Below are 57,615 nucleotides of genomic sequence, written 5' to 3'. Positions count from 1 at the left end.
TAGCTTCCCTGAAACCTGGGTGATGGTGCTCCCAGAGTCTACTAACACCAGAGTCTCCACCCCTTCTATCCACACTGACCAGGTGTAGGTATGAGGGTAACTGCAACTCCCTCCAGGTTAAGCAGGACACATGGGGTCACCCCTAGTCCCCAGAATTACACTGCATAGGTTCCTGGGGGTTGAGGCATGGGGCTGCTATGTGGACCAACTCCCCACACCCATAGCACTGGTAGTTTTGCCTGGGGCTTCGGGGAAAAGAAGACCTCATCTCAGGGTTTGCCTTCCCTGGCTTCTCCACTTTGGACCTTTACTGTGGTAAACCATTATCTCCCCACCGCCACCTCCTTTCTGCTGGGTGTCTCAGGCTTTTAGAGGCTTGGCCCTGAATGGCTACATTTGGCAGCCTTCCCCTAGGGGTAGCCAGGCCCTCTTTAGTGGGGCAGGCTAACTCTCTTGCTGTCAGCCATCGTTCCACCAGTGTGACTGTCTCATTGTACGTGGCAGGGCCATTCTGGTCCACCCAGGCATGAAGGTCTGGTGGCATCTTCTGCACAAACTGGTCTATAATGAGGATCTCTAAAATATCCTCCATATTATGGGCTTCGGGACGCATCCACCTTCTTGTGAGGTGGATCAACCTGAACAGCTGGGCTGTCAGGGGCTTACCCTCTTGGTACATCCAGGAGTGGTACTTCTGGGCCTGGGCTGCTGTGGTTACACCCCCCAGTGAGGCTAGGATCTTTCTTAAGCCTGGGGTAAACACTCGCATGTTCAGCTGGCAGTTTGTAGTAGGCTTTCTGGGTCTCCTCGCAAAGAAATTGGGCGAAGATGCCAGCCCACTGTTCCTCTGGCCAGGCATCTCACTGTGCGGCCTTTTCAAATGCAAGGAGATAAGCATCTATATCATCTTTTGGCACCATCTTGGAAGACAGCTTGCGACCCTCAGGACACTTGCATCCCTGCCCACAGGACATTGAGATGCCAGTTCCCACAGATGGTCAACCACCTCTCCGAGAAGGGCATGATCCGAGGCTGCCTGGTCCCTTTTGAGTTTTTTGCTTCTTGTTGTACCAGGTGGCTTCTTGCTGGGCCACCAGAGCTTGCCCCAATGCCTTTTGGGTCCTCCATACTGTGGTACCCCTAGCTCAAAACACCACAAGTGGTAGTGAGGGAGAAGAATACCTAGGTAACTCAGGGGTGGAGAAAGGCAGATGCCCCAAATCCATGAGTGCACCTTTTTTTCCCTCTTTTCTACCTTTTTTTTCCTTAAATTGTGTTCAGCGGCCACACAGGCAGATCCCACTGCTGACTCCAGTGTGACAGGGTCCCTGTCAGGCCCCTAAGAGTTCCTGTACTTCATGACAGTTTTGCTTGTTTCTCAGAGGCTTGAAGCAGCCCCTTAACTGCCTAGATCCTTCCAAAGGCAAGGGTCTCCACTTACCAAGCCATTCTCATCAGAGGCAAGCCCTCAATGAGGGTGGAGCAGACACCGATTACAGGGTTCGAGCTGCCCCTGTTTACGCAGCAGGGCAACCCTCCAGGGGAAGGATGGAAGGAGTCCAGTCCCACCCACTAGCCTGGACTCTGGCCCAGGGTCCCTAAGAGAGAGGTGGTTAGTAGGGTTCTTACCTCTTCCCTAACATAGTAGCCTCTACCTGGGCCACTCCTCCCACCACTTCTCTCTGGTACCTGATTGCTCCATTCCAGCCTTTTCATCCTTGTGCACCTCCCATCTCCTTGCCCCTGCTACCTAGGAGGAAGCCTTTTACGGGGAGTGTGGAGGCTTACCCCAGTAACAGGTGCCTCATTAGCCTAGTACTGAAGGCTGATTCTTAACAAACCCTAGCGACAAGCCTAGTTAGGGAATAGGAATTCATTGACTCATTTCCCCATGTGCATGCCTTCTATCAGGCTCTTGCAGCCTGCGGGCTATTGTTTGCTGCACCAGGAAGAAGGAGAGAGATCAGAGACTTACGGAAGGCCCCCCCTAGACCTTGCAGTCAACTGCAGATACACAACTCTAGCTATGGCAATTGCGTAGCCAGAATTGACAGATCTCAGTTGACTGTAAGGTCTGTCTTCAATGAGGGAGGTCCCATCAACTTCCCTTACTCTTGCAAGAGGAAGATTACAGGGGTCGATTGCCAACCCCAGAGAATTTGATTTTGTGCATCTTTGCCATATGCACAAATCGAACTCTGAAAGAAGGGTCAATTTTCCAGGCTAGTGTAAACAAGCCCTTAAACTGATCCTCATGGAATCGGCTTTTCAGGCACAAGAACTGACTTTGTCTTCATCAGCACAGAGTGCACCGGCCTTGGTGTGTAACACCTTGGTGTCTAGGCCAGACAAAGAGCACTGTCATTGCTCCCTGGCACCAAAGATTTTCTCTCCTCCCCATTACTGGTTGCACTTCCCAGTGCAGAAGACAGGAGCTTAGCACCGCTCCTATTCCCAGCACTGTAAAAGAAGAGGTTCATAGAGAGAGGTCAGTCTCCCTCCATGAGACCGGACAAGACTCTGGAGGCACCACATGCTGGCACCGTGTGGCAGCTGGGCACCGAGCATTCAATGTGACTCTGTTGACTCTGGGTCCAGAAGCAGAGCCTGGCACGAGTTGAGCGCCGTTGAGTCTGGCACCAGCGACAGTGGGGAACCTGGAACTTCCCTACACACTGGACACTCTCCAGCCTACAAGGCACCTCAATGAGTTGGTGGCGTGCCCAGACCCCCAGTACAGGGTCAGCACCAGTGATGGCCTCATCTCTGAGGGCTTCAACCCTGCACGCGACCCTGCCCTGCACTATCAGCCCAAAATCCTGTGACCAAGCCTGTGATCTATCTCAGCAACAATACCCTCCCTGGCACCAGTGCTGTTGGTATGGGCACCGGTTCACCGGCACTTCTCATTTTGGGGTATGTGCCTTCCCCAGCACCATCGGGGTAGTCCCCTGGCATTGGGGCAGAGGATTTTCACATTGGCCCTGGCACTTAGCCCAGTCTCCACTGCAGCACAGGCTGGATTCTCAGCCTAGCAGATAGAACACCTTTGCTACTCATTACTGTGTAGAAACAACAAATCCTTACTGTAAGCAGCCACCCACTGTTATAGCTGTGGGTCTCCTGGACTATCCGTCTCTTCCAACTGGTAAGGAATCTTGCTTCCTGTTTACTGTTTAATATTTCAGAGGGTAGCAGAGTCTCTCAAATTTGAGTCATCTTCAGTGAATGTCATGGAGGAAATGTTATACTCTCAAATCCTTAGAGAAACACTAAGATTGGAACTTCTTTCCAATTCTTCATGTTTATTCATAACCAGGGGTGAATAACAAATTTCTAACAGGTAGTGTACCTAGGGGGGCTGCTGTGATAAAACAGTGCATGTAGGAAACTCAAGTGTTGGGTGGGGTGCAGGGGATTCAGGACAGAGGGATGGGGGGTGGAGGGGTGTTCGGGAGGCAGGGGTTGGGGTGTGGGACATGATTTCAAGATTTTTCATCCATGAGTGGAGCGAGTTTTGTCTTGTGCACCACTACACAGGTCCTGTGTGCCACCAGGGCACCACCCCCATCTGTTACTAACAGGCATGGTTTTAAATCAGGCGTGTGCACACATACATCCAGAGGGAAGGGGGAAGCTGAGCCACACACACACACACACACACCAGAGAGAATGGGGGAGCCCCAGTGCCCCCCTACACACACACACACACCAGAGGGAAGAGGGGAGCCCCAGTGCCACACACACATTTACACAAAGGGAAGGGGGGAGCCCCAGCCTAGCCTGCCCTCCCCAACACATGCACACACTAGGGAAGGGAGCCCCACCTCACTCTCTCTTTCTCTCTTTCTCTCTCTCTCAGACACACACACACACACTGCCAGCTTGGGAGGAGGCCTGAGAGCTGACTGCACTCAGCCCAACCTAGTCCAGACGCATGAAGCTGGACCTCTCCTACCTTACCCTAGGGCCCCTGTGTGTCCCTCCCTCCTGCCCCACCAGAACATGAAATGATGCCCCTGCTTGGTCCCTCCCCAGATTTCTTCCAGTAGAGTCCTCAGCTATAGCCACCCTGAATCTATTTCTCTCACAGTTACAACTCTGAGCACCTAACATTTCTGAAAATCAGGAACCAGGGATCTCAGGATGGGCACCCCAAACGAGAAACACAAGATCCGCTGCCATCTCTGAATATGCTGGATAAGGCTTTTGCTCAGTGTGACCCAGTATGTTTGTGAGAGAGAAAGCAAGGTCCTTGACAAGGTCCTGGCTGGGATGACTTAGTGGGGGTTGATCCTGCTTGAAGCAGGGGGCTGGACTAGGTGACCTCCTGAGGTCCCTTCCAGCCCTAGGATTCTATGATTCTATGAATAGAACCCAGGTTCCCAGTGTAACTCTAAGCTGCCATGGCCATGACAGCAGCCTGTCACTTCCTGCTGTACCAGGCCTCCTTCACAGCACACCTTGCAAATTCTGAACAGAGTAAGGCAGATGGAGGAAGAGTGAATTCATTCACTTCAGCAAATTATAACAAGACAAAACATTGAGATTTTTGTGGCACAAAATGTTTGGGAAAATTTCATTGGAAGCAGTCTGAGCAGTTCCTTGTTCTGACCTATCTTCAGTCATGGTGTTTACCCTTTGTATCTATCCCACTGTACCTTCCTTCCACTGTTGGGGTTTATTGCTCAGCTATGCCCTTTGATTTTCCCTTCTGAACCCTTAGCCATTATTTTACCACTGTCAGGTATTTCTCTGTATTGCTTTGTGATCCCCTGTGTGAGGGGACATTTGCAAATGAAATTTTCCCACCAAAGCCTGCTGTGTGGAATGAGGGCTGCAGTGTGAAACACACCTCTGTTAATCCTCTGGGACCTGCATCAAGAGATACGATATAATCCGTCTTGGGAAAATCACCCAAGACACACATGGCTGATGGGTGCCCAGCCCACTGAAAGCCAGTAGGTGCCTAGCTGCCATTAGGTGATCTACCCACAGCTGCCTGAGGTTTTGGAGTGAGGCTGGAGATTACTGGCTTGCCACCTGCCTCAGCTCCCATGTCACCAGGAGGCAGCTAAGATGCTATTTCTGCAAATGGCTGGATGCCTCACAAAGCTGCTCAAAATGGTGCATCCATTTCTTTCACCCCTCCCACAGCTGTGATCCCAGCCAGTCCAGTTTCATAATACATCTGGTGACAGCAGCTCAGAACCTTGCACGTGGAAGGAGCAGAATGACTGGCTGATCTGGCTCAGAGTAGAGTGGATAATTTGCTGTGAATTGGGACTAGGGCGAGACAAAGATCTTCGCATAGAGATTTGTCTGCCAGCCCTGGAGTGCAGGGGGCTGCTGAAGAGATTTAGACGTGTACTGTTTGCATTAGGGTCACAGACCAAACACACAAGTGCTATTGCTCCTTCTCTGTGCAGACTTACTTTCTGAGATGTGGGAGCGTTCTCAGGCACTTGCATCTCTTGGAAGGCCGTGCAAGCTAGTCTTAGCAGACTCAGGACTCCTGTGTTCTCCTGCCAGCTCTGGGAAAGGAGTGGGCTCTAGTGGGTTAGAGTGTGGGGAGGGGCTGAGAAACAGGAGTCTTGGGTTGTACCCAGCTCAGACGCAGGCTAGTGAATTGGAGCAGGGAGCCTGGGAGATCTCCTGGTTCTAGCCCCAGCTCTAGGAGAGGCCTGAAGTCTAGTGATTACAAGAGAGATGTCTGGGAGGCCCATCAATTGACCCGTGCCAGCTGAATATCTCTCCCACAATGCCAGAACCCCATTGCCCCATCTCCTGCTTACCAGAGCGCTGGATCTGAAAAGCAAGGGATTAACTCTCCTTTCAGCCAGGTTATAGCTACAGAATGGGAGACTGGCCTGGAAAATAGTGACACAGAGAAAGTCATTACAGAAATGCACCTCAGCATGAGCTCTCTGTGGCAAAAAGGTGTAATGTGATCCTTGGACCTACAAAAAGGGGAACAGCAAGTAGAAATAGGAAGCAGAGCAATTGTCTCTGTACACAGCACTGGTAACCCTGCTGCTAAAATGCTGTGCCCCATCCAGTTCTGCTTAGACTCATTCAAGCTGGTTTGTAATTTTGGGGTTTTTCAGGGTATTTTCACAAAAGCAATAGATGAATAGACTCATGAAACAGCTACAGAAGATGGTGATGCCTCTTTCATAAGTATCATTCCATTGTTAATGCACTCATCTTTCTTGTATGATGATCAGGTTCAGTTAAACGCTCTGCCTGCTGTGGAGAGGACATTTGAACATGGGTATCTCACACTGCAGAGAAGTGCTCTGGCAACTGGGATATTCTGATGAGAACCTCTCTCATGCCAAAGCTGTTCCACTTATAAATGGCTATTTCTGTTGGGACTTGGAGTTGGGTTTCCCATGTCTTAAGTGAGTACCCTACCCACAAGCAAAGGAAGAATCTCCTGTTGTCCTGGGCCTAATGACTAGTCAGTCTTATTAATATGAATGACTTTTAATTGCTGCTATGAATGACTTGTGGTGAAACAAAATTTTGAAATGTTGGTGTTTCTGGTGAGATGGGAATTCTGTTTTTCCACCTTGCTCTTGTATCCAGTCTTGATCTGAACACTGCAGGTGATGGAGAATCCACCATGTTCTGAGGTGAGTTGTTCCAACAGTTAATTAGATTCTGCCTGGGTATGGAGTGCCTGGACTAGAGAAAACAACTACTAACACTGAATGCAACTGAGCACCATGCCTGTCCCGGACTGGCTACCACGGCTTCCTGTAGAACACTGTCTAATTTAATGTCTTAGTCCTTCAAAACACTTCATGCTTTGGGCCTGGAACAGTCTCTTATTCTAGGCCTGCGCTCATCACCTTTTCTCTCAGATACAATGCAACTGTCTCCAGCAAGGGGAAAGTCCATTTGTGCAGGAGAGACTTTTGGGTGTGGGGGAGATGGATCAAAGACTATGGTATAAACTCTCACAAGATCTAAAACATCATCTGACACTTCTTTGTGCTCCACTTGTAAGTGGGCTTCCTCTGTCTGCTTTCATTAATGTACATTTTGTATCACATCATAAATAAATTCATCCATACCTATCCATGACCCTTTCATAAAAATCCATATGCTTTTTGCCCTGTGGGAGTACTAGAGAATGGTCCACACACACCCATTGTAAATTATACCACTTAAGGCACAGCTGGAAGGTGCTCTGATGCCCTGATTTTGGGCATGGCATATGGATTTTTCTTCAAGTGAAGATGAAAGGGTATCTTTTCACTTCTGTCTAATTATGGTGGGCACAGGCATTGAAATACCCATAAATACCATCCATTTCATCCTCCTGAATATCAAAGGTAAGTTCGGAGTGGGGATGCTGGGTTAGGTCAACCCTTGGAGTTAGGAATGGTCTGTTGCTGGATGTCTCATCAATACCGCACACCTGGTAGAATGCTGAGTCTCAAAACATGTTGTCCAACAAGACATTTTACCATTATAATTTTTTGATCGTTCAGCCTCCATCTTTCCCCCGAATTACCCCAGGGAGTCTCCCAATACACCTTGTGAGGAAACCATCTGTCCAAAACAGGCTTTCAAAAATTGTTTACTAAAAAAAAAAAAGTAAAACTTCACAAGGAAGAATTGTTAGGAATAAAACAGCAGGACAGTTCTAGGCAGTCTGATCAATAGGAAATTACAGAGGAAACCACAGACCCTGAGTACCACACTTAGATTTCTTGCAAATACTCAGAACTCCAATATAAAAGCTCTGTGAACTAGTTCCCAGGTCAAGAGTGTCTCTGATGGCCCAGTGAACATTTGAGAGAATAGCCACATTATAAAGCATTTATGTCCTCAAAAGATATCTGATCTGAATTCAGCAGTCTCATACTGATGTCCAGAGTCCCCATCTTCAACATCATCATAACCCGGGTCTTCAGGAAGCAGAGACAAGGCACTTCTCTCAGCCCCAGAGACATCTTCAGTTTTTGGCAAGTGCAGACTCCAACCTAAAAATATCAAGGGGACACATTACAGTCAATGTAACCATTCTACACCCTAGTGCATTCACATCACGTGGGTAAGCTGCCTTCAGTATGGGCTGTGACTTATTCTCTCTGTTGCTGTGATTAGGGCTCTGACATGCTGAATCCAAAATCTCTCCATGGCCTACAAAGAAAACATCTGGGAGCACATTCTCTCTGTGCTGAGACTGCCTGAGGCAGGCGCAGCTTGGAGCTATCACTGAGCAGGTGAGGCCCCGTCTGATATTCCAATAGGGGCTGCCCTAACTCCAGATGGCTGGTATAGCTCTAGGGGGACACACCCCAGCTGAGACCTGGTGCGATGGAGCAGGGGAGGCCTTCTATCCTATGGGGCTCACAGGGGCCAGAAGGAGCAAAGCAGGAAACATCGTGGATCTCAACTACCCATAAAATATGTCTGTGAATGTTACTGCCATCAGCTACAACCAAATGCACATTTCATCCCAAACCAGATTCCTCTGAGGTGCAAAGTGGGAGCTCAGCCCATGGCCCCAGAATGTGAAGTGCTCCAGTGCAACATTAATGTAACAATTACGTGTCAAAGAAAGTGATTTCAAACCTGATGTCAGGCCACTAACTAACCCCACGGCAGGGCCCAGCTCTCCCCATTACCACCCATGCACTGGGACCTCCTCTGGGGGAAGACACACAGACTGTGTTCCTGCAGATGCACCCATGTAACTTTGTTCTCACAACCAGCATTCTGGTCATGGTCACTTCCTTGCTGCACCGCCTGCATTCCCACCCAGACACTGGTTCTGTGGATCATTGGGAAACACAAACACTTCCAGCTTTGCCAAAGGATCATGCATTGACTGGATGTTGGGTCTGCCGCTGAGCCAGTCTGAGTGATGTGAAGAGTCCTCAGAGGGGCTTATTAATCCAACAGAGCTGCAAACCAGCACCTACTGAAAGTATTCACCTATGTCTGCACTGGTTTGCTCACTGGCCTACTAAACCCAAGGTTGTGAGTTCAGCCCTTGAGGGGGCCATTCAGGAGCTGGGGTAGAACAGATTTACCAAACAAAAAAAAAAAGGGATGGTGGTTGACTCTGCCAAGAGGGCAGGGGGCTGGACTAGAAGGCTTCCTGAGGTCCCTTCCAGCTCTATGAGATGTGTACTTGTGCTCTCATTCCTGCTCCTGACTGACCTCAGTGTTTCTCCTGACTCACTTCACTCTAGGTTACCTGGGCCAGACCCTCAGCTCTGATTTCTGATCCTTAGCTCCAGTTCTGGCTTTGGCCCTGATTCTAACCACTGAGCCTGATTCTAGCACTAACTATTGAGCCTCACTGCCAGCACCCCAGTCACTAACAGGAGTCAAGCCTCAATATAATCATGAGTTTAAAAATACTCTGGTTTTAGTCTTTTCTTTTTGTCCTGGGATTTCTGAGCCTTTAGTTGAAACTTAGTTGATGTTCTGAAGCTTCTTTCTGTGATCATCAGGGCTAGGTATTCTGGAGCCTGAACTTTTAAAAATACTAGATATCATGATACTGACAATAGACTCCAAGAGTTGGTAGCAATGCATTTGTCCACCCACCTGTCTGTAAACCCCTCTTTCTGTCGCTGTCTCCTGATGCTTCATTGTCTTTTCCGGCACATTTCTCAGGGTCAAGATCATCATCAGGATCAGAAACTTCTCTGGCATCATCATAAACATCCCTTGTGAGATCTCCAGGCAGAGCAGGAGCATCTGAAAAAGAGACAAAAATTAATATTAATTAGTTCCAGTGAATGGAGAAATAAACTATACACCATTTACAATCAGCCTAAGGCCTGCTGTACGCTAGCAGATGAGGTGCAATTTAGATGACTTACATCGATTTTCTAAATAATCAGGAGACATCTTAGGGTCCATTTCTCCAACTTTAAGAGCTCCTACTTCGCTTTTCACAAGGACTAATGCCAAAATCAACCTTGCCTGGTTGACTTTAGGGTAGTGTAGATGGAGCATTGTGAAAAATCAATGCTCTTCATCTCATGGCGGTGTCCCACAGTGCCCCAAAGTGACCCTTCTGCCCCCGCTTTCAGCTCTACTGCTCTCCAGGCATGCAGGGAACGCCCTGGGAAAGTTTGAATTTCATTTCCTGTTTGGCCAGCATGGCAAGTGGAGCAGGCAGCACACCTGAGCAGCATATGTGGCCATGAATTTCCAGGGCTGCAGATGAGCCCCAGCATGCAGGGTGCAGGAGATCCAGAAGCTTATTGCTGGGAGTACGGGGATGAAGCTGTACTGGCAGAGCTACAAAGCAGCAGAAGAAACACAGGCATCTACAGCAAGATCTCACAGGGCATGGTGGAAGAAGGATGTGCCTGGGATGCCCAGCACTGCTGTGTGAAAATAAAGTAGACCAAAAGACAACGGAAATAAAAAGATGTTCTGCGAGCAGGTGCATGGTGTTCTGGGTGCAGGGGAACCCAGTCATGGTCCCCAAACAATCCACTGACACCTCCCAAGAGATTCGTTAGGCAGCCTCTGGCAACAACAGGGAAGAAATGGGGATGAGGAACAGGAGGAGGATAACAATGGTCAGCAGGTGAACAGAGCAGCTGATCTGACTGACAGCCAAGAACTTTTTTTAACTTTAGATCCTCTTCCCCTCCTCCGAGGACATTCCACAAACAGACCCTGATGATGCAGAGGGCACCTCTGGAGAGTGCTCATTTTTAATCGTGCGACAAGTGGATTAAGGCAGTTGGGTGTGATCTGTGGCAGGCGCTTTACCTACGCAGCCTGGGGCCACCAGAACAGCTTGTTGATGTGTTTGGAGGTGGAGTGCTGATCCTCCTTGCGCATCTCCATAAAGCTCTGAAGCAAGTACTCTTTAACTCCTCTCACGAGGTGTTTGGGGATGGCTGCCTTACTCCAACCTCCTCAGTAAGACACCTCTCCACATTAAGCCACCAGTACGTAACCTGGCATCACTGCACCTCAGAGCAGTGCAGCATAATGACCAACCTTCTGCCCACATTCACTCAGCATCTGTTCATTACCAATGTGGGTTATTCTAAGGAGGCTCATATCTCTCTTTTCAACATAAAGGAAGCAGGGGAAGTAGCATTAAGCTATTATGCTAGTACAGGCTTCTCCATTATGCCTGGACCACCTCCATCCCCTCCTTTCCCCAGGCTCCTGGAGGATGGGAAACTTTCACTGTCTCAGCTAAGGGGCGAGGGGAGGAAGAGAGCATGTGGTGACCACAGGAGCCACACACATAGCCTCTACAAGGAAAGTACAAGGTGCACTGCCACGTCCTGTCCCCCTCCCCACCCCTCGGGCTGCTGGGGGAAGGGTAACTTTCCCGGTCCCAGCACAGCAGGGAGGAGAAGCAAGCAGGTGGCAGCCATAAGAACCACAAAGCCCTGATAGTGCAAGCCACACTGCTATGCTTGCCCCCCTCTTCCTTTCCGCAGACCCCAAACCTTCCTCAGCCTCAGACCCATGGGGAAATGGAAAGGGAAAGGGAAAGGCTCAACAACCCAGCAAAGTGGAGAGGAGAAGCATGCAGGGACTGCTACAGCCTCTAGGAAACACACACACACACACACACACACACGCTTGCAGCATGCACAGCTGCAGCACCTGCTTTTGCAATCACAGGCTTGAAAGCGTGCCCTGATCTGTGCCTTACCAAGACTGGAAGTGAACAGAGTCAAGCAGGTCCTTTAAGATCTCTGTGTAGTACCTGCTGAACAGAGCACACTCACAGGCCAAGATTTATCCTTGCATAGAACAGACCCCTACTGTGCTCCACAGAGGTTCTTTCATGAAACTCCTTTGTGTGTTGTAAAACTTGTAACATCTGCAGAAACTATATCTCCCCAGTGTCTGGCCTCCACTTAGGTTTTGTTGCAATGTGAGCAACAGCGGGCTCTTTGACCACTGCTCCACTTTCTCCCCCTCCAACAGTTAGACTGGCACAGACCCAAAGGAGAAAACAAATGTGGGAAGATATACTCCTAGTGCACACACAAGCCGCTTGCACAGACAGGGCATCGTGTATAAACGGAGGAGAACCACTCTGGAGGAGAAGAGGTGGGGATCAGGAAGACGAGAGGAAGACTGGAGAGCACTCACAGAGCACGTCGTCCAGGTCCAGGACGTGATGTTGCAGCGGATGAGGCAGTGAACAGAGCTCCTGAGGTGCCTGGTGCAAAAGTACGGAGGCCCCACTGCAGCCCATGATGAAGCACACGCCCTCCTCAACATGGTCCCTAAGCTCCCGCCATCAACACTCCAGAATGCGGGGTTGGGGGGAGGTCAAGGGCAGCCTTGCATTCCACTCCCAGGGACGTTCCGAGAGCAGAAGGCTGACGTTCCCCCACCTGCGATGGCAAAATACCTCTTGCTCTTTCTTACCCACCCCTGGAACCTCTGCCATGACCCCCTTTACTGTCCCCTGAACAAAAATGATTAATCTCACAAAAACAGTGTCTTTATTGCTTGTGCTGCATGCAATGTGGGGCAGGGGGTTACAGGCTTTACAGGCCATCACATATCATACAGGGTGCACCTCCTTAAGAGCAACAGACGTGACGGTCATGTTGCTGTCTGAGCACTCATAAAGCTGTTTTACAAAGCCTCCCTGATTAGCACCGTACTTTGCTGTGCTCTCCTTATCGTCCTGGTGGCTGGCTGCTCACAATTAGTGAGTATGCCTCAGCCCTCCAGCCTGGCATGAAATTTTCCCCCTCAGGGAGCACACATCAGGCTGCCACCAGGAGGGAAACGTTGCTTTCACTGATGTCTAACTGAGAGAGTGTCTCAGAAGAGTCAAACATGATGAGCACTGAAGCCATTATCATTCACCAAAAATGTTGTTGGACTGGTCACATGGTTCAGATGTCTGCTCAGCACGTCCCAAAACAGATTGCGTTTTCTGAGTTGAAGGAAGGACAGAGGAGCGTTGGGAGTCAGAGGAAGAGATATAGGGATGTGATGAAGGCACATACAAAAAAGTGCAGCATCAGTGATAACACTTGGGAGAACCTTGCCCAGGACCAACCCCAGTGGAGAGCGGTAATCTGTGAACAGGGTTGCACATTTTTATAGATCCTGATCCAGTGCAGACAACGAGAGGCAGAAAAGAAGAGCAGCAAAAACTGCCCTGCACCCCTCCAACAGCTACCAACACCTGCCCCTTCTGTGACGAGACCTGCAGCTCCAGAATCGGGCTGATCATCCATGAATGGACTCACAAATAGGAGGGTAACACAAAGACATCCTATTCATTATCAAGTGATGGACAAGAAACCGAGTCAGAAGGCTCCTGACCCTGGCTTTTAAACTGCCAAAAGCACATTCTACTATCACTCTGCACTTGCCCAGCCTGTAGTTCAACTGCTCTTTACTGCAGTCCAGGTTGCCTGCATATGGCTTCATGAGCCAAGGGAGCAAGGGGTAAGCTGGACCACTCAGGATCACTACTTTCAGTCTGGGAAGAAAGTTCCATTCCACAGCTTTCTGATCAGACCAGAGTTCCCAAAGCACATCACGCATCTTTCCTTAACATCCCACGCTGATGTCAGTGAAACCACCCTTGTGATCCACCACCATCTACAACACTACGTAGAAGTGTCTCTTGCTGTTTATATACTCTGTGGCAAGGTGGTCTGGTGCCAAGATAGGGATCGGCCTTCCATCTATTGCCCTGCCACAGTTAGGGAACCCCATCATGGTAAAACCCAACACTATGTGCTGCACATTTCTCAGAGCCACTGTCTGTCATACCAGAAGGGTATTCATTGCCTTGGCTGCATGGATCACAGCAGCACCCACTGTAGATTTGCCCACTCCAGATTGATTGTCCACTGACTGATAGCTGTCTGGCATTGCAAGCTTCCACAGAGCTATGGCCACACACTTCTGAACTGTCAGAGCAGGTCTCATTTTGGCATTGCAGTTCTTCAAGGCGGAGCAGAGCAATTTGCAAAGTTCCATGAAAATGGCCTTATGCAAGTGAAAGTTTTGCAGCCACTGCTGATTGTCCCACAACTGCAGAATCTGCAGAACAATTCAGTCCCACCAGTCTGAGCTTGTTTCATGGCACCAGAACTGGCACTCCACTGTGCACAAAGCATTGAGTGCAGCCAGCATCTCCCCATTCCTCCTCTTCAGTGTTTCACATGCGTGTACGTCCACATCCTCCTCAGAAACTTCAGCTTTCTTACACAGTGCCTTTCTGTAGAAAAAGAGGAGCCAATACTTAGCTGGCTCCCCATCCCAACCCATCTCAGGGCTAAGGCTCCCAAGATGCGGGTACTCGGTACTGGCAAGTACCAGCACAAAAAAACTCACTGCTCTTCCTTAGGGTCTGCACATACCGCAAGATAATGCATGTGGTGTTCATAACACTTGCCCCAGCAGTTTCAAGCTAGATGAGCTCCATGCTAGCCTTGCAAAGGTGTCTGCCTGGATATGACAAAAAGGGCACGAAAACACTTTTTGCTGTTGCTTTCCAAGGGGACGGGGAGGAGAGGAGTGACATATGGGAAGCTGACAACACACACTGAGAATCACCCACAGCACTTTCCTGTCCCATCAGACACTGGCAGCTTAACCCACAATGGAAGGGGGAAGCAGGAGCTGAGGGCTAGGTACCCCCCTGTGCACTGCTGACAATGTCAAAGCTGCCCACCCTATCAGAGACACACTCCACTGACTTCTGCCACTGTGAACACACACCCTCGACTTTACAAAATCAACCTTAAAAAATTCAACCTAATTTCCTAGCGTAGCCATACCTTGAGGTACTGAAACCCCAAGGGGGGAGGGAACCAAAGTCCCCATCAACCTCAATGTCAGAGGAATTGCATGCATGAGACATTTGTCTGCCACTTTTTAAGGACCTGATATAGCTGTAAATTGCTGGAAGGAGCCTCTAGCAGAAACCCACCCGAAGACTGTCGTAGGAGACTGGGGGAAAGGTGTCTGGCACTGGATTTTAAGTCAGAGGAAGTTTTGCCCATGGTTCTTTGACGTTATACTAATTACACCGATAAATGATACTTTCATTTGTTCTGGTTATCACCCTTTTCCTAAATTTCCCACCATCATGCAAAAACTAGTTTTGTTCCATTTCCCTGAACTAGCCTGGCCCACAACCTGCCACTGATCACCAGTCTCTGGAAACTGTGCCACCAAGTCAGGCCAAGAACGAGCCCATGGGTGTGAAATCTGTACACCCCTCTCATGTCTGAAACTCACATCTAGATGAGTAGGCTCAGTGCAGGCAGGCATGGCTGAAAGAGGCCATTGTTGTGAGATTGTCCCCTAACATTTTGGTCAATATTATTGCTCATGAAAGTGAAGGCCAGGAAGCAATGGCTAGAGTCAGGGGCAGCACATGCAGTTGCTGAATAAACTTCTTCTAGCATCCCACTAGTTGCACAATACGTCTCCATCCTTACCAGTGGCACCACATTATCTACTGCTTCTTGGTCCCCGTCATACAGCTGTGACCTAATCCAGCATCCACAGCCCTGCTCGATGGGAGAAGAGTTTGCTAAACAATCGTTTGCAGAAGGATTTATCCTGTGACATGCTGAGCACCCTGAGTGTCACAGATTCTTAGAGTCCAAGGCCCAAAGGTCTCAGTAATTCATCTTGTCTGACTGCCTGGCTATATAACAAGCCACTTTGTCCCTTCGTCACATGGCTGGACCTCTATATTAAGTCTGGAAACCATTTATATGCCCAGTGTGGCTATCGGCCCCCAAATATTATACTAAAGGTGCGATGTCAGGAAAGCTGATGATGCCCTGTATCTATGTATTCCTCTTGTGTGTCTGCATCATGCACGCATGTAAAGTTATAGATGTTTAGCTCTGCACCTGTGTGAGAAATGTTTTAGTGCTGAGGTTCACAATGGGAGGTGGGGCTCCACCCCAGCCAGGACAATAGACTGAGCAAAGGCCCAGACAGCCAACACCCATTTTGTGATGGTGGGGTTTTCCTCCTGGGACTGAAACAAATGGAAACTCAGCACAGTGACCCAACTGGTCAGGTGGTTAGCCAAGGCCTATGGAGAAGAATGGAATTTTCCCTCTGCATATGAAAAACTGTAAGATGGGCCCTAGCCAGTACTTTCTTTGTTCTTCAGTGCTCATGTGTTAAGCCTGTCTGGACTGGGGGCCCATCCCTCAGAGGGGTGATATGGATCTAGTGGTGTCCCTCTAGGATCTTTTGTCTTGTGGTCTCCGAGGATCCATGCCCCTGCACATGGACCCCAGCAGGCTGTATTTACAATGCTCCAAAGACTGAATCTATGTTATCTCAAATGGACTTTCAAGAATCAGCAAATAACACCGCTGCCCCGCATTAGTGGCTATGACTGATGCATGTGAAGTATTGCTTTAACAATTCTTCTCTCTAACCCTGAGGAAACAATACTGATATGAAAGGGCTCTTCCATTTAGCAGGAAAGGCATAACAAGAAGCACTGGCTGGAAGCTGAAGCAAAACAAATCAAAATTAGAAGCTGGGTGCAAATTTTTTAACGGGGCTAATTATTCAGTGGGACAAACCACCAAGGGAAGCAAGGGATTCTCCTTTTCTCGATGTCTTCTTATCAAAAATGGATTCCAAAGCAGAAATGGCAATGTCCTGCATACTCTTGTGAGGCCTTATTGGTTTAAGTATATTTGGGGCCAGTTACATTAAATGCCAAGTTTATGTATTACTCTGGGCTGGGATTACATGCAAGTTACTTGGGGGAAAGCATAGTGTGAGGCCTGGGAGTTCAAAGGACTATATTGCAAATGTGCCAGGCAAGAATGGACTTCTGGGACAATAACTCTGAACTGGAGTTCCCAGGGAATCCCTAGGGAGAAGTTAATGCAAATTCCACCTTCTCTGGTTGTCTAAAAATCCAGCTTGTTGAAGCTACATCCTGAAGGAGTGGATCATTGTCTGCTAATCGCCTGTTCCCAGTGATGAGAGTTAAAAACAAACAAAGAGTTGTGTAAAGAAACAGTTGTATTGCCCTGCTCAGGGTCTGAATCTGAGACAGCTGTAACCTTGGGGAAAATGTGTTTTTTTGAAGGAAGGATACCTGCCAAAGAACTAAGGGTGGAATTAGGGTGCTCCCTGGTAAGCTTTTCAGCATACGTGTATTTTTATTGTTTTAATGTGTTTTCTCTACAATTCTTTCACCTTAAAAATAAATGTGCTTGCTTGGAAGGAGACGTGGGACAACCTACATCTGGGCATAACTTCTGGGAAGACAAAGTGCGGATGCTGGCCTTTAGGCAATCTGACTTGCTGGGAATATCACGATGCAGGCAGGGAACAGTGCAGCCTGGGAAAAATCCCAATCAGCATGTTTGCAGGTTTTCGGCCAAGAGAGGTGCCAGCTGAAGATTTGGGAGCCTAAGTGGGTGCCCCTGGTGGCCCATAGAAAGGGAATACACCTGCTATTGTCCTGAATTGTGACAGACATGCCTTAGCCAAACACAGGTTATTCTCCTTAATAGAGGGTTAAGGTTGTAATAGGAAGGGGTCTCTGGGCACAGCTAGAGAAATCAATCCAGGGTATCTTTGCTTAAAATCCAGGCTACTCACAGCCCCAAGCTGGGATTTCCTTCTTACTAAGGCAAATCCAGCCAGCACCACAGCACCTCTACCAACCCCACTGGCCAGCCAGAAGCCACACAAGCAAACCCACAGACTTCTCAACTGCTGTACCAGCCCAGACTAAGAACCCTCAAATACAGGTGAGAGGCTCTTAAGCCTGTTACGCCAAACACCACACAGATTCTTCCTTGACTCAAAGGGCCCAGCCCCAGACCCTGGTCAATATATACTTGTATCTTACCCAAACAACCACGCAAAAACCCGATCCTTAGATCTACTATCTAAGGGTTTATAAAAGAAAAAGAAAGAATGAGTCACCCCTCAATCTTTTCTGGCCAACTAGGCAGACTGAGTAACTGAAGTTTCCCCGTGTAAGGCATTTTGTCCTTTAATCAGCTCCCACTTGTCACAGTATAACTGAAGATGCTCAGCACTTCACGGCTGCGTCTACACGTGCACGCTACTTCGAAGTAGCGGCAGTAACTTCGAAATAGCGCCCGTCACGTCTACACGTGTTGGGCGCTATTTCGAAGTTGAAATCGACGTTAGGCGGCGAGACGTCGAAGTCGCTAACCCCATGAGCGGATGGGAATAGCGCCCTACTTCGACGTTCAACATCGAAGTAGGGACGTGTAGACGATCCGCGTCCCGCAACATCGAAATAGCGGGGTCCTCCATGGCGGCCATCAGCTGGGGGGTTGAGAGATACTCTCTCTCCAGCCCTTGCGGGGCTCTGTGGTCACCGTGGGCAGCAGCCCTTAGCCCAGGGCTTCTGGCTGCTGCTGCTGCAGCTGGGGGTCCGTGCTGCATATACAGGGTCTGCAACTAGTTGTTGGCTCTGTGTATCTTGCACTGTTTAATGAAAGTGTGTCTGGGAGGGGCCCTTTAAGGGAGCGGCTTGCTGTTGAGTCCGCCCCGTGACCCTGTCTGCAGCTGTGCCTGGCTCCCTTATTTCGATGTGTGCTACTTTGCCGTGTAGACGTTCCCTCGTTGTGCCTATTTCGATGTTGGGCTGAGCAACGTCGAAGTTGAACATCGACGTTGCCAGCCCTGGAGGACGTGTAGACGTTATTCATCGAAATAGCCTATTTCGATGTCGCAACATCGAAATAATCTATTTCGAAGTTGGGTGCACGTGTAGACGTAGCCCACAAGAGCAAACAATAAAGGACCATTTTTGCCTCTTTAGAGAGATGTTGTGATGCACTGGGCAGAGTGCTAGACCACAGATGAGCAAACATTTAAATTGAGCCCCACTTTTCATCCTTGCAATTAGCAAGGCACCTCAACCTGTCTGATGCAATCCAAACCAATGGAAATTTTGCATCTGTTCTTATGAAAAAAAAACCCCTCTTTTGGCATGTATAACAAAACAAGTGTCGAACGTAAAAATGTTATTAATTGATATATAAATGTGAATACACATAGGTCAAAACAGTAACATATTTCAACATTTTTAGCGAGATGGATGAGCCTGACACCCAGCAACCAATCATGCTGTATTCCTTTATGAAATTTCACCCCCGCCCCGGACCCGGAAGCCCACCCCCCACACTTTGCACAACCTGATTCTAGAGGACGATGCAAAGACCTGGGTTCTTTTCTTGGTCCTGCAATAGGCCTACTAAACGATCTTGAGCATGTAATTCCACCACTCTCTGCCTCAGTTTCCTCATTCATGAAATGGTGATGAAAGTACCAACCTCTTCAATAAAGTAGTTTAAGATTTGCAGATGGAAAGCATGAGAAAGAAGTGATACATTACCAGTTCTTCCAGAAGATGTTTGCTTCAAGGCTACACATTCACTCCTCACCTTGGCTGTCTAGAGGCAGGGGAACCGGGCTCAACACAGTCTTCTCCACACCATCATAATCCAACAGAGAACCAGCTGGGGAAGCTCCCTCTGGAACAGCAAACACCACACTCAGCTTCCCTGCACACACCCAGTTCCCAAGCAGGTTTCTAGCTCACCAGGAAAAGCCCTTTACATTGGAGCTTGAGCTGGTTTTCATGGACTTTGCAGGGAAAGTCAACAAGTGACTCAGAAGAAAAGGGAAAAATCAGGATGCGTTCTGCAGAATAGGAATTGAGCACTTTTTTCTTCCTCAGAAGTAACTAGGGGCCCAGCCCTGTCCCACTCAATGTAATAGCAAAGTTGCCATGCCCTTCAGTGGGAACAGGTTCTGTGCCGGTGCTGGAAGGCAGCAGTTGAGGTGCCACAGCTGACTTTTGTGACTCCAAACCATCTCTGGACCCATGGTTTCCAGTCTGTCAATTTGTAAGGGCTAGGTTGTGACTTGGGCCACTTGCTGATGCCAGGGAGGTGAGAAGCAAAATCGTTTAATCATAGCTGCCACATGTGAAATTCTGGCAGCAAGACTGATGAGTTGAGCACATGTTTCCATCACCAAGCTTGACAGAAGTTTTTGGAAGTCTGGTTAAATCAGATCCCATCAGAATGGGACAGAAAACAGAGTGGGGAAATGGCAGCCTTCTGTCTCTGTATCTCTTCTCCCCCTTACCTTGTTCTGATGCAGGATCACTCCTGTCCCTGCTGTAGTTGGTGCTGTACCTCACTTTTCCTATTGAATCATCTGAATAGGAGACTGGAGAGACAACAAATGAGATTTTATCAGAGAGAGCAGCTCAACTGACTGCTCGCCTATGCCTGTGTGAGCAGGATTTCTAGCAGGGGCACTGGAACAATTTGTATAGTGACAGCGCTGACAGCAATTGATCTCAACTTTAAACCCACTCTAATGCAAAACACTTCCAGCCAAGGGGTGCAGCAGCACCTGTATTTCCAGACCCTATGGTCTCTGGCTCAACAGAGTTCTCTATTTGGAGAAGATTCTGAAGTCACAGTGACTCATCTGTGAGAGGCTGATGTAGACTTTCCAAGTGAAACCTCCATTTTAGTGCAGCAAATTTGGCTTTGGGGAGGAGAAGTCACACTGGGAAGATGCTGAGAAGATCCATGTCGAATCCAGGAGGTGAGGGAAATACTGAGAATGATCTCTAACAGATTATTTTAAAACCACGTGCTAACTCATGTGAAAGCCAAAAACTGACTTGTCTGCACTGGCATTAGTTAGCCCAAGTTCAGAGCACAGCTTTCGTGCCCAATGAAGACAAGGCCCAAGGCTTCAAGACAGACAGGTCCAAAAGACAGTTCTAAGCAGAGAAGGACTGAGAGGCAGCTCGTCTTCATGAATCCATCATGCAACGAACCTGGAGACTGAGTCACCATATTAACCACAGCTTTGTGTTCATGGGGAGCCAGGGTACAGTATCCAGCCTGTCTGACTCATGAAAGACCTTCCCCTTCCCACTTACTGCCCTCCCCCAGCCTTTGATTGACCTAAAGACAATCGGAAGAAAGACCTACAAAAAGCAATGGAAAGGCAGGGGAAGACATACCTAACCCCCTCCAGAAACACCTCTAGCCTCATTTGCATGAAAGAAGGGACAGGAAGGTATTAGAGAAGAGCAATCCCAAGGCAAGCACTGCACTGAACTGTGGGCCACAGAAAGCAGGGAAGCACTGCCTGATGGGAGATCGCTGCTCCAAAAGCTAACGAACCCGCACCCAGAGCAGTAATTATCCGGCCAATTCTAGTAACAACTCCTGTATCGGTATCCAAATACTGAAGCTGCTGAATTTCATTATGAGCTCCCTTGAAAGAACACCATCTGTAGCAAGGAACGATCAGTCCCTATTGGCTGTCTCAAAAAACAACCCCGGAATACTCCCTTGAATCAGTTTCTCCCAAAACAAACCTAGGCTATGTCTACACCGTCCCCCACCTTTCGAAAGGTGGATGATAATGAGACACTTCGGGATATGTTAATGGGGCACTGCAATGAATATGCAGTGCCTCATTAGCATAATAGTGGTCGCAGCACATTGAAAGCATCGCTTCCGACCGCGCATGATTCATCTACAAGGGATCCTTTTCAAAAGGATCCCACACACTTTGAAATCCCCTTATTCCTATAACCAAATAGGAATAAGGGGATTTTGAAGTATGTGGGGTCCTTTCGAAAAGGGCCCTATGTTGATGAGCCACACGCAATCAAAAACAGCACTTTCAACGTGCCGCAGCTGCCATTATGCTAATGAGGTGCTGCATATTCATGGTAGCACCTCATTAGCATATCCCACAGTGTCTCATTAGCATCCCCCTATTGAAAGGGGAAGGACTAGTCTAAACATAGCCCTAGTGTTCCCTGCATAATTACTAAGTCCACTTATAACAAGCCAAAATTGTCTTGTGTTAAGTCAAATTGGCTTATAGGTTTTTGTGGGTTGCTTGTTGGCTTGTTTGGGGCTTGTTGTCAGCCTTGTCCTGGTTCAAAAGACCTGTCTGTAACCGCAGGAGCTTGTTTGTGGCTGCTTTTTTTTGAGTTTTCTGCTGGAGTGCACGGTTGGCTCCCCAGCCCCAAAACTTGCAAATCAAATAAAAAAAGTCTGGACATATGATTGGCTCCCACCTTGGTGCAAAATCAGTTAAAAATTGTATAAACTAGTGCTGCCTTTTTTGTCTGTGTCTCTCTGATCTGTCAGTCAGCTCAGACTCAGGTTCAGACACAAACTGAGTCCAACTCTAGTCTGGATTTTCCAGAATCCAGGCGCTGGACATCCCGTCTACAGTATCTGCAATGCACCCCCTCCACGGTTTATGGAAAATGGATATAAATGTGCATAACTCAGAGATGCTTTGAACAAAATGTCTCTTGTAACCTTACATTTTTAATGTTATACCCTATAGGATCTGTAAATCCTATTTTGTGCATGTAACATTTTTGTAGTTGACTTTGTAAGTATTGTCTATGTACTTATGTTCCAAATGTTTATCTCAATGACAACCTCAATAGGAAGTGTGGCTACCTTCTTGTGAGAGTATGGCTTGTGAGGGGATAGCAGTACTTAGCTGACAAAGGGCCTTTAACAGGGGACAATCCACAAGTGAAAAATTTTGCTGTCTATGTTCAGACCAGCAAATAGGCAATGGATGATTGCCCAAAATGGCCAGGGACTGGTGATTCACTCATGTGACAATCTCCATCTTGGACATGCTTTCACACAGACAGAACAATGGAATTCCCTACATGGTGCAAGGGTATAAAGAGGTCCCTGGGATTCCTCCAAATTTGTCTTCAGCCTACCTTTGAAGTGGCTGGACACACCTTAAGGAGTAACAGAAGAGTTTTACAGTGTATTGGACAACCAGGTCAGGACAGGATCTCTTCTGACCTCACTTTTACCTGATATAGGAACAGCAGTTAAGGGTAAGAACTCGCATGTATCTAGATTCTTAATGGAATAGAATAGGTTGCATATTAGGAAAAACTATTTCACTAAGAGGGTGGAAAAGCACTGGAATGTGTTGCCTAGAGAGGTAGTAGAATCTCCATCCCTAGAGGTTTTTAAGTCCCAGCTTGACAAAGTCCTGGCTGGGCTGATTTAGTTAGGGTTGATCCTGCTTTAGGCAGGGGGCTGGACTTGATGACCTACTGAGGTCCCTTCCAGCCCTATGAGTCTATGAACTATTTATGCATTTTCTTTTATTTTAATTGGATAACACACTTTGATCTGCCTGTTTCCTTATAATCACTTAAATCCTATTGGTTTGCTTAATAAAATCTCTTTTTGTTTATAATCAATCCCAGTGTAATTTGTTATTATCTGGGAGGGCTACCACTGGGCATATCTTTTTTATTGATAAAGGGGGCTTACCTAATGACCCTTCCCTGTACAAACCTTTTGCATGGAAAGAGATGGATTTATCCAGGGTTTTGATCCCTTCTGCAGGTTGATTTCCTCAGTGCTGTACCCTAGAACTGCACCTGTCCAGAGCAGTGATTAATCAGTGTCTGCATTGCTCTGCAGGGGTGTGGTAACCCCACCACGTGGTGATGGTGAGTCTGGCCTGGTGTGTGCCTCCGTGCCTCCTCCCTCTCTGTGAGATTGCTTGTTGATGTTAGTGGGTATAGTGAGTAGGGTGGAGAGGGAGGGTGAAAGTGTTTGCCTGCTGGATATGACACTGCCACGTGGTGACTGACAAGCTAGTCTGATGTGTTCCTTGCAATACTTAGGCCCTTCCCTCTGTTTGGCTGCTCATAACCCTAACTGAGCCTTGGCTTCAGGAATAGTTTCTAATATACCTTGTTGTGTGTACTCTACATCTTTGCTAAATACAAATCATGAAATGGTTTGTTTGAAACTTATTTGATGTGTGTGGGCAGTGCCATTGGAACAGGGAATTGGCTTCTTTGTGGCTTATTAGTTTGTCAGTTGGTGTCACAGAGCAAAACTGTGCAGCACACATTTTGGCTTCCTCTACACTTGTATTCCTCTTTCAAAAGAGACATGCAAATGAGGGAAATCAAAAATTCAAATGAGATGCAGATTTCCATATCTGGTTCTTCATATGGATATTCTTCTTTCGAAAGAAGAAAAGCAGTGTAGATGCGGCTTGTTCGAAAGTAAACCCCGTCTTTGAAAGAACCCTTCCTCCCATGAAAAAAGGGAAGACAGGTTCTTTCGAAGATGGGGTTTACTTTCAAAAGAGCTGTGTCGACATGGCTTTGCTTCTTTTGAAAGTAGAATATGCAAATGAGGTGTCAGATATGTAAATCTGCACCTCATTTGCATTTTCAATTTCCCTCATTTGCATGCCTCTTTCGAAGGAGGAATGCAAGTGGAGATGCAGCCTTTGAGTTTGTTTTGAAACAGGCTTGTCTTGCTTTCTCAGCTTGTTTTGCTCTTTTATCTCATGAGAATTGGCAACCCTGTTTCTTATGCCTGCATCTAAATTCTGTGTCAGGTCCATTGGGACTTCATCTTCTCCTGACTGATCATTCTGGAGGCTCTCCTCTGCCTGTCTCCAGCACTCTGGACCCCAGCTGCCATCACCACCTGGGAACCATGATCAAGTCAAGCTTCACACAGTGGTGAGATTTCTCCCCCCTCTCTCTCTCAATCTCTTTAGGTGTAGCCTCCTGACCTTGCCTTACGTGATCAGTTTTGGTTTGCTAGCCCTAACTTTTGTTATCAGATTAGATTTAATATTGTAACTGCTTTTGTTTATTTGGCTCCTCTTGTATGGTTACTACCAGGAAACAAATCTCTTTCACGGCTAAACTGGTTGCTTCCCGCTCTCACCCTCTCCCCACCCAGGGATGTTGTTTTTGGCTTCCCCATTCACTCTACAACAACACTTGCTGTATCTAAGCTAAAGATCCCTGGAGCACCCAGCAATCCTGGGCGGGGGTGGGGATTGCTTATCAAGTGGGATACTAGCAAAACTGGGCTACGTCTACACGTGCACCCAACTTCGAAATAGCTTATTTCGATGTTGCGACATCGAAATAGACTATTTCGATGAATAACGTCTACACGTCCTCCAGGGCTGGCAACGTCGATGTTCAACTTCGACGTTGCTCAGCCCAACATCGAAATAGGCACAGCGAGGGAACGTCTACACGCCAAAGTAGCACACATCGAAATAAGGGAGCCAGGCACAGCTGCAGACAGGGTCACGGGGCGGACTCAACAGCAAGTCGCTCCCTTAAAGGGCCCCTCCCAGACACACTTTCATTAAACAGTGCAAGATACACAGAGCCAACAACTAGTTGCAGACCCTGTATATGCAGCACGGACCCCCAGCTGCAGCAGCAGCAGCCAGAAGCCCTGGGCTAAGGGCTGCTGCCCACGGTGACCACAGAGCCCCGCAAGGGCTGGAGAGAGAGTATCTCTCAACCCCCCAGCTGATGGCCGCCATGGAGGACCCCGCTATTTCGATGTTGCGGGACGCGGATGGTCTACACGTCCCTACTTCGATGTTGAACGTCGAAGTAGGGCGCTATTCCCATCCCCTCATGGGGTTAGCGACTTCGACGTCTCGCCGCCTAACGTCGATTTCAACTTCGAAATAGCGCCCAACACGTGTAGACGTGACGGGCGCTATTTCGAAGTTACTGCCGCTACTTCGAAGTAGCGTGCACGTGTAGACGCAGCTCTGTTGTGGCATAAAAGTGGGAATAGGGAATGTTCTGAACTAGGGGGCATATGAAGGTAGCAGCTTAAAGTGCTATTTAAACCCAGCTCACTGAGTCCAGGAGATCATGAGGGCCACGGCTTGGCACCGCTGTGCCACCCAGCCTACGGAGTACTGGAGCATATAAAGGGTCAGCTTGTGAGTGCTGATTAACTGGTCCACTCAGAGGTGCTGTTAGTGTGAGTGTTTTCATCTGAAGCAGAGCTCCATATGAGGACAGACACAAGCAGCACACTCATAGAATTATAGCCTTCCTCCCCTCAGGAAGAGTAACCCTAATAAACAAGCACACCCCAAAGCAACAGGCAAGGCTGGCAACAGCTGTCTGCTGTCATTTACACCAGTGAAGACTGAGTGCTATGTGGGAACAAATCACTAACAAAGCGTATCAGTGGTGTTCCCGGGCTCTCAGGGCCAAGGGCTGAAGAGATTTAGCTCTGGGGCAGGCCCTCAGGATGGAAAGTGCAGGAGGTATATTTGCTCCATTAGGAATGAGATACACAGACCTGAGCGACCCAGCTTCAGCTTCTCCCCATACAGGTTATAATCAATCTCCTCATATACAGCTTCAGTGAAAGGGTCCGACTTTCTTCTGGAGCCTGAAAACAAAGGGGAGAGTTTGGCAGGATGCCAGAGAATAGAACTGAAGAGAGATTAGACTCTGTGAGGTCCTACAGACCCTCAACCTGGAGCCAGTGTAGGAATTAGCCTTATGGTACATTCCTACTGCTTTATCCATGCAGTATTTAAGCAAGTGTCCCAGTGATGAGGCCCACATCCCACTCCACAACGTCCCTTGGAGACAATTCCATGGGCAGATTTACGGTCATGATGTCTTCCCTCATGTTCATGCTAAATGGTCCCTCATGCTCTGATCCCATTGCTCCTGGTTATTCCTCCTCTTATACTAAATAATTCCTGTGCTAGCATGGTGTTTACAGTAACCACTAAGTGAAAATAATAGTATTTTTCTGCTGGTCAAGAACCCAGTGAGGAGGAACTAACTAATATTTGTGTAGTGATATTATAATGAAAAGTGCTCTGAGGGCCGCGGGTTAGTATCAGTGGGGGTTTTCTGTTTTGTTTTCATTTTGTTTGTTTGTTTGGCCATGATCACCAAAGCTCTTTTCCAGCATTTCTCCTTCCTCCTTCCTACCCTCCACTCCATCGCTCTGTCCAGGAACTTTACCCCACTTTGCTTTTTTGCACTTTCGAATCTTGATGTCTTACTTTTCTGTACTTACTGAAACACTGTTGGGGTAAGTTACAGCTACATAACAGCAGAGAACACTGAGAGCCAGGACTGGTGGCTGTAAACAAACTTCATGGGACCCACGGGAAACTTGGCCACACCCATGATAAGCAGTCGTCTGGCTAACTAGAACCATGACGGATGACGGATGATACCAGATGAGAGAGTTCCGGAGTAGAGAGGCTCAATCTATTGCTCAAGATGGGTCTGCATTTGTGTCTAAAGCTGTCCTCCATTGGAATGGGTGTGACCCTTGCCAATAGCTCTATCTGTCACTCCGCTGCAGGCTTGTCTGAAACTGGATATAGCCTTCAGCAATTGGACGGTGCAGCGGCTGACAGGGCATAGCATGTTACTAATATCTTTAACCCCCTTTGTTTTATTTGTCTGTCCTCGTCCCTGCTCTCAACTCCTGCCAGTGCAGCAGCATCCGTAAGTATTATTGCTGTGTTATTCATTCCCACAGCCAGATTCTCCAGGAAAATATTAAATCCAACATGACTTTGTGTGGGCCCTGTTAGAAGATAGATATTCAGGCCTGCCTGTAAAGGCCCATTCTTTAATAATTTAGGCATATCTTACCCTTTTGCTAATTACAGGGGTATAAAAATTTAGAATCAAAACTACAGTCTCTCTCTCTCCATGACAGTCTGTGGCCTTGTCCTTAAGGTGAGGCCTTCGGGGCATCCATAAGCTGGGAAACTACAGTCACACCCTAACACATTCCAAAGCAGTCCCATTGAAATGAAGCAATCTGGGGCCCTGAGAAAGGTGATCCAATCTAGTGCCTCCAGAGAAAGGGAAGCATCCAGCAGGTTTAAAGGAAACATAGGTCAATAGCTCTCTGTCTGGCAAGGTCCCACTTATCGATAGCGGGAGTTGTGAAGTACTCATTTCTCTAATGTTTTATCATGATGCTCCCCACTGCTTTATTGCTCATTTGTCTGGTCGTTGTCTGGTTTTTCAATTGTTTCTGTCCACTGTATAATTAATGTTGTTGGGTGTAAACCAAGCTAACCCCAATACACATCCAATGGTTTGCATCTCCAGACTTTGAGTATCTCTCTTGGCATGTGAAGGACCAGAGAAGCAGGAGGGTCAAGGGATGAGCCCTTGAACAGACCCTCATAGCTTCACGAAGGGCCCTTGCACTCCTTCAGTACATCTTCTCCTCACTCCCCCCCTATTGCAGCTCAAGGTCTGCTCACAGCCCTGCCCCTCTCTTCACCTTCACCCCACCCCACCCCTGCTATTCCACAAGCGTTTCACACAGTCAGACAAAGCAGGACCCACCTCTGCGCTGGGCCCTGGCGCTTTGCACCTGCACCCCCAGAATGATTAAGACCAGGCAGAGCAGGGCCCCCAGGATAATGCAAATGACCACAGGCACTGTGACTCTCCCACTGTCAATCAGAAGGCGACGCGGAGGAGCTGGATAGAAACAAACATACAACAGGGAGAGATTAGTCTGTGAGAGTCGCCGGCGTGGGGACAGGCAGCTCTCAAGTTGCTTGTTGCTCGGCCCAGGACAACAGGGTAATGTGCTGAGACAGTCTGTGCATCGTGTGGTTGCTCTTTACACCCTGGGCCCTACAGGCCGTGTCCACTGGAACCAATAGACAAGAATGTCCGGGTCTGCACCACCTGGAGCTCCCACCCAGGTGTTGTTTACCCTTAGATTTCACCCACAATGTAAAGCAGCTCAAGGTGCTCAAGGTGGAGGTCCCATCTCATCACCCTGTGAGAAGATTAATCCTTGATGGGAGGGAGATATTTTACCTCTTTGAGTCAGTGAAGCTGTTGTCTTTGTCACGCCTGTGAAGGGAAAGGAAAGGAGAGTTGGAGTCTCAAGTAACAGACAGGTGTTACATAGGAGAATGTCCGTTCTGTCTACATAACTACACTGGCTATACCATCATAGGACATCCTACCACATCAGCCACACCATCAGGAGGCTGGTCACCTGCACATCTATTGATGTGGTAGACGCCATCATGTGCCAGGAATGCCTCTCTGCCATGTACCTTGACCATTGCCGAAACAGACTAACATGGCTGCCCTTCTGAAAGATCGGGTACTGTGCATGATACAGATGATAATAGGGTTTATCGGTATATTAAACTTTCATTTCAGGACGTCATAGTGGAAAATTTAAAACTGGGTGTATTTTATCATTTATGGATTTGCTGTTCAGCTTTTAATATGGATGCTGAAATCTTTATGCATAGCTTCTGCTGGAGTGTTCAGTTTTGTATACCTGAGTCTGTTCTGCCTCTTTCCGTGCCTCTGCCTAACTGCTTAGAGGGGATTCAAATGCTCACAGATTAGTCAAATGAAAGTCACCTACACTAGCATAGAATAGCAAAGACGAGAAATACCATTGTTACTCCTGGGCTCAAAATGAAACTGAAACTCAGCCACGATGCCCCTCTCTCCCATACACACACAACCTCACACACAAACTTGTTGGGAATTCTCCAACCTCACAGCTGGAGCCTTCTCTGACTGATCCTTTGGGGGTGGACAATAGCCACAGAACTGCACGAGTGAGCCTCTCTATCAAGAGGCTTTCCCGGGCTCTCACTGGCTGATTGCAGTTTGCGATGCCAGCTTCTTTTATAATTTTATGTATAATTACCATCTGAAGAACCATTGCAAATGATATGGGCCTCTTCTGATCGGTAATCACATGACTGCTGTTTCCATGGGCCTGATGGGCACTGCCATAGGGAGCTGTGTTGTTCCGTACACTTAACCTCGTCCAGCCACATGGGACCAGAACCTTCCCCATATCGAAATTCTCCTGCAATTCGCCCTCCCTCTCCACAGTGCAGCTGTTTGCAGACAATTGCCAGGGTCGCTCCAGACATCTGACCGGAGCAAAAACTGCCCCACGTCCCATTGTAGAAAACCTCCAGCCGCCCGGCACAGTCAGAGCCGTTGACCAGCTGCAGATCCGTGAACTCTAGAAGGAAATGCACAAAAAGGGAATTTAAATGCCTGATACTAAAAGCTTTTGGGTTACACTAAGAGTTAGATTGGTATAAGGCAGCTTGTATCAACCTACTTATCTCAGCGTATGCACCAGTGTATACAGCCTTGCTCCCACCTGCATAAGTGCCCTGCTACCCCAACGTAAGTCCATCTCCACAACAGGCAGAGGGTTTATGCCCAGGTACTAGGGCAACACAAGACTTACTTGACTGTTAGCGATCATTCTTGTTAATTTCACAGCTCCACGCCAATGTAAGGGACTGTTGGCCCCTTACTAAAATTTTGGCAGGCTGGCCCCAGTACCAACATGAGGGGGAAAGTTCAATGAGGAAACGAGACCATGAAACTGACAGTCCCCAGAAACTATGAGGATAAGTCAACTCTCCAGGTCCGCCTAACATACAGGCAGGCAGGCAAACCAGAGAATCAGAAGGCCAGGGGGTCCTGTCCTCCATGTGAGCTGGATCAGCCTGGGTCAGACAGAGTGGGGCCAAGCTAAGGAAAGAGCAGGGGCCTGAGCTGAGCAGAGCTGTGCCAGCCAGAGAGGGCCACACAGCCCAAAAGTAGATCCTGTGCTGGGAGCAGGGCTACAGTCACAAATCCTGAGAGACAGCCCCAAGAGCAGATCGTGAGACACAGCGCTGGAGCAGATCCATATTGGGAGCAGGGCTGTACCCACAGGGCCAGACTTGGAGGAGAATTGTAACCCAGGCTGGGGGCTGACACTGGAGAGGAGGGTCCTACCACCCAGAGCCTGAAGGTGTGTAGCCGCTCCCAGAGCAAGTGTCCAACTCACAGCATCCCTGCAGTATAGACAAGGCCTGCGATGGAGGGCTGGGAATGATGAGGATCAGACTGAGAACTAAGTGTCCTGACACTCCAGCAAGACTGTTTGTGATGTCCCCGTGCCACAGAGTAGGGTGATGTGTTTTCCTTTAACCCAGGGGTGAGGAGCCCCCAGCCCATGGCTGGATCTGTATCCAGACCCTGAGGCTCAGGGCTCCACTACATAGTATCCGGCCTGCAATGGGGTGAGGGTGCAGAGCCCTGAGCTTCTCAGGCTGTATCAGGCAAGCCAGGGCCAGCACTGTGGGTGCTGCTGGCATGCGGCGGGGAGGGGGGCACAGGGGCACAGGAAGTGGCTTGATGACACTGACACTGTTCCCCCACCTGGAGGAAGAGAAGCGGGAGAGGCAGAGGCCTTTGCATTGGTGCCTGGAGGCTTCATCCCACTGCTCTGATTGGCCAGAATTCCAGCAAGAACTTTACCCTGCTTACTATGAAATTGACAAGTAAGCCAGGCTGGGTAGTGGGGTCTAGCCAGAGCCCATGTGCCTGCAGGCTGCCTGCTGGGCTGCTGCCTAGGATTCTGGCTTCTCATTCCCAGCAGGGCTGCTTCATGGGGTCCCTAATTCATGCAGGAGCTTTGCTGCACCGAGGCTCCCAAATCTCAGCTCCCTGGTGTTGCCTGGTTCCCAGCTCCCTGCTCCCAGACAGAAGTCTGGCTGCTGTCCAGCGCTCCTGGCTTCCCCCTTCTTGCTGCCCTGAGGCTTCTGGGCCCTCAGCAGGAGCACAACTCCCCACGAGGGCTCTCAGCTCCCACTTCCTGATGGATGGATGGCCATGCCCCTGGTGGGCAGCAGAGAACTGAGAGCTCAGAGTGCAGCTGTGCTGCCAACAGAGGACAGGGAGTGAGGAGCATGGGGCAGCCCCCAGCTCAGGCCCCCCACTGCCCTTTTTCATTTGGTGGAAGTGCTCCTGGTGTGGACATGCGCCACTGGCAGCAGAAGGGCACTGTGGACCTGACCCACCCAAGTAATTACTGCAGCTGCTGTATATCAGCCTAACGTGGTCAACTTCTAGTTTGTGGTGTAGACATGCCCCATCTGGGTGTGAAGAGTGAAATCCCGGTGATCACTAAGGATTCTGCAGCAGCAAATGCCAGAAAGAATCACTTCAAGAAACACTTCAGGAATCTGGAAACCACAGGCTCATTAGAAATACAACAGTCACCTCTGGAAAGTCACCATTTCCGCACAGTTACACAAGCCCAGAGAGCCAAAATTGATCAGTGACTGAATCTCTGTGCATGTGGGAAATTTTGTGATTTCTCCAATACTCGTGAGTGGAAAGAGATAGCAAGTGGTGACTTTCTGTGGGGCCTGTGGTTTGGAGGGAGGTACGAGAGCAACAGAGACAACAACAGTGAGAAAGATTTCCTATCATTCTCACTCTCCTCAAATGTCCATCCCCCTCCATTAAGCTCTCTAGTAATCAGACTCAACGGAGCATTCAGAGACCAGACCTGAGCAGAGGACCCCTGCGTCCTGTTTGTGTTCACAGTTGTGCTGGCCCCAGCCTGCAGAAGGACATGCCCACAGATCAGATTCGTTTCCAGAGCAGTTCACATCGTCCAGCCAGATCTGCCCAGATCCCTGACCATAGTGAGCAGAGATAGAGGCACTGATGGCGTGTCCACATCCCAGCTGTTTGCAAACCACATTGGAGTCTGACAAATCCCAGGAATCATCACAGACTGTCCCCCAGGTGCCTTTGTAGTAAATCTCCACTCTTCCGGCACAGCGACCCGCTCCATTCACCAGTCTGATCCGCCTGCTCCCTGCAGGGATAGAGCCCAGGTATTAAACATTCAATAAAACAATAAGTGAACAGCTTCCAATTCAATCAGTGAGGCCCCTACAATGGCAAAAGCTTTAAACATCTGTCTTTAACCAGAAACTTGGAATTAAAAAAAAACATAGAACAAGAAAATTACGAAGACTTTTTAGAGAAAACTAGTGCTAAAAAGCTTGTTAAGGTAAGGGAATAATTGTGAATTCTTTCCTCATCTAAGTAATCTATGTGGAATTCCCCACAGTAAGAGCTAACCATGAGAGTAAAGGTATGCAGGATCAGTCCTTATTGGAAAAGTTGAGGGGTTTTTTTCAAGTGGTTCTGACTTGATATGAATCAAGTGTTTGAGAAATTCATTATTAGCCAATACGTTTACCATAAACTGATTTTTAAAAAAAAAAAAAATGGCATGGTATTGTGAGATATCAGGGACCAGAGAAAAGCAAACATGGTATCAATTTATTTTACAAATAGAGTAAGAAAGGCAATTTGATGCATTTCTCTCCATTAAAATCCCATGTCGGTAAGACTCAATTCTGCTCCTATTGAAATCAACAGCATCAAACTTCCACTACCACAATGAAAGCAGTGGTGGATCCTTCATGGGCCCTAGTTACCCTGCAACCAGAATATGCATGAATAAAATTTTGGTGCAGTAGCATTACAGTGCATAATATAGGACATACTTGAAGGTTACCAGTGTTAAGGGCCCAGATTTATTTTTACTGTGGAATCTTAAAGTTAATAAACATATCAGCATAAAGAACACTAGAATTATCTTTTACAAAGCAAATATGTACATATCAGTAACAATAATAGTTTTATTCTTCCCTTTAAGTGAAGCAACATTACACAGTTACACAAGTTGTACATAACTATATCTCACAGTAGCAACAATTTCTGTTTTACTCCTGACTCACAATACTGCTATCCCGGCCTCTCTTGACCAAATTGGCTTACATAGGATTTTCTTTCCCTATTATTCCTTCCTGATTCTGGACAGCACATGATATAACAGTAAGAAGTCACTTAAAATATTAAAGATGCTTAGAAAATTATTTTGTCCTGGAAAAAAAATAGACAAATTAAAATTTTTAATTTTCATCCAAAAAATGCTTTTTGCATAAAAACCTGACCATGGCTAATGAAAACTGCCTTTTGTGAACATTTACATTTTGTTGCAAATATTTTTCATCAGAAAAGAGTCTGATCAAAAGTTCTTGACTAATAAATGCAAGACTTCTATAAAATGGCTATTTCATCTGTATATAAATCCGGTATGTTCAGGCTAGATGGTCCAAAGTTTGAATCCCAGATCCATATCTTGTAGAGCTCTGATGAGATCTCAGCACAAAGAGGGAGGCCCTTCAGTGGGTCATGTTCCTACTGAAAGAACACTGGATGTTTGTAAGATTTTCATAGTAACTCACCTAAGCAAACGACACCGACGTCCTCAGCAATTCCTGCCTGGGCTGTCTCAGACATGGAAATGTCACAGAGAGTCAGACGAGTCTCATTCCCAGCACACTGGACCCATCTCAGGCCCACAGTTCCTTGCTCAGACTTAGGGGGGTTATAAGCTTTCTCAGCGACTCCGCACTGGAGCTCCCTGCACACCACGCTGGCATCGTTCATGTCCCACTGCTCATCCAGCACTCGGCTCCACACACCACCGAGGGAAATCTCCACTCTGCCGTCGCACCGGCTCTCTCCGTTCCTCAGCCTGAGCGACTCCGAGCGACCTGGGCTCAGGAGAGAGGGGAGACATGCTGAGTAACTCTCCCTGCTGTTATTGCATTCAAAATAATGCACAGGTGTGAAAGGAAACAGGTTTCTGCACAAAGTGTCTAAGTGGAAGATAACCCTCGTTGTGCAGTGAGACTCTGGCAGGGGATTCATTTGTCTCTATTCAGAGATGCAGGTGTGATGGCAGGTAAGATTTCCCCAGCTCTAAGGCCAGATCCTGTGTGGAGCTGGGCCCCTCCAATGTCATGTGGAATGCTCTCCTTCCATAAGGCATCAATTTGAGCAGAGGTGCTCTGGAGCAGTAGGCAGATCAGTCTCCTGATTACCAAAATGCCAAATGCAAAAGGGCCCAGTGCTCACCCCACACACTGAGAGCAGCGGCGCTGGGAGACAGCTGTGATTTACAACAAGTCTGGGAAGCAGCCTGCAATGAGCTCCCCAAGGTCCTCACTTCCCAGCCACTATTCCCAGATCCAGCACTGCCAGGACACATGGCTCTTTCTTCAAATGCGCATCTGGCCTGTTTGTCCCTGTTCCGTGCCCGTTCATGACTGACGATCACCGAGTAAGCTCCAAACTCATAAGAAGCCATCACAAGAATGCTTGTGAAGGATTTTTCCAGGGCAGGTCATCAGCTCTGAACATGGGAGGTCATCAGCTCTGAACATGTGTCACTTTTCTCATGAACTCTAGCTATTGGCCAGGTTAGAGGTGATGTGTGGAGGGATGAACGCCCTCCCAAGAAACGGGCAAGACCATCCTGATTTTTAATATTTTTTTAATTGTACATTGAATACACACATCACATAAATGTACTGAAGTGGGAGAAGTGAAGACTCTTTCAGATAATTACTGTTATTGCAGATTTATAAAGTGTATAAAGTACCTTGCCTTCCCAAGAATCCCTGTTGTTTAAAGTCATTATGATTTATAAAATGGTTAACATTTCCCAAACATTAGAAAATACCCATATCTATGTCACAGAGGACAGCAGTGACTAGACGTGGTTGGAAATTTTCCAATAAAATTAAAAATGCCCATTCACTAAACCTCAGATTTCTCACAAAAACCAGTTGGGTTTAATGAACTTTCATTGAACATTCATTGTCTCCCATGAAACCTTTCAGCCAAGTAGGTTTCCTTGCCTGGAGGGCTGCTGGGGAGCCTTACCGTGCAGACCAACACAGGACTAGGTACTACAGGCTTCTAACATCTCTGAGACAATGCCACCATGCTGATTGCCCTGGTACAGGAAATCCATATTTTTTAGGGCCCGTGGTTCTGAGACAGCTCTTCCATGCCAGGCTTCCAGTTTCCCCACTAGATCTGGGAGCCTGACAGCCCTGGGAGACCCAGTTCATGCCAAGACTGTCAGATCTTCCAGGCTTGCCACCCTACAGCAGAAAGCGTGGAAACTCTAATTCTAATTCGGGCTTGGCTCTGGGCTCCATGGCAGAGAACTTAGAAACACTAAGAAGCACAGTTTGAGCTGGTGCTCTCAGGGATTCCTGACTCACTGCCAGGGAGCTGGTAGTCTGAGTGTATTGGGACAGGTCCAGGTTCTGCAACTTGAAGAAAGTGTCACTTACAAACTGCTTCAGGCCAGGCACACCACTTGGCCTGCCCTCCTCCAGTTGTGCTTACACCACATGTGGTTAGCTTGTGCTCCGCTTCCTGCAACCTTCAGTGGCTTGATGAGCCCCGGAGACAGTCTAGAGACTTCACTCCCTAACCTATCAAGTCCAAACTCAGGGACCCACCTATCCAAATGCAGCTTCACTCTGACTTCATTAGCTGCCACACCTCTCATGGCTGATTGACCCAAGTGCTCAGCAGTGAAAGATGTGATTGGCTATGGTAGCCAGAAATGTCAATTGCTAGGAAGTGATGAATTTGGTTAATTGCTTTGGCATGGCTCTTTCACCTCTAGTGCAAGGAGTGGAAGGTGTACAGTTTAGTGGACTTAGGCAAGGAACTTTGCTGTGTGTGTGTCAGGGCTGTTCCCCATTCCACACACCAAGTGCAGAAAGTGAGGTCCCACAAAAATTTAAAAACACCTTGCCTATAAAAGGTTTTGCTTAAAAAGCTCCCCAAGATCACAGATTTCCTGACCTTGGGATTTAATCATTGCCACCACCCAAATAACTTAAAAAAAAAAAAAAAACCTTTAGACCAGGAAACACACCTGGAACTCTTCCTATGGGATACCCCAAGCTCTTAACCCTCCCTGAGGAGCGAGCTTAGACACAAAGGGTGTGTCTACAATTGCACTCCTCTTTCAAAAGAGGTATGCAAATGAGGTATAAATTTGCATATTCAGCACCTCATTTGCATGTTCTAATTTCAAAAGAGCTTCTTTCAAAAGAAGAAAGCTGGTGTAGATGCTGCTCTTTTGAAAGTAAACCCATCTTCAAAAGAATCCTTCTTCCCTTTATTTAATGGGAAGAAGGATTCTTTTGAAGATGGGATTTACTTTCAAAAAAGCAGCATCTACACTGGCTTTCTTGTTTTGAAAGAAGCTCTTTCGAAATCAGAATATGCAAATGAGGTGCTGAACATGAAAATGTATACCTCCTTTGCATTTTCAATTTACCTCGTTTGCATACCTCTTTTGAAAGAGGAATGCAAGTGTAGACACACCCAAAGAAACTTGCATGTTGTCAAGTATCAGAGGGGTAGCTGTGTTAGTCTGGATCTGTAGCAGCAACGAAGGGTCCTGTGGCACCTTATAGACTAACAGAAAAGTTTAGAGCATGAGTTTTCGTGAGTTAACTCACTTCTTCAGATGCTGGTCCTGGAAATCTGCAAGGCCAGGTATAAATAGGCCAGAGCAAGGCTGGGGATAATGAGGTTAGCTCAGTCAGGAAGGCTGAGTTGTATTGTCATCAGTAGATCTGGAGGTGTGAACTCCAAGAGAGGGGAAGCTGCTTTTGTATTTAGCCAGCCATTCACAGTCTTTGTTTAATCCTGAGCTGAGGGTATTGAATTTGCAGATGAATTGTAGCTCAGCAATTTCTCTTTGCAGTCTGTTCTTGAAATTTCTTTGCTGTAGGATAGCTACTTTTAAATCTGCTACTGTGTGTCCTGGGAGATTGAAGTGCTCTCCTATGGGTTTTTGTATATTGCCATTTCTGATGTCTGATTTGTGTGCATTTATTCTTTTACGTAGAGACTGTCCAGTTTGTCCGATGTATATGGCAGAGGGGCATTGCTGGCACATGATGGCATAAATTACATTGGTAGATGTGCAGCTGAATGAGCCCACGATGGTGTGGCTGATCCAGTTAGGTCCTGTAATGATGTTGCTGGTGTGTATATGTGGGCAGAGCTGGCAACGAGGTATGTTGCATGGATGGGTCCCTGAGTTAGAGTGACTGTGGTGCGGCGTATAGTTGCTTGTTAGGATTTGTTTTAGGTTGGCAGGTTGTCTGTGAGCAATGATAGGTCTGCCTCCCAAGGCCTGTGAAAGTGTGGGATCATTGTCCAGGATGGGTTGTAGATCCCTGATCATGCGCTGTAGAGGTTTTAGCTGAGGACTGTAGGTGATGGCTAGTGGTGTTCTGTTGGTTTCTCTCTTGGGCTTGTCCTGTAGTAGCAGGCTTCATGGCACACGTCTGGCTCTGTTGATTTGTTTTCTCACTTCCTCAGGTGGGTATTGCAGTCTCAAGAATGCTTGGTGCAGATCCTGTAGGTGTTTGTCTCTGTCGGAGGGGTTGGAACAAATGCGGTTATATCTAAGTGCTTGGCTGTAAACGATGGATCGTGTGGTGTGTCTGGGATGGAAGCTGGAGGCATGAAGGTAGGCGTAGCGGTCAGTGGGTTTATGGTACAGGGTGGTACTGATGTGTCCATTGTGTATAAGCACGGTAGTGTCAAGGAAGTGGATCTCCTGTGTAGATTGGTCCAGGCTGAGCTTGATGTTGGGGTGGAAGTTGTTGAAGTCCCGGTGGAATTCCTCCAGAGTTTCCTTCCCATGGGTCCAGATGATGAAGATGTCGTCAATATTGATATTGTCAATATTGTCAAATTTTGTCAAAATTGACAACATCTTCATCATCTGGACCCATGGGAAGGAAACTCTGGAGGAATTCCACCGGGACTTCAACAACTTCCACCCCAACATCAAGCTCAGCCTGGACCAATCTACACAGGAGATCCACTTCCTTGACACTACCGTGCTTATACACAATGGACACATCAGTTCCACCCTGTACCATAAACCCACTGACCGCTACGCCTACCTTCATGCCTCCAGCTTCCATCCCAGACACACCACACGATCCATCGTTTACAGCCAAGCACTTAGATATAACCGCATTTGTTCCAACCCCTCCGACAGAGACAAACACCTACAGGATCTGCACCAAGCATTCTTGAGACTGCAATACCCACCTGAGGAAGTGAAAAACAAATCAACAGAGCCAGACGTGTGCCACGAAGCCTCCTACTACAGGACAAGCCCAAGAGAGAAACCAACAGAACACCACTAGCCATCACCTACAGTCCTCAGCTAAAACCTCTACAGCGCATGATCAGGGATCTACAACCCATCCTGGACAATGATCCCGCACTTTCACAGGCCTTGGGAGGCAGACCTATCATTGCTCACAGACAACCTGCCAACCTAAAACAAATCCTAACAAGCAACTATACGCCGCACCACAGTCACTCTAACTCAGGGACCCATCCATGCAACATACCTCGTTGCCAGCTCTGCCCACATATACACACCAGCAACATCATTACAGGACCTAACTGGATCAGCCACACCATCGTGGGCTCATTCAGCTGCACATCTACCAATGTAATTTATGCCATCATGTGCCAGCAATGCCCCTCTGCCATATACATCGGACAAACTGGACAGTCTCTACGTAAAAGAATAAATGCACACAAATCAGACATCAGAAATGGCAATATACAAAAACCCATAGGAGGGCACTTCAATCTCCCAGGACACACAGTAGCAGATTTAAAAGTAGCTATCCTACAGCAAAGAAATTTCAAGAACAGACTGCAAAGAGAAATTGCTGAGCTACAATTCATCTGCAAATTCAATACCCTCAGCTCAGGATTAAACAAAGACTGTGAATGGCTGGCTAAATACAAAAGCAGCTTCCCCTCTCTTGGAGTTCACACCTCCAGATCTACTGATGACAATACAACTCAGCCTTCCTGACTGAGCTAACCTCGTTATCCCCAGCCTTGCTCTGGCCTATTTATACCTGGCCTTGCAGATTTCCAGGACCAGCATCTGAAGAAGTGAGTTAACTCACGAAAGCTCATGCTCTAAACTTTTCTGTTAGTCTATAAGGTGCCACAGGACCCTTCATTGCTACCCAAAGAAACTGTAATCTAGAAGCTGACCATTTAGTCTAAGGCATGAACATGCACAGACTCTCCTTTAGGACACAGGGATCAGATCATTTCCTTAAATAACATAATCTGTTCACAAAACAAGAAAAAATAAATCATGCCGGTTACAGCACGGAAAATTATGTCCCTGGAATTCAGCTTAAAATTTACAGGGGAAAAACATCAAGTCATTAACCAATGCAATTAAAACAAAAGGATAGCCAGTCCACACCAAATTCAAAATAACCATAACTTGATCATGTCTAACTACATATTTCCCTTCTACTTACATACAGTGTCTGGTTTTGAGACGGCCAGGATATGTAATGTATTCATTCCAACTGCTTGAGAGCAATTTTTTCTCTGTGTCTTCCCTCTGCATCAGCCAGGCAGAAAAAGACCCCTCAAAACTGCAGATGTTCTCAGTTTAAAGTAATTTCTCTTCCTCCCATTGGCCTAACCAACCACCCTCTGCTGAGAACTCCATTAGCCCTCTTACGGGCATTCATTCATGACAGAGGACATAACAAAAGGGTTGGTGTGGGGCACAGTGGCCAAGAGCAGTCCAAGCCTTTCCAGAAATGAAGCAAATATACCCATTTATGGACTATATGGCCTAAACTGTCCCATGCCAGAGGCATCTTCTAATCTAGGGGTGGATGGGGTCAGGGGGTGCCTTCTTGTGCTTCAGAGTCTCATCTTTGTCTGGAAGAGAAAACAAGGTTTTGCCCCAGGCAGCTGTGAACGGCACTTGCTGACCATGGATTTTTACGTTATCCTTTAAAATATCCATGCATTTCAGACACCAAAGCAGTCCATAGACCCCCATTTAATCCTGTCCCACCACCACTGCAATCTCAGCTAGTGCCTCTGGCACTTAACTGGGAGCTTTGCCTCTTTTGTTTTCTATAAAATTATACTGGGACTGATTCTAACATTAAGGCTCCTTCACATTTCACAAGGGTAAATTGACCACTATTATTAGACAGAACCAAGTCCAGTATCCTCTCCTAACATACAGAACATAGTCTGTGTGTAAACTCTGCATTTTTTGCTGATTTGCACGTAAATCTGTTAACTAGCTCAAATCAATTAGGCTGGGTCTACACGTGCCCCTTCCTTTCAAAAGGGGCATGTTAACGAGCAGGTTCGAAAGATGCTAATGAGGCACTGCAATGAATATGCAGTACCTCTTCAGCATAATGGCGGCTGCGGAGATTCGAAAGTGCGGCTTTTCGAATCGCATGCCGCTTGTGGAGATGGGACCTTCTGAAAGGGCCCCCCCAGTTTTCAAAAGCCCTTCTCCCTGTCTGGTGATCTTCTATATTCATTGCAGCGCCTCATTATCATCTTTCGAACCTGCTCATTAACATGCCCCTTTTGAAAGGAAGGGGCACGTGTAGACCCAGCCTTACAGTGAGCCTTTGAAAGAATCGTACTCTATATTTAATGATTTTGTGCCCTTCTACCATACAATAAAAATTATACACTATGGATAGTTACAAAAATTGTAGACAGTGCAATTTATGATTTCTCTGTGATTATGTAATTTTTAAATTAAAATAAACAGTATTCATCATAAATATGTATTTAGCCACCATAGGTATCCATCAGATAACATGGTCATTGTGCTGGAAAAAAGTATTCTTGGTTTGTAAAGGCAAGTGGAGGCTGTTTAGAGAAGCTGAGGTGTTCCTAAAGGCAATTCTGAGGAGTTATGTGGATACCAACTTAGGGAAACATCAATATTCAGTTAAAGGAAGAAAGGACCTGGCCACCAAAGGTCCAAAGAGAAAGTAACTCAGAAAGAAGGCCCAAGCAACAGTCTGCATAGCTGGAGACAGACAAGAATGGTCAGGCTGTGCCCCAAGCAGTAGAAGAACAAAAGGAATAACAAACAGAAGGAGGAACCGGAAGAGATCTCTCAAGATCCAGTTGATTGAAGGGAATGGACAGGTATTCAAGACATACCCATGGATGGCCTATGGTATCCCAATAACTTGCAGACCACCAACATAATACTGTCCTACCAACACAGCACCAGCATGGACAGAGCTTAAGTTACCGTAACTTGCATTGTTTGGGAGGTGGCTTTTTCACACCATTGACTAATGTAACTTACGTTGACATAAGAGGTTAAGTAGACCTGCCCTGGGAGCAGAATCTGATTGAGATGGTAAATTTCACAAAGCACCTGATCTTAGTGACATCAGAGCCTGCTTTCAGTTGATATCTGAATGCTGAAAATTAGGCTTTTGGCACTGAAATGACTATCATAAGAAGTGTCAGGGATATAAATGTTCTATAAACATATATTGGGCAAGGTCTGAATATTGAGGCTACAGACTAAAAGCATGTGACACAGTCTAGGCAAGTGGGGGAGAAGGGGTACTTTGTTCAGTAACACTGTCATAAACATTTAGTTTCTCAGAGAGGGAAATGGAATTGCAACGGTACCACAGCTTGGGTGGGATCTCTGCGTACAGGTTGCTCCTGAAATGCCAACCTCAACTTCATGAGTCAGCCCTCCTGGGCTCTGAAAAACAATCTGCAAGCTGCAAAACTCAGCTTTATAGTGCACAGCCGTGCTCTCCATTTTTTTGTACTATGGCGCTAAGATCTACTCCGTGCGGCTGGAGGTGTCTCAGTTCTGGAGAACACTAACTGAAGAAAGCTAGATCTCGGTACCCCCCTTACACTAAGCGCTGCAGTCAATGGGACTACTCATGAAGCTGGCCTATAAACTGCATTGTAACACACTGATACTAAACTTACCTGAGCAAATAACCCTGGCTGTGTCTCTGGGTGAGCAGGTTGGGTTGCCCAGGGCTGTGCGAGAACAATTCCATAGAGAAGACTCAGTTCCTTCACAATGAAAAGCGTCGCTCCATATGGTTCCTCTCCCTTCCCCAAAATGGGCTCCCGGCTGGATTGACTCAGCATAGCCACAATGCAGCTGATGGCAGAGGACGTTGGCATCTTGCAAATCCCAGTGGGAGTCACAGAAGCTTCCCCATGTGTCTGCATGTTGGATCTCCACTCTCCCAGAGCATTCGGTGCCATTCACTAACCTGCTGCCTGTGGACCCTGAGCACAAGGGAAAGTGCATATCAAGGTGGTGCAGGGCTAAGCATTAATAGCAAAAACAAGGAGGAAACGTGGAAAACAAGGAGGGCTTGTTGCTCATGTTCAGTGCTAGCAGTTACCCTACAGGACTGTCCTCTACCAGCACGTACCTACTGGCTTTGAGTGATTCCTTAGAGCAGGGGTGGGGAACCTTTTGGATGTGGGGGGCCCACTGACCCATAGACAAATCAGTTGGGGACCACATAAGTGAGGAGCAAAGCCAAAAGAAAAAGAAAAAAAAGTAAACCTCACTGATGTTGTCCCGGAGGAATCAGTTTCAGCAGATCTACTCAGGAAACACTTTATGGGCTAATTTACTTTCCAGTATTTATCTAAGGTACCCAAACAGCCCCATCACCATGGCAGTGGCTGAGTGCCTCACAGTTTTAAATCTATGTTTCTTCATAACCCCTGTGTGAGGTAGAGAATACTGTTATCTCTGTTTCACAGCCTAGCGAGACTAAGGCACTTGTCCTGGGTCATATGGGATGTTAGCTGGGGAGAAGGAATTGAACCCAGCTCTCCCATAGCCCAGGCTAGCGCTTGGCCCAGGGGTCCTTCTTTCTGATAGCTCCAAGTGCCTCTTCCCATTGCAGCTCACCTGCACACACCACGTTGGCCTCACTCCGAGGGGGGCACTCAGCTGCACCCAGTGCAGTAACAGGACAGTCCCTCAGGCGAGACTGGTTCCTCTCACAGCCAAATGTGCCATTCCAGAGAGGCCCATCTCCTGTCCCAAAGAGCTGCCCTGCTGGTATCCACATAGCAAATCCACAGTTAAGCTGTTGGCAGAGGGTGTCGGCAGCCTGTAAATCCCACTGCGTGTCACAGAGGGTTCCCCAGATGCCTCCGTGGAGAAGCTCCACTCTCCCCGAACATCCTGTGCTTCCATTTGCCAGCCTGTATCCGCCGTACCCTGAGAACAAGGAGAAGGGAGATCAGAAGGACATTTCTCTTACAGTGTTGTCTACGGAGATGTGACAAAGACGGCCGCCTGCCCTGGGATCAGTAATAATTAATTCGTAGCTTCCCTAGACTTTCTTAACTCAGTACACTCAGGCTGTGGCCACACTTGGCCAAAACTTCGAAATGGCCACACAAATGGCCATCTCAAAGACTACTAATGAGGCGCTCAATTGAATATTCAGCGCCTTATTAGCATTAGGACGCTTCCGGCCACAGCGCTTCAAAAGCGCCACTTTTGAACACGCGCAGCTACATGGGGCTCCTTTCGAAAGGACCCCGCACATTTCAAAATCCCCTTATTCCTCTCAGGCTGTGGACACACTTGGCCAAAACTTCAAAATGACCATGCTAATGGCCAAGTTGAAGCATACTAATGAGGCGCTGAACTGAATATTCAGTGCCTCATTAGCATTTGCAAGCTTCTGGCTACGGCACTTCGAAAGCACCACTTTTGAATGTGCACAGCTCAGCGCGGCTACACGGGCGTCCTTTTCAAAAGGATCCCGCACCTTTCAAAATCCCCTTATTCCTCTCAGCTGAGGGGAATAAGAGGAGTTTGAAAGGTGCAGAGTCCTTTCAAAAAGGACCCTCGTGTAGCCGCGCTGGGACAGGGGGGTTTGACTGCGGCAGCCAGAAGTGTCCAAATGCTAATGAGGCGCTGAATATTCAGTTCAGTGCCTCATTAGTAATCTTTGAAATAGCCATTTGCATGGCCATTTTGAAGTTTTGGCCAAGTGTGACCACAGCCTCAGACTATATAATCAGGGTACCTCAACACTACTACAAGTGTTACTTCCCATGTCTACAGTGTGTGGATTGCTCTGGGCCCAGTGTCAGACCTGGGATGGGTGCTCTGAGGGCTGGGCCAGTTTTTCCTTTGGCTATACCAAAGTCCCAATCAGGATTTTGAAGGGGCTGTCTCCAGGACATCATGTTAAATGTCATGTGAAGGAAATGGGGTTTTTACATAGCACTGCTGCTGTGTCCTCTGTTATTGGATGTTAATTTAATCACAGCACTTGTACTCAGGATTCTCACCAGAGACAAATAAAGACCAGAGATATTTTACTAAACCTCTTTCCTTGGTCCATCATCAGTCCCCAGTTCCAGAGCAACTGTAAACTGCTGGGCAGTGCCAGAGCCAATGGTGGTTTGAGCATTGGCCTGCCAAACCCAGGGTTGTGAGCTCAGTCCTTGAGAAGGCCATTTAGGGATTGGGGCAAATAGACATCAGTGATGGTGCTTGGTCCTGCCAAGAGGGCAGGGGACTGGACTAGATGACCTCCTGAGGTCCCTTCCAGTTCTAGGAGATGTGTACCTAATTATCTGTGTATGTGGGAAAACTGATGCTCTGTGTATCTGTGCTTGTTTAGTCACAAATTGAATTCACTGAGGCAGTTCACATTTCATAAAGCTGTTTTTTCAACCAATGTAAATGGACATACCAAACATCTCTTCACCAAGGAAGACTTACTTAGAGGCCTAAGTATGAATTGAGGTGCCTAATGTGAGGTGCCCAAATGTGAAAGTTTTCCTTTATTGCAGTGGGACTTTGCAATTTGTTGTGGTTGGTTGGTTTGCTTTTAACAGAAGCTTAAATGATGGTGCATTTGAAGTTGCCTCAAGAAAAACACGAAGAATGCGGTATCCAACATGTTCTCCACTCGCCACATATAGCAAATGGGGCTCTCGGAGCATGGGGTTGGGGCTGCAGCCTGAGCCTCTGCTGCAGGGTCCCCATCAGAGTGTGGACCCGGAATCTGAGTCCCTGGTGTGGGGTGCTCGCAGCTCCAAGGCCAGAGCCCGAGCCCCCGCCACAGAGCCCCTGCCAGAGCATGTGGCATGGGCCAGAGCCCAAGTCCCTGCTGCAAGGCCCCCACCAGAGTGAGGGGTCCCAGACAGATCTCGAGCCCCAGCCAAATTATGGTAGTATCTAATCATTTTTTAACTCTTTAATAGTCTTGGCGTTCACAACATCCTTTGACAAAAAGTTCCACAGGTTGATTGAGTGTTGTGTGAAAAATGTTTCATTTATTTTGAACCTGTTCTGTATTAATTTCATTTAGTGACCCCCCCTACTTCTTGTGCTGTGAGGAATAAATAACTTTTTATTTCCTGTTTCCACACCAGTCATGATTTTATAGACCTCTATCATATACCCCCTGGGTTGGCTCCTTGCCAAGATGGAAACTCCCTGTTGTTAATCTCTGCTCATATGGCAGCTGTTCCACACTCCTAATCATTTTCATTGCTCTTTATGAACCTGTTGCAATTCTAATATATCTGCCTTGAGACGAGGTGACCATATCTGCACACTGTACTTGAGATGTGGGTATACAATGGGTTTATATATAAGCAATATGCTATTTTTTGTTCTATTTTTTATTCTTAATAAATCCCAGAATACTGTTTGCTCTTTTGCCTGCCACTGCGCATTGAATGGCCATTTAAAGAGAACTATCCACAATGAATCCAAGATTTCTTTTCTGAGTGGTAACGGCTAATTTTGACCCCGTTGTTTGATATGAATAGTTGGAATTATGGTTTTCAGGTGCATGTATCTGCATTTATCATGCTAGAATTTTGTCTGCCATTTTGTCACCCAGTCATCCAGTTTGTAAGATCCCTTTGAACCTCACAGTCTGCTTTGGAATTAACTGTCTTGAGCAATTTTGTATTATCTGCAAATTCTGACACCTCGCTGTTCACCCCGTCTTTCCAGATCATTTATGCCTAGGTTGAATAGGACTGATTCTGGCACAGACCTATTTGGAACACCACTGTTTACCTCTCTCCATTCTGAAAATTGACGGTTTATTCCTGCCCTTTGTTTCCTGTCTTTGAAACAGTCACCAATCCATGAGATGACCTTCCCTCCTCTCCCAGGACAGTTTACTTTGCTTTAGAACCTTTGGAAAGGGACACCGTGAAAGAATTTCTGAAAATCTACATGTGCTATACTCACTGGCACTGCCTTGTCCACATGCTGTTGACCACCTTAAAGAATTCAAGGGGCGGCATCAGCGTAGGAGGCAGAGTGGGGAGAAATGGGAACAGCATCAGGAGCAGAGGTGGGGCTGGGATTGGGGACCCTGTCAGCCAAGCTGCTGAGGTAAACAGGGGCAGGTGGGGGGCCTTCCATGTTGCCAGTCTGAGGCACGACAGCAGATTCTGCTCCTGCAACATCAGGAGATGGAAGTTTGACAGCAGGGACCCCACCCAGGAAGAAAATTAGCTGCCCCACTCTAACATTTCCCATCATCCCCTGTTGGCTCCTAGAGGGTGAAGAGAGAGTGGAGGTGCTCTTGCTGGGAAAAAGGAATCCTTTGAAGCATCATGGAAGTGGGCAAAGAATTCTGGGATGTAGGTTCACAGGAAGACTACATGGATATGAGGGAAAATGGGGGGAGCAACCCAGCTGCAGGACCCACATAGTGGTATGTTAAAGTCATTGCTTTGGATTCTTACCTGAGCATAACAGGCCGACATCATCCGTATGGGAGCATGTCTCATTAGGATGGGATATCTTGGGACAGTTTGAAAGGACGGTCTCATTCCCCATGCATTGGAACTCTTCCTTCCAGATCAGACCGTGCCCTTCTCCAAAGTGAGTTGCTCTCACGATGGCTTTAGCTGATCCACACCCTAATTCACGGCAGATGACAGTGGTGGCGTTGAAATCTAAGTACGAATCACAGACTGTCTCCCAGGTTTTTCCATATTTTTTTAATTCGACACGTCCTGAGCAGGCAGTGTCCCCTCCAACCAGATGGACTTCGATGTGACCTAGAAAGTCAATTAATCCATCAGTGAGCAGAGATTAAACTGTCAGCCCATAGCCCTTTCCATACTCTCTGGCTCTGTCTACACTAGCCCCAAACTTCGAAATGGCCATGCAAATTCCTATTAGCAGATTCCTATTATATTCCTATTCCTATTCCTATTAGGAATTCCTATTCCTATTATTCCTTATTCCTATGAGCAGATAGGAATAAAGGGACTTCGAAGTAGGCGGAGTCCTTTCAAAAAGGAGCCCCGTCAGGACGAGCCATGCGGCAGCAAGGCATGTCAATTTCGATGTGCCGCAGCCGCCCGCATGCAACTGAGGTGCTGAATATGTATTTCAGCGCTTCATTAGTAAACTTCGAAATGGCCATTTGCATGGCCATTTCGAAGTTTTTGGCTAATGTAGACACGGCCTCTTGGTGACTGAATGAATGGTACTGTCTCTGAATAGCAAAGATCTTTTTAATTAGGCTGGTGTCCTTTGCCCACTCTGGCAATTCCTGTGTTTCAGTGATAAGAGAGAGGTTGAATCACAGAATCATAGGGTTAGAAGGGACCTCAAGGATCATCTAGTCTAACCCCCTGCCAAGATGTAGAATTTGCTGTGTTTAAACCATCCAAGACAGATGACTATCCAGCCTTCTTTTGAAAACTTCCAAGGAGAGCTTCTACAACCTTCCTCAGCAGTTTGTTACATTGCCTACTGTTCGCACAGTTAGGAAGTTCTTTTCTCAGCTATGGTTTGAACCCGCTGCCTCTTGTCCTGCTGTCTGTGGCAGAAGAGAACAACTTTTCTCCATCTTTTTTAGGGCAGCCTTTCAGGTATTTGAAGGCTGCTATCCTGTCCCTCCCAAGTCTCATCTTTTGCAAACTAAACATACTCAATTCCTTCAGGTTGCTCAAATGGTTTGCATGCTGTCCCTTAGGTCATCTGTTTTGCTCACCCCTGGAACTGTTCCAGCTTCTCCACATCCTTTCTGTACATTGGTAACCAAACTTGGACTCAGTACTCCATCTAAGGCCTAATCAACCCTGAGCAGAGCAATACTATCACTTCCCATGACTTCCATGCTATGCCTCTGTTAATGCAACCTAAAACAGCATTATTTCTTTTTTTTTTTTTGCAACAGCATCACACTGCTGACTCATGTTAAGATCTGGTTCATCACAATACCCAGATCCTCGTCAGCAGTGGTGCTGCCAAGCCAGTTATTTCCCATTCTGTCTTAGTGAAATAAAAACCAATGCACAGCGTGTGACACCTTTACATTTCCCTTATTCGATTTTCATTCTGTTGTCGACAAGACAGTTCTCCAATTTGTCAAGATCCCTGTCATCTGATATCTGCAAACTTGATCAACGCTCTCTCTGTTCCTACATCCAGGTCACTAATAGAGATATTACAAAGCACTGGACCCAGAACAGATCCTTGTGGAACCCCACTTGAGACCTCTGTGCAATCTGACAGTGTGAGGTTATTAGATTTTGAGATGAATATATAAAATGTGGTCACAACCACTGTTATATGTTTGCATTAAAACTTGTTCAAAGAGGGCCAAGTGAGATGACTACTGAAAGCTTCTGATTCACCACTCTGTTTATACTGATCGTATGCATGTTCCATTTTTGTACTGACTATAAGTATTGGCTATGTAGTTGTGTTTCAAACGTTTGCTTCTGGGAGACCTAGTGTGAAAGGGTTACCAGTCAAGCAAATCAAGTACTTAACTAACAAAGAACCTTAATAGGTGCCAAGCCACATCTGAGGAATTTTGCACAGAGCATTCAGATCATCAGGTAAACCATGGCTGCCAAAAGGGCTGACTTATGCATGGATTTGTGACATGCTCCACCTTGAGCATGCTTTCACACAGGGGAACAATGGAATTCCCTCCACCTGGGCAAGGGTATAAAGATGCCCTTGGAGTTCCTCCATCTTTGTCTTCTCTCCAGCTCATCCCTTCAGAAGCTTTTTTGCTGTGAACTTGGGCCTGGACGGAATGATAACCCATCCTAGAAAAAGGATGATTTCCAGACACTATTACAATAGCAATTTATTCCAGCTCTGCTCAGAGCCTGCACCAGGAATTGGTGTATGCACTATAACTTCTTTAACAATTTCACTCCCAGCCTTTTCTTCCTTTCTTTTAATAAACCTTTAGATATTAGATACAAAAGGATTGACACAGCATGCCCTTTTGGGCAAGGGGTAAGGTATAAATTCGCCTGGGAGTGTGGCTGGTCCTTTGGGATTGGAAGAACTTGCTTGGACTTGGTGAGATTGGTTTGGTGAGATTCATAACGTCTCATCTGTGTAAGGAGGGTCCTGGTTGTGGCACAAGAGAAGCTGGTGTGTGTAAGCAAATTGCTTGTGAGATTTCTTGATGGCCAGCATAGCAACAGAAGTGCTCTTTGCGACTGATTTGATGCTTTATAGTGGAGGACTCCCAGTCTTGGTCTATAAGTAGTCCTGTCTTTGAATATTTTGCCCTAATTTGACCCTCCTGGTGGTACCCCTTGAAGCTTATTATATTACAGACATAATTCCATTAATAGCTACTCTTTGCTGTTGTTTAACCAGTTATGTGTCCACTTAATAGTAGTTCCACCAGTCCTGCCTTTTTCCAGTTTATGTATCAGAATGTCATGTGGGACTGTGTCAAAAACCTTGCTGAAATCTAGATACAATGCCCTTGCGTTCCCTTATCCACAAACCCAGTTACTGACTTGGCTTGATTTGTTCTTAGTCAATAAGAAATAAGAAGGCAGTGTAAAACTGCTGTGAGATGGGGAAAGCCAGCAACATAATTCTTCGGAATGAACAGGCACACACAAAGCAGAGCTTGTAAGGAAGTGTTGACATTTCATAGGCAAGAAATTGTGCTCCACGATAGTAACACACAGTAGCAATTGGGCTGGAGTCAAAATCAATACCAAAATGGCAAAAAGGTTTTCCAAGCCATAGTAAAGACAAAGGATGACACTTTAAAAATCATCACTTAAGAACACATGTCCTACTGAAAGCTGCTGACTCCAAATAACCCTTTGCTATCCCCAGGCAAGACGTACACCTTTTCTGGTCTCATCTAGGGTCTCTCAGGGTCTTCTACACTAAAAAATTAGATCTAATTTACGGAGGTCAATTTTTAGCACCCAGTTTTGTAAAGTTGAAGGTGTATATCCCCACTGCTTGCAGGGGGTCATTACAGTACATCATGAGTAGGGCAGGCAGCTTTGACTTTGACAGTGATGCACTGGGGGTGCCTATCTCATAGATTCTGCTGCCTCCTTCTCCCAGTGTCTGTCTGGGGCAAAAAAGTGCAGTGGATGGTTCTAGGTACATGTCATCAGCTTCCCTAGTGCACTTATCGCCTCACCGTCCCGCTGGAAAACCATAGCAAACAATGTTTTCACACTTTTTTTCCTTGGTTATCCAGGCAGGCACCACAGCGAAGCAAGCATGGATCCCATCCAGCTTGAAACTGTTGTGGCAAGTACAGTGAACACCTCATGCATTGTGTTGTGGTTTGTGCAGAACCGAGGCAGCAGCCGCTGGGGTGAGGATGAGCGTGAAGAGGACACCAACACGGATGTGTTTGAAACACTGGAGAGGAGCAGTTGGCAGACACTGGCATCAGTCAATCCTGTTCACAAAGCAGAATGCTGGTTCTAGTCCCAGGAAACAAGTATACTCTGGTGGGACCACATAGTTATGCACATTTAACATAAAAACATGACATGGATTAAAAATTGGCAAACTGACCATCTCAAAATGCAATTGTAAAAGTGAAAGGAGTGGGTCTATTTCTAGTAGGATCCCACATGGATTGGTTCCCTGTAAGCTGAGCGCTTGGGCAGCCACCCAAGAGAGATACAGGTCCTGCCCAGCTGATTAGCAGAATGCCCACAGCATGTGTTTCCACTGGTCATGCATTGCCACATATATCCTGGTGCACATATTCAATTTATACGACCCGTGGCTGGACAAAAAATAAAGGGAACACTGATTAGTTCTTGCCCCTTTGCTATTTAACACTTTTATCAATGAGCTGAAAAACAATAATAAAATCATCACAGATAAAGTTAGCAGATGACACAGAAGCTGGGAGAATGGTAAATAATGAAAAAAATAACACTAATACAGAGTGATCTGGATTGCTTGGTAATCTAGACAAAACCAAATAATGGGCATTTCAGTATGGCAACATATTAAGCCATGCTTTTAGGAACAAAGACAGAAACTCATACTTACAGGATGGATGACTTTATCTTAAGAAGCAGTCACTCTGAAAGACTTGGAGGTCTTAGTGGATAACCAGGTAAAAGATGAGCTCCCATTGTGACACTATAGACAAAGGGGCTAACAAACTCCTCGGGTGGAAAAACAAGGACATATTGGGGAGGAGTAGGAAGGTTATATTAGCTTTATATTTGCCTCTGATGTGCCTCCTACTGTATTACTGTTACTGGTCATGGTGTTCATAGTTCAAGAAGGATATTAGTAAACTGGAGCGCATTCAGAGAAAAGCCATATGAATGATTGAAGGATTGGGAAATATGCCTTATACTGAAAGACTACAGGAACTCATCTATTGAGCTCCACACAGCGGAAGTAAGGGGTAACTTGATCGCAGCCTAAGTACCTATATACGGGACACATTTTTGATAATGGGCTCTTCAGCCTATTTGACAAAGGTGTAATAAGAGCCAATGGCTGGAAACTGAAGATACACAAATTCAGAATAAAAAATAGGTGCAGATTTTAATAAGGAGGTTGATTAACTATTTAGATAATTTACCCATGACATTCAGGTTCTCCATCATTAGCTTTTTAAACTAATGATTTAGTTCAAAAGGAATTGTTTTGAGGAAATTCTACAGCTTGTATTATACAGGAGGTCTGAGAACATGATCTCCATGGTCCCTTCTGGCCATATAATCTAGGAATCTATGAAATCTAACACGGCTACCCCTCCAACACAAGACACGAACTAATACTGCTCACTTTAGCCGTGTCTACACGTGCATGCTACTTCGAAGTAGCGGCACTAACTTCGAAATAGCGCCCGTCACGGCTACACGCGTTGGGCGCTATTTCGAAGTTAACTTCGATGTTAGGCGGCGAGACGTCGAAGTCACTATCCTCATCAGGAGATGGGGATAGTGCCCTACTTCGATGTTCAACGTCGAAGTAGGGACCGTGTAGTCATTGTGCGTCCCGCAACTTCGAAATAGCGGGGTCCGCCATGGCGGCCATCAGCTGAGGGGTTGAGAGACGCTCTCTCTCCAGCCCCTGCGGGGCTCTATGGTCACCGTGGGCAGCAGCCCTTAGCCCAGGGCTTCTGGCTGCTGCTGCTGCAGCTGGGGATCCATGCTGCATGCACAGGGTCTGCAACCAGTTGTCGGCTCTGTGGATCTTGTGTTGTTTAGCGCAACTGTGTCTAGGAGGGGCCCTTTAAGGGAGCGGCTTGCTGTTGAGTCCGCCCTGTGACCCTGTCTGCAGCTGTGCCTGGCACCCTTATTTCGATGTGTGCTGCTTTGGCGTGTAGACGTTCCCTCGCAGCGCCTATTTCGATGTGGTGCTGCGCAACGTCGAAGTTGAACATCGACGTTGCCAGCCCTGGAGGACGTGAAGACGTTATTCATCGAAATACCCTATTTCGATGTTGCTACATCAAAATAAGCTATTACGATGTAGGCTTCACGTGTAGACGTAGCCTTTGAGCCATAGAAAACTATCCCTGATGGAGCCCAGTAACCACTTGGACTGACAGAAAAGCGAAAGGTTGTAATGATTCTTTATCCCAGCTGTAAATAATTGTCAATGATGAATGTGGTATGTAACTAATTGATATCATCAATCGCTTTGGGACCAAAATGAGTTGCATCCCTATGAATGAGGTATACTAGAGCAGGGTGGATGGGAATGAGGTTTTCTCAGAGAATTAGGTTTCACCTTACACTGCTTCAGTATTTGCTTTGGGAGTTCCCAAGTTCCTCCTAATTCCCAGACAGCTGGTTGAGTTCCTTTGTACCCTTGGGATTCTCCCCAAATCACCCAAGCCGCAGTGACAGGCTCAGAAAGTCAGGGTTTACAATCCCAGAACTGCTGCTGCTATTGTAGAGACAAGAACACAGCCAGCAGGAAATGGGTGCGTGGCTGTAAGGCTCCCACTTTTTGTTCCTCCCTTTAAGAAAAGGAACTGCTCTGATCTTGAGTGCCTGGGAACAGGTAGGCTATGTCTACACTACAGAGATCTTTCAAAAGAAGCCCTTCCGGAAGACCTCTTCCGAAAGAACGTCTTCTGAAAGAGTGCATCCACACACAAAAAAGTGGATCAAAAGAGCGATCTGCTCTTTCGAAAGAGAGTTTCCACACAGCCCCCTGCTCTTTCAAAAGAACAGGTCAAGGACTGAAAAATCGGGTGCCATGAGGACTGCTCTTGTGAAAGAAGGGCCCTGCAGAGCATTTACACACGTTTTCTTTCAAAAGAAGCTTTGGAAAGAAGGCGCTATTCCTGTAGCGGTAAAGGAAGAGTGATTTTGAAAGCGAACAGCATTCTTTTGATTTACTTTCAAAAGAATGCTTTCCTGTGTGTAGATGCTCCGTGGGATCTTTCAAAAGAGCCCCCTTCTTTTGAAAAATTTGGAAGAACTTGCTAGTGTAGACACAGCCATAGCCAAGTAGTGCGTTTCTCCTCAGGGCATAGCTTCAAAAGGCTGAATCCAGAGGTGAGAAGTTGTGGTCTTTTCCGTGCCACTATTTCCTAGGAAATCCATCAACTAAAAGTTTGTTATCTGGCACATTGTTTGAAAGTCATCTGAAGGTCCCCAGGTTTTACCTTAGTCATGTCTTCCTTACATAGAAATTACCTACAATCCTGCTATAAAACATGAATATTTTCATTTCAATACAATAAGCTCCTAAGATACCTAAACCGAATTCTGTAAGGTTTGTCCAGGATGCTTCAGGAAACTGCCTAATCTGTCACAACTGTAATTGTCAGACTGTTCACAAAGAGATGTTATGCCTGTCCAGTCAGCTGTAGCTATGCGTTCCATGTGCAGCTGTGTTCCTGGGTATCTGTATCAGGCACTTCCTCTATCGTGCATTAGTCACTCTGTTCAAACCCTGATACAAATACATGCATACTTATTCATTATGATTTGGTGAAGCTAGATGATACATAAACATTTGTTTCCACGTGGAAAGGAATACAGGTGGTCTCCATGACATCCTGCTGTGTGGTGGAGTTTGCTGACTCTGCACAAGAAGGCTGCCAGTTAAAGTGTGGCGGAGAGACCTCCGCACCATGTGCAGAACTTGCAGCGGGATTTGGGGAAGGACAGCAGCCATGTGGAACAATGCAGATGGTACTGGCCCTGTGCACCCACACCAAGTTTTGGATTCCTTCCCCCTTACCAAGTTTAGGTTCAGGGCTGCTTCTGCAGCCTGAATGAGCTCTAGGGAAAGCTCAGTAATACTGGACTCCCACTGGCTCCTCTTCCAGGTCCAGCAGCCACTGGCAGGGGTCACAGCTTCAGCTGTGACTCTGTGAGATACTGGGCTGCAGTACCCAAACATATACCATCACAGACTTCCAAATGGGGCACCTCAACTCCACCTGGCCCAGTGGAGCTCAGGGAGTCATTAGTCAGCTCCACGTGACCCCATTGCTGAGCACAGCCAGCTCTGAGTCACTAGGAATATCACACATGGGTCCAGGCCCTTCTTGCCTGGGAAGTTTCCTATGGGGATGTGTTGACTGAGGTCTTACTTGAGCAGTTCACTCCAGCATCAGCAGCATGAGAGCAGGAGACGACACCCCATCCTAGATGTTTGCAGTTCCAGAGAGCTGACTCGTCACCATCACAATCAACTACAATCAGCCAAGTCGGTCCAGATCCTTGTCCAAAATAAGCCCAGTCAGGGGCACTGACAGCAGATCCACATCCCAACTGCTTACAGACCACCTCAGCATCTTCCATGTCCCAGCGATCATCACACACCGTCCCCCATTGATTGTTGTGTTTAACCTCCACTCTTCCAGCACAGGGGCTTCCTCCATCTGCCAGCCTCAGTTCATCAGTGCCTGAAAAGAGAGACACAACAGGGTCACAGAGGGCATAGGGCCCTCCTGTTGTTAACAATCCTTCTGGCTGGACAGTATCACACAATGGCCATGGGGTTTACCCCATTCAAGCCTGTCCCTGGGAGGCAGCACCAGGAGTCTCCTCCCCTCTCAGCTCTCTGGGCTGGCAGATGCTGGGTACGGTCACCACTCAAAGACTTGCATCAGCAGTGCCTCACGCTCTTCTCTCTCCCCAGCCCTGCACACGTCCTCCTTTGCACTCGTCCCCCTCCGCTCACGGAAAAGCAGTCCCCATCCTCGGCACCATCTTCTTCCACTACGTGCAATGTCTTCTAAAGGAGAACCAGACATGCCTTTTGTGTCCCCGTCTCCTAAAAACTGCTGTTCCCCTTCTGTGACTCCCTAATTCTAGTGCCTTAGATAAAAAAGTGCTGGGAAGGGTCAGCAGAGCAGCAGGAAGCTCCAGCCTGAGGACTACTAAACTGAGGTCCCTGATACAAAGGGCTCAGAAGCTCCTTTTCCCCCACTTGTCACTGAGGGGAGCGGTCAATGTATGAACTGCCAGCTGCCACTGAAGATTGTGGCTATACTGGAGACTGCAATTTGCCACCAAAGCAAGTCGTTGGACTGAGGATTGTCAGTCCCTCAGAACGGGGGAAGGACCCAAGCGGGACGCAGCCAGAGGGCTGCACCCTGAAGACAATGCTGCGAACCAGGTTGGAATGTGAGTTCACAGAGGTAGAGCAGAAGCAACGGTAAGTGAGACCCCACTAGAGGTGCGTTGTTGGACCGAGCTAATTCCCTAGATGGCCAGCGGGAGGCACCAGGGCTGTGAGTCGCCTGCCCCATTACCGGACCGTTGAGGAATCATGCCGCGAAGGGCGGAGCCCTGTCATATTAGTCCCAAAGCCAGATGGCACTATCCAGTTTTACATCAACTTCCAGGCAATTAGCATGACCTCCAAATTTGATGCCTATCCCATGAGAGGAGAGAGGCTTAGTATATCAACATCCTAGACTTAATGAAGGGGCATTAGCAAGTCTCACTCACAGCAGAATTGCAAGAAAAAAATTGTCTTTGCCACTCCATTTGGCCTCTTAACATTTTTGAACTATTCCCTTTGGACTCCCTGGGGCTCACGCGCTATTCCAATGCCTTATGATCCACGTTTCGCAGCCCTATAATTCATATACCCCAGCCTATTTAGATGATATAGTTATCTGCTGCCAAGCCTGGGGAAAATATCTGGCTCAACTTGTAGCCATGCTCTGCTCCCTATGGCAGGCTGGGCTAACCAGCGAGCCCTGCAAAATGTAAAATTAGGAAAGAAGAAGCCATCTACCTAATACCTATTTTGGCCCCTTCTAGATAAATTCCAGACCCTCAAGAACACCTCACACTCTACCACCAAGAAACAGGTCAGCAGTTTTTTGGGCTCACTGGCTACTACCATCAGTCTGTACCAAGATTCTCAGTGGTCGCAGCTCTGTTCCTACAGCTAATCCCACATGACAGCCCCAAGAAAGTGCACAGGTCTGGGTCATGTGAAAAGACCTTTCAAGAACTGAAAGAACGTTTCTGTACAGAACCAGTACTATTCGTCTCTGAGCAATTCATTTCACAGACAGATGCTTCTGATGTGGGACTGGGCACTGTTTTATCTCAGGACATAAATGGACAAGTACGCTTTGTGCTCTGTTTGAGTTGCAGACTGTTTCCATGAGACCAGGCCTACCGTGTCACACAGGAGGAGGACCTGGTAGTAAAATGGTTTCTAGATTCCTTACACTACTGTCTCTTGGAATCAGATTGAACCTTATCACTGACCATGCCCCATGGCTAAACATCATGAAAGACACAAATCCCTGCCTCACCCCTGTCTCTCCAGCCCTACACATTCCATATTCAGCACTGAGAGGGAAAAGCCCACCAGAACACTGGTTTCTTTTCCAGGGAAGCGGGAGAGCAATTGCTTGGCTCCAGTTCCT

General features: G+C 47.2%; 1 protein-coding gene across 1 annotated transcript; it reads right to left on the bottom strand.

Moving 5' to 3' along the window:
* Window positions 1-7,842: 7,842 nt before the first annotated feature.
* LOC142012529 (scavenger receptor cysteine-rich type 1 protein M130-like) lies at window positions 7,843-56,497 on the bottom strand. The gene is made up of 15 exons (XM_074992957.1): window positions 56,479-56,497; window positions 55,501-55,626; window positions 47,216-47,533; window positions 43,383-43,697; window positions 42,431-42,742; window positions 33,991-34,296; window positions 32,226-32,360; window positions 29,565-29,891; window positions 28,706-28,741; window positions 28,220-28,357; window positions 26,181-26,273; window positions 20,134-20,217; window positions 19,425-19,514; window positions 9,577-9,729; window positions 7,843-7,997 (listed from the first exon to the last, which is right to left on the bottom strand). The coding sequence occupies exons 1-15, from the start codon at window positions 56,495-56,497 to the stop codon at window positions 7,843-7,845; spliced, it is 2,607 nt and encodes an 868-aa protein (XP_074849058.1).
* Between the last annotated feature and the right edge of the window lie 1,118 nt (window positions 56,498-57,615).

This window comes from Carettochelys insculpta, chromosome 1 (genome assembly GCF_033958435.1).
Source record: "Carettochelys insculpta isolate YL-2023 chromosome 1, ASM3395843v1, whole genome shotgun sequence".
NCBI lineage: Eukaryota > Metazoa > Chordata > Testudines > Carettochelyidae > Carettochelys > Carettochelys insculpta.
The sequence above is the reverse complement of the archived record's forward strand: the minus strand, read 5'-3'. Positions and strand labels throughout refer to the sequence as shown.

Bases quoted from the DNA above. Each gene is read 5' to 3' on its own strand.
- LOC142012529 (XM_074992957.1), bottom strand. The intron at 47,534-55,500 runs GTAAGCAGTTGG...TTGACTTTCTAG, and splicing joins GGAAGATGCTGAGGTGGTCT to GTCACATCGAAGTCCATCTG. The intron at 7,998-9,576 runs GTGGGTGGACAA...TGATATTTTTAG, and splicing joins AAAGAGGGGTTTACAGACAG to GTTGGAGTCTGCACTTGCCA.